Source organism: Meles meles, chromosome 8, assembly GCF_922984935.1.
Source record: "Meles meles chromosome 8, mMelMel3.1 paternal haplotype, whole genome shotgun sequence".
Classification (NCBI taxonomy): domain Eukaryota; kingdom Metazoa; phylum Chordata; class Mammalia; order Carnivora; family Mustelidae; genus Meles; species Meles meles.
Window position 1 is genome coordinate 9,276,008 of NC_060073.1, and position 72,089 is coordinate 9,348,096.

The 72,089-nt window shown below is 40.8% G+C and overlaps 1 protein-coding gene and 1 pseudogene across 1 annotated transcript; both read right to left on the minus strand.

The window, feature by feature from the left end:
• Positions 1-13,333: 13,333 nt before the first annotated feature.
• Positions 13,334-45,513, minus strand: LOC123948549 (annotated as a pseudogene).
• Positions 45,514-51,335: 5,822 nt separating this feature from the next.
• On the minus strand, positions 51,336-55,577 carry LOC123948239 (secretoglobin family 1D member 2-like). The gene is made up of 3 exons (XM_046014880.1): positions 55,523-55,577; positions 52,506-52,696; positions 51,336-51,362 (listed from the first exon to the last, which is right to left on the minus strand). The coding sequence occupies exons 1-3, from the start codon at positions 55,575-55,577 to the stop codon at positions 51,336-51,338; spliced, it is 273 nt and encodes a 90-aa protein (XP_045870836.1).
• Between the last annotated feature and the right edge of the window lie 16,512 nt (positions 55,578-72,089).

Genomic DNA, 72,089 nt, shown 5'->3' on the forward strand with positions numbered 1-72,089 from the left:
TCTAACTGGTGTCAGGTGGTATTTCAATGTTGTTTTAATTTGAATCTCCCTAATGGCTAGTGATGATGAGCATTTATTCATGTGTCTGATAGCCATTGGTATGTCTTCATTGGAGAAGTGTCTGTTCATATCTTCTGCCCATTTTTTGATATGATTATCTGTTTTGTGTGTGTTGAGTTTGAGAAGTTCTTTATAGATCCTGGATATCAACCTTTTGTACTGTCATTTGCAAATATCTTCTCCCATTCCGTGGGTTGCCTTTTTGTTTTGATGACTGTTTCCTTTGCTGTGCAGAAGCTTTTGATCTTGATGAAGTCCCAAAAGTTCATTTTCGCTTTTGTTTCCTTGGCCTTTGGAGACATATCTTGAAAGAAGTTGCTGTGGCTGCTATCGAAGAGGTTACTGCCTATGTTCTCCTCTAGGATTCTGATGGATTCCTGTCTCACATTGAGGTCTTTTAGCCTTTATTGTTTTAGGGAAGTGTTAGGTTCACAGAAAAATCAAGCAGAGCAGAGTCCTGGTGTGTCCCTCACCTCCACATGTGCACAGCCTCTCACACCATCAACATATCACAGCTTATGGGACATTTCTCAAAACTGGTGAACCTCTGCTGACACATCCTAACCACTCATTGTCAGTAATTTACATTAGATTTCACTCAGGACGTACATTAGATGGGTTTTGACAGACAGATAATGTCAAATATCCAGCATCATAGTCTCATACACAGTAGTGTCACTGGCATGCAAATTCTCTGCACTCTGCATATACATCCTTCTTTCCTCCCCAACCCATGGGAATCACTGATATTACTGTCTCCATAACTTTGCCTTCCCGGGATGTCATAGAGTTGTAATCATACACACGCAACTCTTCAGGTTGGCTTCTCTTGTTTAGTAATATTTATGTAAAGTTCTTTCATACCTTTTCATGGCTTACAGCTCTTCTTTAAGAGATCAATTCCATAGAATGTTAGAACTATATTCCATTGTCTGAAGGTACCACAGTTTCTTTATCCATTGATCTACTGAAGGAAATCTAGATTGCTTTCAAATTTGGGGAATTATGAGTGAAAGTGCCATGAACATCATGTGCATATTTTCCATAGACATGCTTTCAGCTCCTTTGCATAAAGACTAAGAATCACAATAGCTGGATTGTATGGTAAGACTGTTTTTACTCCTATTAAAAAAAAAAACTACTGGGCACCTGGGTGTCTCAGTGGGTTCAGTCGCTGCTTTCAGCTCAGGTCATGATCCCAGGGTCCTGGGATTGAGCCCCGCATCTGGCTCTCTGCTCAGTGGGGAGCCTGCTTCCCCCCCCCCCCCTGCCTGCCTCTCTGCCTACTTGTGATCTCTCTCTGTCAAATAAATAAAATCTTAAAAAAAAACTACCAAACTATTGTCCAAAGTAGCTCTACCATTTTGCATTCCCAGAAGCAGTAAATGAGAGTTCCTGAGCTCCACATCCCCACCACCATTTGGTGCTGTAGTAAATTATCTTTTTAAAACAGTAAAAAAAAGAAGAGAATTGGAAAGAAAGGAAGAAAGTAGCTTGAGGATCATCACCCAGGAGAATTCAACTGAGTCAGAAACTGAGATGCAAGCACAGAACTTCACTCTCATTTACCTCTGTTCTGTCTGACATGTCATCACCACCTCCAGCCTTCCCTGACTGAAAACACCACTTTGTCACTTTTCAATTCACATGCCAAGACATATTGGCATCCAAATGAACAAGACTGAGCAAGTTAGTTGACTCAAATGTAACAACTTGTAGATTTGGAGCAATCATTGAAGTTGATAAATTATGTTTCCACATTCTCTGTCCATAGCTGGCAAGCAAAAATTACTGCTCTCTTTTAGTTGCCATACTATTATTGGTCACAGGAGGTTTTACAACACAAGGGATCTATAAGGAGGATTACAGTGGTATGTTTCCAGATATCATCAGCCCACTGTTAATATGATGACATTTTTATTGAACATGATATTTTACTTCCCCCACTACTGGCAACCACCATTTACTCTATATTTCTATGAAACTGACTACTCTTGGAACCTCATATTTGTGGAATTATCAGTATTTTCTCCTTTTAGTGGCTTCTGTCCCTTAGTGTACTGTCCTCAAGGTTCACCCATGTTGTAGCATGTGATAGGTTTCCCTTGCTTTGTACCTCTGAATGCGAATAATCCTACATTATATGTATGTACCACAATTTCTTCTTCTTCTTTTTTTTTTACCACAATTTCTTTATCTATTCATCTGCCCATAAACACTGGGTTCTTTCCACTCTTGGCTATTGTGGATAATGCTTCTATAAACATGTGTACATGAAAATGTGTTTGAGACCCTCCTTTCAATTCTTTTGCACAGGGACTAAGAGATGAACTCAATTGATCATATGAACTTTCCTTTTAATTTTTGAAGGGATCTCCAGGCACTTTTCCTCAGAGGCTGCACAATTTTCCATTCCCACCTAAATGCACAAAGGTTCCTATTGCTCCACATCACTGCCAACCTTGTTTTCTCTCTCTTTCTTTTTTCTTTTTACAGTAGCTGTCATAATGGGTGTGAACAGTCCGTGTGACTTTGACATGAGATCTGAAATCCAGCATGAAAACACTAATGCCAATAAATCTAGATGTGTCTTGCCCCACCACCATTGTGCCCCCACATCCCACAGAGTACAATGGAAGCTTTCCTTGATTTGGCCTGTCCTGTCTCTCCAGTCACATCGCCTTCCCTCTGCTACCATGCCCTGTTGTATGCATTATATGTTTCAGGTTAACCTGTATACCTGATGTTCCCAAGGAAAATGGTTTATGCCTTCTCATCTCCCCTCCTGCTGCTCTCTAGAGGTCCCTCCTTTGCCATGTCTTCAAGTCACAATTCTATATACCCTTGAATGCCTCTCCCATGTGCTCTTCTGGAAAACCAGACTAACTTTCCAATGCTTTTAGTTAGAATTTTCCACACTTCCCCACTGTTTACATAGAGCATGCTGCTCATACTGGGGATGAGGCAAAGAAAGAGCCCTTCTGGTGACCCTATTGCTTGCTTGGACCCTGATGACTCTGATGGGTGACCCTACCAGTTGTCAAGTAAAACTAAGGAGGAGCTTCTTTTTCTCCATGTAAAGCCTGATTTATTTTCAAATATATTTTGATATTTATTAAAATAATAGCTTAGAGTAGGAAATGAGTATTGAGTAGATAGTCTTCCTCTTGACATTGTCTTCTCTTGCGATGCCAAAAACCACTCATTTCTCTCACTGGGATCACCATGCTACTAAGCTTTCTCCCTCACCTGCCCGAAGGGAAACTTGGCATAGCAGGCATTGTTTCATATTGAAGATACTCCCTAAACAAGTTTAGTGGTTTGTTGATTCATACTCATTCATTTATTCTAAGAATATTTGCTTTTCCTCTCTTGTGTGCCAGGCACTATGTTAAGTAGAGATGAACAAAACCAGAGGCTGCCTCTGCAGTTCAGGAACTACCATCCAGGAGGAGCTTGCATCAACTGTTTGGCTATACATTTGTAAAACTACAACCTCAGTGGTTGACTTATTTCACTTAGCATAATCTCCTCCAGTCCTGTCCATGTTGTTACAAAAGTTGGTTGGGTGTGGTGTATAAACAGTGAATCTTGGAATAATGAAAAAATAAAATTAAATTTTAAAAAATAAAATAACTACAACCTCAGTGTTTGCTACAAAGGAGAGGTGCATGTTGCCAGCAATGCCTATAAATAGGAACTGTAACCATGACATTGGGGTCTCTGACACTGATGGATTGCATGTGCCCTGAGAGAGGAATGGAGAGCTTAAAGCAGGCCCCTGACCATAAGTATAAATTGTCCCAGGTTCCCCAGTATCCTTAGTTCATCTCCTCGTTGCTCACCTTGCACTAAAGCTGGAAAGCAAATAAAATAATCCATGAGGCTATTCCTGAATGTCCTGCTGGGGACTCTGGCTCTTTACTGCGATAAGGGTGAGTATCATTTCTCATCAGTCAGGCATCAGCTCTGGTGAGTACCCTGTTGAGAACTAGGTGAACTTAACTGGCTTTCCTGCTTTTCCTCTCCTTGTGACCTTGCACTCACCTCAACCCCATCTCCAAAGCCCATGCTCTTTTTCTGTGTCCAACACCCTGGAAGTTTTAAAAATTATTCTAGGCTGGGGCACCTGGGTGGCTCAGTAGGTTAAGCCTCTGCCTTTGGCTCAGGTCATGATCTCAGCATCCTGAGATCGAGCCCCGCATTGAGCTCTCTGCTCGGCAGGGAGCCTGCTTCCCCCTCTCTCTCTGCCTGCCTCTATGCCTACTTGTGATTTCTCTCTGTCTGTCAAATAACTAAATCTTTAAAAAAAATTATTGCAGGCAAATTTTAAGAGTTTTCCACTGAAATCTCTCTCCTTATCTGTGATCTGTGTTTCAGAAAAAAGAGGTCCTGAGATTTAGGTCTGAATTATAGCTCTGCCACTTGCCAGTGCTTTGACCTTCAACAAAATGCTTAATCTCTCAAGTCTCTTCTCATCCTTGAGTTTGACATATACCACAAGAATAGCTATAGCAGTGAACTGAGATTTACTGTGTCAAGGGTCTAGCTTTGGCTGCCAAGCTGATAACTGGTATTTCCCAGACATTCTCCTCCCCAGAGGTTTTCAGGTGCCAGTTGAGTCCAGCTTTTTCACTCATGAATTCAGACTCATAAAAAGTTACAGCTAGAAGGGTTTGGAGAGAGTTCTCACTTCCAGAAGAGCCAGGGTTCTCTTAGTCTCTGATAATAAATCTTCCAGAGGGCTCTGGAAATAAGCAGCACTCACTCACTAAATCTACTAGTGAATAGATCTCATTGTATCTGCCAGTCTTTCTCATTTTCTAGGAGTGTTGTCAGTATTTTGTAATAGAAAGAGTACACTTGGAGGGGTGAGAGTTCTGTTTATCTAGAATAATTATGGCCATCCATTTTATAGGGTTTTTTTTTTGCATGACTTCTTACCCTTGATACTGACCCAAGTCTTCAGTCTTTCTATTTCATCTGACTTTCTCAACATCTTCCTTTCTCTCTGTTGCCTCTGATTTAAACCTCTCAAATTCTCTGCATAGTTAGACATTTGATCCAGATCATATCACATCCTGATAGGGTACCTCCTTGACTACAGCATGGTTACAAAATTTAGAGGGATAGAGAATGCACACTAGGGAAAGTGGTTACTTCAGGTCTCCACACAGCCCAGTGGGATCAGGAAAGAGCCCCAGTCCCTGCCTCTCACCTTCTCTAAGATATTCTTCACATCACTGTTGGAATAAAAGAGCCAGTCATAACTTTGTGGGTAAGCTTAGAATGTGTTCAAAGAGATTACCTGGGGAGTTGTGTTTCTATGAGTGTGTGTATCTTTTTAACATATCTGTATCCAATGACACAATCTTTGTCTTTAGGCTGAAGCTAGCATATTCCAACATATGAATAGTGTGACTTTGGGACTCCTGGGTGGCTGGGTCAGTTAAGTGTCTACCTTTGGTTCTGGTCATGATCCCAGGGCCCTGGTCCTGGGATGGAGCCCAGCATCTGGCTCTATGCTCAGCAGTGAGCCTGTCTTTCTCTTGCCCTCTCCCTGCCACTCCTCATGCTCTCTCTCTCTCTCTCTCTCTCCCTCTCTCTCTCTCAATTAAATAAGCAAACAAAATCTTTTAAAAACAAATAAATAGTGTGACCTCCTTGTCTCCAGATTGACCATCCCATTCACTGCCCTCTGGAATGATCTGACTCTACCATTCACTTAATAATTGATTACTACAATCTTCTCTTCCCTAATATCCAAGAAAAAATAAGTCATTGTCATTCCATTCAGGCACACTTAACTGCTTGAAATAAAAAGAAAGTAAATTTCAGCACCAGGAGAGACTTGAAAGGAGGGAATGTGCTTTAAAAAGGACTGAACTAACAATCAGTAAGCCTGTATTTGAGATCTGCCTCTGCTGCTTGCTCTGCAATATGAGGGAGTCACAGCTTCCAAGGTCGGGCATTGTCATTGGCACTATTGTGGGATGAAATCATATATCATCTGGGGTTCCTGTCTAGTTCTGACTTCAGGGATCTAGTTCTCGTTTTGGCAGCACATACACTGACTTCAGGGATATAGAGGGAGAAATGATATTCCTTAGACCAATTGTATTTCTTTTTCTTCACCAGCTAATGCAATCACCTGCCCAGCTTTTGCCCTTGAATTAAGGAGCTTTCCCCTTCTAAATGCAGCTAGCTACAAGTCTATAATTCAGATACTATGTGGCCCACCTCAAGAAATCATGCAGGCCAAGATGGAAGTGAGGAGCTGCACAGGTCAGATACCCTAAAACAACAACAACAACAACAACAAAATGCTAATTGCAAGCACATTGGTAATTCCTTTCTTCTTTGTGCATAGAAGCTTCTGCTCAGCTGAGCAGCCAGGAGGGTATTAAGGATGGTGCTCTTTCAGGGACCCAGATGGTGGAGGTAGCTGCCTCCCTGCTCATCCCTGATAGGGTGAAAAAGGATTGCAGGGTGGATGACATCACACCTGGGGAGGTACACTAAGGCAGCACCAAGGATCCGACCTCCTTCTCAAGTCACCACCCTAGGCACCAGATTCTCCATACTGTCCTGAGGAGGGGGACACTGGGGGCCTCACCATTGCTGAAGTGTGACTGAGTCCTTGCCTGGGAGCCCCATCAAGTGGGCACAACCACAGCAGAATCCCACAGGGGTGCTGGGATTGTTGAATAAGGAGACAGCAAGAAGGAAGGGAACCTAGTATACTGTGAGCATGGAGGACAGCTGGCTAGACAGTCCAGCAGGCCACTTCCTGCCAACAACTCTCTTCCTTATTGCACCTCCTGCCAACAACTCTCTTCCTTATTGCACCAATGGCCAGAGACCTTCCTTCCTCTGTCTCCTGCATCCACAGATGAAGAGGAAACACTTAAATTAAATCTTTTTCTAGAAGTAAGATATATATAACAATGTCTCTCAGCCCATTGTTGGGTGTAGGTCATAAGATTCAGTCACAAAGGTACATGGGGGCTAGGTTTTCAGTGCTTGGAAGACATGTGCCATCTTGTTGAATTTCCACATGGTGAACCTGGGACTCTTCTGAAAAAAGTATTCCCAAATATCCCCACTTCAGTGAAATATTAGTCTTCTGCCCTGGGATAGCAGAGAAAAAATCCTGGGCTGCTCCTCTTTCCATTAGAAATCTGACTCTTACATCCATTTTGGGTTTATGTTTGTGTGGTATAAAAGAATGGTCCAGCTTTATTCTTTACGCATGACTACCCAATTTTCCGAGCACCATTTATTGAAGAGGCTGAAATAACAGACAGGAATCCATCAAAATCCTAGAGGAGAACATAGGAAAATGAAATTTCAAGATAATGCACAACTATAACTATGTAAAAGTGTTACCCTCTCTGCACATCCTTGCCAACATTTGTTGTTTTCTGCCTTGTTAATTTTTGCCATTCTAACTGGCATAAAGTGGTATCTCAATGTCGTTTTGATTTGAATTTCCCTGATGGTCAGTGAGTTGAACATTTTTTCATGTGCCTATTATCCATTTGTATGTCTTCTTTGAAGAAGTGTCTGTTCATGTTTTCTGCCCATTTATTGACTGGATTACTTGTTTTTTAGGTGTTGAGTTTAAGACATCCTTTTTAGATCTTGTATAGCCCTTTATCTGATATGTCATTTGCAAATATCTTCTCCCATCCCATGGGTTACCTCTTTGCTTTGTTGACAGTTTCCTTTGCTGTGCAGAAGCTTTTTTTCTTGATGAAGTCCCAAAAGTTCATTTTTTCTTTTGTTTCTCTTGTCCTTGGAAAAATGTTGTGAAAGAATTTGCTGTGTCCGATGTCGAAGAGGTTACTGCCTATGTTCTCCTCTAGGACTCTAATGGATCCCTGCCCCATATTGATGTCTTTTATGAAGAATCAACAACAAATTAAGCCAACCCCACACACAAGAAGGGAAATCATCAAGATTAGAGCAGAGATCAATGAGATAGAAACTAGATATACAGGAGAACACATCAACAAAACTAGAAGGTGGCTTTTTGAAAGAATCAATAAGATCGATAAACCATTGGCCAAACTAATAAAAAAAAAGAGAGAAGACCCAAAATAATAAAATTATGAGTGGAAAGGGAGAGATCACAACATCAGGGAAATAGAAACAATCATCAAAAATTTTTAACAACAGTTATTTGCCAATAAGTTAAGCAACCTAGACGAAATGGTTGCATTCCTGGAAACCTATAGACTTCCAAAACTGAATCAGGAAGAAATTGACAACCTGAATAGACCAATATCTAGTAATGAGATTGAAGCAGTGATCAAAATCCTACCAAAAAACAAGAGCCCAGGACCTGATGGATTCCCTGGGGAATTCTACTAAACTTTCAAAGAAGAAATCATACCTATTCTCCTGAGGCTGTTTCAAAAAATTGAAGAAAAGGAAAACTTCCAGACTCTTTTTATGAAACCAGCATTACCCTGACTCCCAAACCAGGCAAAGATCCCACCAAAAAGGAGAATTTCAGACCAATATCCCTGATGAATATGGATGCTAAGATTCTCAGCAAGATCCTAGCTAATAGGATCCAACAGTACATTAAAAATATTATCCACCATGACCAGGTGGGATTTATCCCTGGGTTTCAAGGGGGGTTCAACATTCGGAAACCAATCAGTGTGACAGAACAAATCAATAAGAGAAGAGAGCAGAACCACATGGTCCTTTCAGTTGATGCAGAAAAAGCATTTGACAAGATACAGCATCCATTCCTGATTTAAACGCTTCAAAGTATAGGGATAGAGGGAACATTCCTCAACTTCATCAAATCTATCTATGAAAAACCCACAGCAAATATCATCCAAAGGGGAAAAGCTGACAGCCTTCCCTTTGAGATCAGGAACACGACAAGGATGTCTCACCACTCTTGTTTAACATAGTGTTAGAAGTCCTAGCAACAGCAATCAGACAACAAACAGAAGTCAAAGGTATTCAAATTGGCAATGAAGAAGTCAAACTCTCTCTCTTCACAGATGACATGATACTTTCTATAGAAAACCCAAAAGACTCCACCCCCAAACTACTAGAACTCATACAGCAATTTAGTAATGTGTCAGGATACAAAATCAATGTACAGAAATCAGTGGCTTTCTTATACACTAACAATGAAAATACAGAAAGGGAAATTACTCCATTTACTATAGCACCAAGAACCATAAGATACCTGGGAATAAACCTAACAAAGAGGTGAAGGATCTGTACTCAAGGAACTACAGAACACTCATGAAAGTAACTGAAGTAACATGAAAGTAACATGAAAGTAACTGAAGAAGACACAAAAAGATGGAAGACCATTCCATGCTCATGAATTGGAAGACTAAACATTGTTAATAGACCGCCTAGAGCAATCTATACTTTCAATGCCATTCCGATCAAACTTCCACCAGCATTTTTCTAAGAGCTGGAGCAAACAATCCTAAAATTTGTATAGAATCAGAAGAGACCCTGAAATGCTAAGGAAATGTTGAAAAAGGAAAAACAAAACTGGGGGAATCACATTACCTGATTTCAAGCTTTGCTACAAAGCTGTGATCACCGAGACAGCATGGTACTGGTACTGGCATAAATTCCTAAACACTGAGTACTGGAGCTAAAGGTTGAAAGAGTGGTGGATGGGGATAGATATTAGTTATCCCCAAGCTTCATAGGGTCTCTGGGCTCCTGTTCACAGCAGAGGACACTGGTTACTCCTCTCCTTTTGGGTGAGGTTAAAATCTCAGGGATTCCCTAGGGCTTAAGTCTTTAAGTGCCGAACATTCGCATGGGACATGGAAGTATGTAAGATATCACTTCTAGGTCATAAGGTCGACAAATAGTGTTACAAGGGATATATCATGTGGTCATACTGGTTGTCATGTCCCATTTCCCTTGCAAAGAATATTCTTGTTCCAGTTTGTAAAGACAGAGGCATACATGTCACCCCTCAGATCTTTCACAGCATTCACCCTGTGTACAAATCACCAGACTCCAAAAAAAAAACAGAAAACAAAAAACAAAACAAAACAAAACAAATCTGCAAGTAATATTTTGTGGCACACACATTTTTTCCATAAGAAGAGGTTTCTGATCCCTTGCTTTGGGTAACATCAAAGGACCTAATTTAGCTAGAGATGATAAGTCCTTAAAAGTAATTTGGAGTGACAGATCACAATGTCATTTTTAGCTAGTGCTTAGGGGAATTCAAAGAACTGAGTGACATCGCTGCCATAGACTCACTCTTTTCCCCTCTGCACATTCCTTTGACGAGTATATTCAGGGTTTACATGTGGAACATGAATAATTCTGCCTCATTTTCACAATAAATGATATTAATGGATATATAAAACAAAAAAGGGCCTCATTAGGTTCTTTAAGAGATGACATATTGCATGGAGTACTGGATGTGGTGCATAAACTATGAATCTTGGAACACTGAAAAAACAAACTAAAATTTAAAAAAAAGAGAGATGTATTATCGATAACATTTTATATCATGGGTTTAAGAAGTATCAAAGTCAAGTATCATATGGTTTCACTTATTTGTGGAGCATAACAAATGACATGGAGGACATTGGGACATGGAGAGGAGAAGGAAGTTGAGGGAAATTGGAAGGGGAGGCGAACTATAAGAGACTATGGACTCTGAAAAACAACCTGAGGGTTTTGAAGGGGCAAGGGTGGGAGGTTGGGGGAACCAGGTGGTGGGTAATAGGGAGGGCACATATTGCATGGAGCACTGGGTGTGGTGCAAAAACAATGAATACTGTTACGCTGAAAAAATAAATAAATAAATTTAATAAAAGAAAAAAAGTTGAAATATATCTGTCTTTATCCAAAGCTGCAAGCATCTTCGATGACATCCAAATCCCCACTCTGCCTTATCTTACACACTTTATAATACACATTTTATTTCTTCCCTTGTCCTTGTGCACTATTGAGTCTCTGAGATTTTTGCCCTGAGGCTCCTCAGGGAAATGTGTGAACTGACCAAACCATCCACTACCCCCACCCATCATCTGTCGGCAAAGCTCATACCCCTAACACACACTCAGACTCTTGCTATAAGCTGTGACCTCTAAAAGGATCCCATGACATGGAAAAGGCCAATAATCAGAGATTATTTCCTTCACCTTGTTTGCCAACTCTTGCCATAACACAATGGTACTAAATCTCTTTCCTATGTCATACATAGGGAATAGAATGAAGAAAAAATTTAGGAACGCTTGGTTTGCTCCAGAATTTTCCATAGCAGTTTCTCATGTACACTGACCTACTTGTGCATTTCATAATGCTGGGAATCCAGTCCAGGTGGCATTTCAGACACAAGCTGGTGTTTGAGGACCCTTCATCCAACTGAACATTGACTTCATGTACCATCACCATCACTGGGGTCCTCTCATGACCCAGCTGTAATCATGTACTCTCCTTGTGTGACCCTTCCTTCCTGGAAAGACAGAAGTTTGTTTATCCCATTTTTCATCAGCAACACAATTGTTAACTTTGTATTTGAAACTAATTAAGAATTTAAAGGAACTATGCAATGGTATACACCCTAGAAGAACACATGTTCCAGTTTACCCAGATCCACCTATTATGGGTGAGTTACTCCATTTGCTCCCAAACAAACCCTTTTTTGGGAATTCTGTTCAAAAAAAGAATAAGAAACTGTCTCAATTTATGAGACAAATTTTCCCACAGATTTACAATATCTTAAACATCAAATTACAACCTCATATCATACCCCAATCCCAGAGCTCTGGCAGGGTCATTCTCAAACCAAGGCACATTATACGCTAAATAAATCACAAGTAACAAGTCTACTGTGGCCTAAAGCCATCTCATTGATACAATTAGCATACAGGCTACATTAAAAGGAGCTGGAAAGCTCTGCACCTAAGAAATTTTCATGGGCCCAGGAGATTTCCATGTAGGACTCCAGCAATTTTCTTCTGCCATGAGAAGAAAACACTTGGATGTCAAGGACTCTTTTCCCCCAAGCTTCTTTTAAGTCAAGGCTGCCAGACCAATGTGGAACTTTGTCACAATTCATGTGCTCTATCTGAGTAGCAGATGTTACATAGAGCAATTCCAGAGGGGCTGCCTTGTAGCACTCAAGGTCAGGTGCTAACAATTCTTGAACTTCTTCACACAAGCAGGTGTGCTGGCCCATCCCTGAGGTACATTCTTCTCATTATAAGTCAGCCCATATTACTGAGAACATATGAATGAGAACCTTGAGGACAGCAAGTCACAATCTCATCACAGGTTCCTCCCAAACAGGGCGAGTTTGAGTCCTCTGCAAACACTTAAGGATATGGCACTCAGATGTCACTTAGGAGGGCAAAAATAAGCAGATTTTCTCCATCTTTAGCTTAGGGGCAGGAAAGTAGTTACCCAGTGGCATCAACAACAGGTTGAGTAAAGTTGTTTCTAAATTTTGGAAGCACTGTGTGAAGAAGGAGGCCAAATAACCTCAGGACTTGTGAGTTGTGCCAGGAAACTGGTGAACTAAAGCTCTGTAGGATTCTCAAGACTATTTACTTAGCCAACCTTTGTATTTTTCTTACCACAAAGATTGTTCTTCTTGAATAGTCTTTTGTAGTGAAATGGATAGTAGAAGTAATCTCTGCCCTGTGGGTACTGATCCTACTTAATCTCCATTAACTCTAATATTTATGTACCCATAGCTTTAGCATATTCCTCAAATCTCTCCTTGTAGATTTGCCACTCTGGGATTAGACATAAGACATAAGGGGACTTTTCCTTCTTTTATTTTTACTTTGAAATAGTTTTATTAGCTCATAAGACCTTTGCATATTAAAAAATACCCAAAACACTATGCAGAATTAAATCACAATTACATTTTTTACCAACTCAAACCAACTCAAACTATCCCAAATATACGTCTTTTAAAGAAAAACAAAATCCTACAGAACTGAATTCTGAAATGATATCATGACTAAAACTATGATAAAGTAAGATAATTCCTTATAACATTAATTCATTGCACAAAGCTGCCAGATATTTTCATAAGCATAACTATTGCACAGAGTGCAAATGGACACAATTTCAATTTTACACATTTAGTTGAAGTCTGTGTGCCTCCATCTAAGGAACTCTGACACTTCTGGCAAAAAATGTTGGTGTCATTTAACTTTCACCAGGCAACCGGCTCACAATCCAGTTACTCTTGTTCTCCTTAAAAACAGACACATCCTTCTGCTGTCAAAGCCTACAAGAGTCATTGTCGCCTTTGCTTAAAGAAGTCAACCCCTCTCTATTCCTCCAGCAGATATTCTTGATCCACAGACTCACTGTACATAGGGTTGTTCTTGTGCCGTAGCCCAAATCCTACATCAGCTTAGTGGGTACCATCCTCAGGTGCAGCAGAACAAGGGCCAGAGACCCCTGGTGGTTTTGCATGCATGCTTTGATATTGCAGGCACTGTACACCTCAATGGACTTAAGGACTCTGGTAAAATAGACTACACACTTGGCCAGAAGCACCTCACATTCGGACATGCCTATAAAATGACAGTCTTGGTGGGCAGCAACTGCTTATGTTGATGCAGAAGGGTGTGCCAGACCTATGTTCTCACTGGCAAATCTCACCAGCCTCCTTGCCAAGTACAACCAGTCTTCTCCTCCTTCAAGCATGCACACAAGCCAGTAGAGGGAGGCACTCTGATTTGAGCCTTGCATCGACTTATGAAGTGCAGAGATGCAGTTGTAATGCTCTTCTGCTCAGTCATATAAAATATGAGATTGTTAGAAGCCTTCCTTTATGTCATTTTCAGTGATCAGAACTCTACTGGGAGAAGAGTTTTGCCCACTCTTCTTACAGAACATCTTCCTAGAGTTTAACCTGGCCAGCACTGCCAGCTGTAGTCATTCAATCCAGCTAGGGCATCCCTGTTGCTAAGATAAACCGGAGAGTCTATTGATTTATCTTGTATGAACACAACTGGCTTTGAACTGCTGTTACTTTTCTGGCTCAGAGGGTCAGTGGGATGGCTGGAGTCTAGGATGTGGATTCCCAGGTTCAACCGTCACCAATGACTCTATGGGAAGCTTCTCAAGAACGACAGAGCAACAGCAGTTACGGGAGAACAGCATTGACCTGGAAGGAAGGGTTTTCCATGGTTGCCCCAATTGGAGTGATCGTCCCACATTCCACGTGAGGAAGGAAAGTGCGCTGCTGAGATTTATTGAACCGATGAATCTCATCAATAAAAAGGATGGTTTTCCTTTTGAAAAAGCTCTTTTTATTTTGAGCTTCTTTTATTATGTCTCACACATCATTTGTCTTGGCATTTGTTGCAGACAATGTCACAAATCTTATGCTATGTTTCTTGCTGTTTTTGGCTATGATGTGAGCCAGACTGGTCTTGGAGTAGCCCCATGGTCCTCAAGGGAATTTTCTTATTCCAGCATTTCATAGTATACAGGTATTAATCAATAAAGCTTAGGGGGGGAATTGGTTGATGTATTAATTATACAAATAATTCATGTTTGTTATATTGTAGGCAAAAAACTTAGCAGATATTAATTTTTCTATAGGTCAGACTATTGGTCTCCATCAAGATGAGAAATAAAACCCAAGCACTATAGATTAAACCATTGTGTGCCAGATAGGCTCTGTTTCCCTAGTTGCAGAGTTGCTTTGTCCTACTCATGTCTCTACTGGTAGAACTGAAGGCCTATGAGTTACATATCCCAGACTCTCTTGCCACTGCTGCTTTGTGTGGTACTCCAATGGAAGGCACTGATGGGAGTTTAAAGATGGAAAGAAGGCAGAGGTCATGTTTTCTCAGCGTTTTTTTCTTCACTTTTTTTTAAATTTCTTTTCAGCGTAACAGTATTCATTGTTTTTGCACCACACCCAGTGCTCCATGCAATACGTTCCCTCCCTATTACCCACCACCTGGTTCCCCCAACCTCCCACTCCGCCCTTTCAAAACCATCCGGTTGTTTTTCAGAGTCCATAGTCTCTCATGGTTCACCTCCCCTTCCAATTTCCATCAACTGCCTTCTCCTCTCCATCTCTCCATGTCCTCCATGTTCTTTGTTATGCTCCACAAATAAGTGAAACCATATGATACTTGACTCTCTCTGCTTGATTTATTTCACTCAGCATAATCTCTTCCAGTCCCATCCATGTTGCTACAAAAGTTGGGTATTCATTCTTTCTGATGGAGGCATAATACTCCATTGTATATATGGACCACATCTTCTTTATCCATTCATCTGTTGAAGGGCATCATGGCTCTTTCTACAGTCTGGCAATTGTGGGCATTGCTGTTATGAACACTGGGGTACATATGGCCCTTCTTTTCACTACATCTGTATCTTTGGTGTAAATGCCCAGTAGTGCAATTTCAGGGCCATAGCGAAGCTCTATTTTTAACTTCTTGAGGAATCGCCACACTGTTCTCCAAAGTGGCTGCACCAACTTGCATTCCCAGCAACAGTGTAAGAGGGTTCCCCTTTCTCCACATCTTCTCCAACACATGTTGTTTCCTGTCTTGCTAATTTTGGCCATTCTAACTGGTGTCAAGTGGTATCTCAATGTGGTTTTAATTTGAATCTCCCTGATGGCTAGTGATGATGAGTATTTATTCATGTGTCTGATAGCCATTTGTATGTCTTCATTGGAGAAGTGTCTGTTCATATCTTCTGCCCATTTTTTGATATGATTATCTGTTTTGTGTGTGTTGAGTTTGAGGAGTTCCTTATAGATCCTGGATATTAGCCCTTTGTCTGTACTGTCATTTTCTCACCTTTGATATCACCTCTTGCACTGGTTGCAGATCTGGTGTCTCCAGGACCAAGAGAATCCCAGCAAGAACAATGTTTTTTTTTTAATTTCTTATTTTTTATAAACATATCATGTATTTTTATCCCCAGGAGTACAGGTCTGTGAATCGCCAGGTTTACACACTTCACAGCGCTCACCATAGCATATACCCTCCCCAATGTCCATAAACCCCCTCCCCCCTCCCAACCCTACCTCCCCCCAGCAACCCCCAGTTTGTTTTGTGCGTTTAAGAGTTACTTATGGTTTGTCTCCCTCCCAATCCCATCTTGTTTCATTTATTCTTCTCCTATCCCCCTAACCCCCCATGTTGCATCTCCATACCCTCATATCAGGGAGATCATATGATAGTTATCTTTCTCCGATTGACTTATTTCACTAAGCATGATACCCTCTAGTTCCATCCACGTTGTTGCAAATGGCAAGATTTCATTTCTTTTGATGGCTGCATAGTATTCCATTGTGTATATATACCACTTCTTCTTTATCCATTCATCTCTAAAGATACAAACGTAGTGATCCGAAGGGGCACCTGCACCCGAATGTTTATAGCAGCAATGTCTACAATAGGCAAACTATGGAAAGAACAAAGTTTTACCAATTATGGGAGCATGGAAAATGACCCCCTAACCAGGGGACATTCAGGAGGGCTTCTTGGGGGGTATGACATGAGGATAAAGAAAGTACTCATGCTAGAGTAACAGTCAACCTTCAACAACTTTACACAGGGTCAAAACAGAGGAAGACTTGGTCTCACAGCATGCTAGGAACTGTATAGCATGAACAACATGGACTTCTGGGGCAGGGGGTAAAACTGTGACCAGGTGAAACCTAGGAGGGCTGAAGATCTTTTTAAGGGCTCTGGACCACTTCCTTCCACTCCAATGCCCGGGTTCCTTCAACCCATGAACAATAACCCTCTCTGGAAGTGACCTCAGATTATCTCTGGAGATTTTTTTTTTCCTGTCTGAATTCAACTGAATTTAATAAATTTATTTTTTTCAGCATAACAGTATTCATTGTTTTTGCACAACACCCAGTGCTCCATGCGAAACATGCCCTCCCTATTACCCACCACCTGTTCCCCCAACCTCCCACCCCTGACCCTTCAAAACCCTCAGGTTGTTTTTCAGAGTCCATAGTCTCTTATGGTTCGCCTCCCCTTCCAATTTTTTTTTTTTATAAACATATAATGTATTTTTATCCCCACGGGTACAGGTCTGTGAATCGCCAGGTTTACACACTTCACAGCACTCACGATAGCACATACCCTCCCCAATGTCCATAACCCCCTCCCCCTCTCCCAACCCCATCTCCCCCCAGCAACCCCCAGTTTGTTTTGTGATATTAAGAGTCATTTATGGTTTGTCTCCCTCCCAATCCCATCTTGTTTCATTTATTCTTCTCCTATCCCCCTAACCCCCCATGTTGCTTCTCCATGTCCTCATATCAGGGAGATCATATGATAGTTGTCTTTCTCCGATTGACTTATTTCACTAAGCATGATACACTCTAGTTCCATCCATGTCGTTGCAAATGGCAAGATTTCATTTCTTTTGATGGCTGCATAGTATTCCATTGTGTATATATACCACCTCTTCTTTATCCATTCATCTGTTGATGGACATCTAGATTCTTTCCATAGTTTGGCTATTGTAGACATTGCTGCTATAAACATTCGGGTGCACGTGCCCCTTCGGATCACTACGTTTGTATCTTTAGGGTAAATACTCAGTAGTGCAATTGCTGGGTCATAGGGTAGTTCTATTTTCAACATTTTGAGGACCGCCATGCTGTTTTCCAGGGTGGTTGCACCAGCTTGCATTCCCACCAACAGTGGAGCAGGGTTCCCCTTTCTCCACATCCTCCCCAGCATCTGTCATTTCCTGACTTGTTAATGTTAGCCATTCTGACTGGTGTGAGGTGGTATCTCATTGTGGTTTTGATTTGTATTTCCCTGATGCCGAGTGATGTGGAGCACTTTTTCATGTGTCTGTTGGCTATCTGGATGTCTTCTTTGCAGAAATGTCTGTTCATGTCCTCTGCCCATTTCTTGATTGGATTGTTTGTTCTTTGGGTGTTGAGTTTGCTAAGTTCCTTATAGATTTTGGATACTAGCCCTTTATCTGATATGTCGTTTGCAAATATCTTCTCCCATTCTGTCAGTTGTCTTTTGGTTTTGTTAACTGTTTCCTTTGCTGTGCAAAAACTTTTGATCTTGATGAAATCCCAATAGTTCATTTTTGCCCTTGCTTCCCTTGCCTTTGCCGTTGTTCCTAGGAAGATGTTGCTGCGGCTGAGGTCGAAGAGGTTGCTGCCTGTGTTCTCCTCAAGGATTTTGATGGATTCCTTTCTCACATTGAGGTCCTTCATCACTTTTGAGTCTATTTTCGTGTGTGGTGTAAGGAAGTGGTCCAATTTCATTTTTCTGCATGTGGCTGTCCAATTTTCCCAGCACCATTTATTGAAGAGGCTGTCTTTTTTCCATTGGACATTCTTTCCTGCTTTGTCGAAGATTAGTTGACCATAGAGTTGAGGGTCGATTTCTGGGCTCTCTATTCTGTTCCACTGATCTATGTGTCTGTTTTTGTGCCAGTACCATGCTGTCTTGATGATGACAGCTGTGTAATAGAGCTTGAAGTCTGGAATTGTGATGCCACCCACTTTGGCTTTCTTTTTCAATATTCCTTTGGCTATTCGAGGTCTTTTCTGGTTCCATATAAATTTGAGGATTATTTGTTCCATTTCTTTGAAAAAAATGGATGGTATTTTGATAGGGATTGCATTAAATGTGTAGATTGCTTTAGGTAGCATAGACATTTTCACAATATTTATTCTTCCAATCCAGGAGCATGGAACATTTTTCCATTTCTTTGTGTCTTCCTCAATTTCTTTCATGAGTACTTTATAATTTTCTGTGTATAGATTCTCAGCCTCTTTGGTTAGGTTTATTCCTAGGTATCTTATAGTTTTGGGTGCAATTGTAAATGGGATTGACTCCTTAATTTCTCTTTCTTCTGTCTTGTTGTTGGTGTACAGAAATGCAACTGATTTCTGTGCATTGATTTTATATCCTGACACTTTACTGAATTCCTGTACAAGTTCTAGCAGTTTTGGAGTGGAGTCTTTTGGGTTTTCCACAGATAGTATATCTCTGTGAAGAGTGATAGTTTGACTTCTTCTTTGCCAATTTGGATGCCTTTAATTTCTTTTTGTTGTCTGATTGCTAAGGCTAGGACTTCTAGTACTATGTTGAATAGCAGTGGTGATAATGGACATCCCTGCCGTGTTCCTGACCTTAGCGGTAAAGCTTTCAGTTTTTCTCCATTGAGAATGATATTTGCGGTGGGTTTTTCATAGATGGCTTTGATAATATTGAGGTGAAAGAGGAGAGATCACAACTAACACCAAAGAAATACAGACAATTATAACAACATACTATGAGCAACTCTACGCCAACAAATTTGACAATCTGGAAGAAATGGATGCATTCCTAGAGACATATAAACTACCACAACTGAACCAGGAAGAAATAGAAAACCTGAACAGGCCCATAACCAGTAAGGAGATTGAAACAGTCATCAAAAATCTCCAAACAAACAAAAGCCCAGGGCCAGACGCCTTCCCAGGGGAATTCTACCAAACATTTAAAGAAGAACTAATTCCTATACTCCTGAAACTGTTCCAAAAAATAGAAATGGAAGGAAAACTTCCAAACTCATTTTATGAGGCCAGCATCACCTTGATCCCAAAACCAGACAAGGATCCCACCAAAAAAGAGAACTACAGACCAATATCCTTGATGAACACAGACGCAAAAATTCTCGCCAAAATACTAGCCAATAGGATTCAACAGTACATTAAAAGGATTATTCACCATGATCAAGTGGGATTTACTCCAGGGCTGCAGGGTTGGTTCAACATCCGCAAATCAATCAATGTGATAGAACACATTAATAAAAGAAAGAACAAGAACCATATGATACTCTCAATAGATGCTGAAAAAGCATTTGACAAAGTACAGCATCCCTTCCTGATCAAAACTCTTCAAAGTGTAGGGATAGAGGGCACATATCTCTGGAGATTTTTTACTTCATTCCTCTTTTGTTTCATTCCCTGGGTAAGAGATGCAAGGATCAGAGTCCCAGTGTTTATTGAACATCTAGGAACAATGAATAGTTAGAGAGAGAAATGGACCATCCCCAGTTAGAGAATGCAACTGCCCAATTTCTACCAGGAGAACTGATTCTGCCAATTGATTCTATTAACTTATCATGATTGAGCACATAATGTATGCTGACTTGGGTCAAGAAAAAAAGTGATGGAAATATTAAGCATCCTCCTGTCAAGATGTGCATCGTGATATGATTTAAATAGACCAATGCAGAGAAACTTGTGAATATTAGATATATTATAATAGCATAAATGAGATTTAAACTAATACTAATCAATACTAAGTCATCTCTTTGGAAGGGAGGGATGATAGGGCCTTTTATAAAACCTTTTCTCTCTAGGCTGGGCAAACACACTTGGAATGAGAGAGAATTTCAGTGAATGCTGTGCTGAGTTTGAAATGTGGTGATGATTCAGGTGGTTTCTTTGGTCCACTCAACTTCTCCAAGCAGAGCCTTGGAGCATCTCCCATAATCCCTGAAGGTTTAGAGTAAACACTCTGATAGCAATCATAACTCTCCTCATTTAACCTCCGGTGCTTCATTTCTTTTTTTTTTTTTTGTTAATTAATGTTTATTATAAAAGTAACTGATCCTCAATTAATCCTTCTTTAGTTTTCTCAAACTGAGCACAATCATGTAACCAAGCCCACAGACCAAATAACTGATCATGATCCACAACCCAGATGTTCATCTTGTATCATCTTCTAGATCTGTTGTTCCTTCCTCACCACATCTGGCCAAATATAAACTCTAACCTCACTTATGACAACGTAACTTTTGACCTATATTTTAGCTAACTAGAATTTCAATAAAAACTTAAAGCAAAAAATGGGAAAAAATAACAGTTTTGCCTGCTGTTGTACAATTAACATAATACACCTTTTTAATATGGTTTCATGTAACATTGTTTGTTGGATTTCATGCATGTTGTTCTGTGTAGTTGTAGATTGTTTATTTATTTATTTTTGTTTATTTGTTTATTTACAGCATAACAGTGTTCATTGTTTTGGCATCACACCCAGTGCTCCATGCAGTATGTGCCCTCCCTATTACCCACCACCTGGTTCCTCAACCTCCCACCCCCCCGCCCCTTCAAAACCCTCTGGTTGTTTTTCAGAGTCCATAGTCTCTCATGGTTCATCTCCCCTTCCAGTTTCCCTCAACTCCCTCTCCTCTCCATCTCCCCATGTCCTCCATGTTCTTTGTTATGCTCCACAAATAAGTGAGACCATATGATACTTGACTCTCTCTGCTGCTTCATAAAATCTATCTATGAAAGACCCACAGCAAATATCATCCTCAATGGGAAAAAGCTTGCAGCCTTCCCGTTGAGATCAAGAACACGACAAGGATGCCCACTCTCACCACTCTTGTTCAACATAGTATTAGAAGTTCTAGCAATGGCAATCAGACAACAAAGAGAAATAAAAGGTATCCAAATTGGCAAGGAAGAAGTCAAACTCTCTCTCTTCACAGATGACATGATTCTTTATATGGAAAACCCAAAAGACTCCACCCCCAAACTACTAGAACTCATACAGCAATTCAGTAACGTGGCAGGACACAAAGTCAATGTACAGAAATCAGTGGCTTTCTTATACACTAACAATGAAAATACAGAAAGGGAAATTAGAGAATCGATTCCATTGCCTATAGCACCAAGAACCATAAGATACCTGGGAATAAACCTAACCAAAGAGGTAAAGGACCTGTACTCAAGGAACTACAGAACACTCATGAAAGAAATTGAAGAAGACACAAAAAGATGGAAGACCGTTCCATATTCATGGACTGGAAGAATAAACATTGTTAAAATGTCTATACTGCCTAGAGCAATCTATACTTTTAATGCCATTCCGATCAAAATTCCACCGGTATTTTTCAAAGAGCTGGAGCAAATAATCCTAAAATTTGTATGGAATCAGAAGAGACCCTGAATTGCTAAGGAAATGTTGAAAAACAAAAACAAAACTGGCGGCATCACGTTACCCGATTTCAAGCTTTACTACAAAGCTGTGATCACCAAGACAGCGTGGTACTGGCATAAAAACAGACACATAGACTAGTGGAATAGAGTGGAGTGCCCAGATATGGACCCTCAACTCTATGGTGAAATAATCTTCGACAAAACAGGAAAAAATATTCAATGGAAAAAAGACAGTCTCTTCAATAAATGGTGCTGGGAAAACTGGACAGCGATATGTAGAAGAATGAAACTCGACCATTCTCTTACACCATACACAAAGATAAACTCGAAATGGATAAAAGACCTCAATGTGAGACAGGAATCCATCAGAATCCTAGAGGAGAACATAGGCAGTAACCTCTTCGATATCACCCACAGCAACTTCTTTCAAGATATGTCTCCAAAGGCCAAGGAAACAAAAGCAAAAATGAGCTTTTAGGATTTCATCAAGATCAAAAGCTTCTGCACAGCAAAGGAAACAGTCAACAAGACAAAGAGGCAACCCACGGAATGGGAGAAGATATTTGCAAATGACAGTACAGACAAAAGGCTGATATCCAGGATCTATAAAGAACTTCTCAAACTCAACACACACAAAACAGATAATCATATCGAAAAATGGGCAGAAGATATGAACAGACACTTCTCCAACGAAGACATACAAATGGCTATCAGACACATGAAAAAATGTTCATCATCACTAGCCATCAGGGAGATTCAAATTAAAACAACATTGAGATACCACCTGACACCAGTTAGAATGGCCAAAATTAGCAAGACAGGAAACAACGTGTGTTGGAGAGGATGTGGAGAAAGGGAAACCCTCTTACACTGTTGGTGGAAATGCAGTTGGTGTAGCCACTTTGGAGGACAGTGTGGAGATTCCTGAAGAAATTAAGAATAGAGCTTCCCTATGACCCTGCAATTGCACTGCTGGGTATTTACCCCAAAGATACAGATGTAGTGAAAAGAAGGGCCACCTGTACCCCAATGTTTATTGCAGCAATGGCTACGGTCGCCAAACTGTGAAAAGAACCAAGATGCCCTTCAACAGATGAATGGATAAGGAAGATGTGGTACATATACACAATGGAGTATTATGCCTCCATCAGAAAGGATGAATACCCAACTTTTGTAGCAACATGGATAGGACTGGAAGAAATTATGCTGAGCGGTGCTTCATTTCTTGAATGCTCTGATACCAAAATTGTGTCTGCCTGCTCCCCTGCCTATCACATGCTCTAGTAAACACCAGGATTCAACAAAGAGAGGGAGTTGGAGAGAAAGAGCGACTGTACTAATATTTGCAGGCAGGTCAATCCTGGTTTTCTAAACAAGGTGTCAGGTGATCCATTGAGACTTGAAGGATCAGCATGAGCTGTCCAGGTGATCAAGGTGGATGCGGTTATCCACAGCAAGGATGTGAAGTTTAGCTCATTGCTACTGGGAGGGAGACATCTTGTGGTCCTCTCTAGGAATCACACCCATTCCATAAAAGGTGAGCATCCATATCTGCCTTACTCATCTGTGCCTATAACCCTAAAATTGAGGAAAATGGTTGCTTGTTTGTGTTCCTGTGAGTATGCTCATTTATGTGCGAGCAGATAAACAGGATTCATAAGCAAGAGTTTCATCCCTTCTACACTCCCACTTCTAACCCATGTTGGCTTCTTTTAAATTTAAATTCAATTAGGTTACACACAGTATATCTTTAGTTTCATAAGTAGTGTTCAACGATTCATTAGTTGTGTATAACACCCAATGCTCATCACATCACATGCCCGTGTTGGCTTTTAAATGAAATTCCATAATTCCTCCCTTTATCATAATCCATGAAGAATCTCTATCCCCAGTGGGATGCAAATTCTTCTTAGAATGATATTGCTTACAGCCTCAGGTGTAGTGGGATTGCTAGGTCCCCACATAGAGAGGGCTCACTGCCCCATTGAAGGGAATCATTTACATTCTGCCAGCCTCAATGTTTCTGGTTGCTTCTCCCACTCCCACATTTCACAGTCATCTCTAGTACTGAAGAGAGTAAAGACAGGATGCAATGCAGGTCAGATTATGTTGGAGATCTCATTTCTTTGCTGATGGTTCTTTTATCTCTTTTTTTGTACTGTCATCTGGAATGGCCTTTTCTTCAATTCCGTTTTGACTTCCTTATCATCTCTGATCTGGACTTGCGTGCAAACCTGTTTCTCTCATTGGTTGTCCCTTGCCTGGGTCCTCCCACTGACTGATTCTTACATCAGGGTCGTTTACTCACAAACCTCTTGTGGAACGTGCCTTTTGTAGAGCCCAAGGGCAGGCTTCCCTGAAATGTGCCACTTTGGTATATTGATTATTTCCAATAAAAGTAACTTGAGAGACAATCAGTGCATAAGAACACTCAGACCGTCCTCTGTTGCCTCAAAAGCAGGAAATAACTCTCCCCATGTAAGGTAAGATATCTGTACCGGGAGGTAGACATTCTTATCACCAAAGATGGAAAATGTGGACCAGAAAACTGTAGCAAGAATCCTTGTTACTGGGGGGAGCAAGATGGCGGGGAAGTAGGAGGAGGCACCATTTCAACCTGTACCCTAAAGTGAGCTGATTACCTACCAAAGAACTCCGACCACCCATGAAATCAGCCTGAGATCAGAATTATACACGTCTGGATCTCTACTGGAGCAGAAGACGCCAGTGGCAGGTAAAGCAGACTGGGAGCATCGGACTGATATCGGAAGATAAACAAAAGGGGGAGGGAGCCACCAGAGGTGACCGATTGGAAAGTAACACCCCAACATGAGAGTGCTCTGCGTCTGGGGACCAGCATTAACTTGGAGTCTGGTTGAAAGCACTCAAAAAACAAACAGCAAAGGATCGCGGTGGGGGGGGTAATAGTGGGAACCTGGGCGGTTAGGGTCAGGGACCTAAGTCCCCGGACCCAGGACAGCCTCCCCTGGCGCGGAGCCAGAGAGAGTGCGGCGGAGAAATCAGGTCTCGGTCCCTGAGCCGCGAGTGCACCTGAATGCCAGCGCGCCCGAGAACGAGTGGGGTCTGGCTCCGGTGAGGGGCTGGGAGCCTGGCCTGACGGCAATCCTGAAACGCGCGCGTCCCACACCCTCCCTTGGGAAAGGTGCTCATAGGCGCTAGCCTGGAGCTCGGGCAGCAGGAAAAACCAGACATTCCCAGCCCGGGACAGCGGGAAAATCTCAGTGCGTGATCTCTGCTCGGAACCTCTGGCGGTCTGGAGCTGCCTAGACAGCCACAGCTGCCCTGGTTTTGGGCACAACGAGGAGCTCCTGCATCCCCAGGGACAGTGACCCAGAACCAACTCTGCCAGCAGCTTTTGCAAAAACAGTCTGAGGCTTCTCTCTGAGAGGGAGGTTGGGGTGCTGTTTGCTCTCCTCTAAACCTCCAAAAACCATCAAAAGCTGTCAAGGCGAGAGAAAGCAGATGAAAGAACATAAAAACCCCCAGAGAACAAAAGACTGAAAAAAAAAAAAAACAGTTTCCTGAAAAAAAAAGAGCTCACCCCCTTGAGGGGAGTGGGAGGACCTAACTCAGGGAGCATCATTGTCTGAAAACCCACGTGGCAGGCCCCTCCCCAGAAAACCAACCGGGAAGGAAGGAAAAAAAAAAAAAAAGACTACAAGAGAACAACCACCACTACTTCATAAATACAACTTTTATTTTTAACTCTTTACCAATATTCTGGTTCTTTTTTTTATACATACAGATAATTTTTTAACCTATTTACCATCACACTGAAATGTCCAGTACATCAAATTCTTTAATAACCTTCTAACCTGAACTTTTTGATACATACACCCGTGTTTTTCTTTTGTTTTTCTATTTTTTTAATTTTAACTTAGTTTAGTCTAGTTTATTCTTTTTTTAATTTTTATTTTCTACTATACATATAGAGTTAAACTTCAAGGTAACCCCCTTTCCCCAATCAATGCTACCCCTATAGGCAAACCAGTTTCTAATCCCCCTGTAACTTAGGAAAGTTGAGTCCCTTAACAAAAACATCAGGATACCTTCAGGAAGAATCAAAATAACCTTCCTCACCCACACTGAGAATCTATAACCATTCTCCCAATTTTTCCTTCTGTCAGTGTTTCTGTGAATTTGTGTCTGTCCTGACAATATATAAATCTTATACTTGGGGTTCTTTCTGAGGAGGTTTTTCCCTTTTTTTTTGCTTATATATACATATTTTTTTCTCTTGTCATATACTTTTATCACTCTTTTTGTCTGTCTGTTTTTGTTTGTATACTCCACAAATCTTACCTTGTGGCCCATTTGGGCTGAGCCTTCTCTTGTATCTTCCCTTTTTTTCCTATCTCTCTCTCTCTCTTTTTTTTTTCTTCCTTTTTTTCTTTCCCCCTTTTTTTTTCTTTCTTCTTCTCTATTTCTTTTTCTTTTCTTTTTTCTCTCATTTGGGTGGGGAATCCTGATTGCACAGAAGCGTTCCAGGGTGCACATTGACTGCACCACAATCGATAAGTCCAGCTGCATCTGTTTAGTCATCTCTTACCAAAATGACTAGGAGGAGGAATACCCAACAGAAGAAAAATACAGAGGATGGGCCTTCTGCAACAGAACTAATGGCTATCGACATAGACAATATGTCAGAAAAGGAATTCAGACTAACAATTATCCAGGCAATAGCTAGGTTGGAGAAAGCCATGGATGACCAAACAGAATTGATTAGGGCAGAACTGAAAGCCACCAGGGATGATGTTCACAATGTTAGGGCAGAACTGAAAGCCACCAGGGATGATGTTCAAAATGCTCTCAGTGAGTTCCAATCCAATCTAAATTCTCTAAAAGCTAGGGTAACTGAGACAGAAGATAGAATTAGTGATCTGGAGGACAAACAGATAGAGAGAAAGGATCAGGAGGAAGCCTGGAACAAACAGCTCAGAAGCCACGAAAACAGAATCAGGGAAATAAACGATGCCATGAAACGTTCCAACGTCAGAATTATTGGAATCCCTGAAGGGGAAGAAAAAGAAAGAAGTCTAGAAGATATAGTGGAAGAAGTTGTCTATGAAAATTTTCCCAATCTCACGAATGGAAACAATGTTCATGTACTAGAGGCAGAAAGATCTCCTCCCAAGATTTTAGATTCTCGAAAGTCCTCACAGCACCTTATAGTTAAAATGGGGAATTATGTTTCAAGAGAGACCCTCTTAAAAGCAGCTAGGACAAAGAAGCTTCTTACATACAGAGGAAAGCCCATTAGAATAACGTCAGACCTTTCCACAGAGACCTGGAAAGCCAGGAAGGGCTGGCAAAATATATTCAGAGTACTAAATGAGAAGAACATGCAACCAAGAATACTCTATCCAGCAAGACTGACATTTAAAATGGATGGAGAGATAAAGAGTTTCCAGGACCAGCAAGGCTTAAAAGACTATGCAACCACCAAGCCGACACTGCAGGAAATATTAAGGGGGGTCCTATAAAAGAGAAAAAATCCTAAGAATATCATTGAACAGAAATATAGAAACAATCTATAGACAGAAAGACTTCAAAGGCAACACGATGTCAATAAAAACCTATCTCTCAATAATCACTCTCAATGTGAATGGCCTAAATGCGCCCATAAAACGACACAGGGTTGCAGATTGGATAAAACGACAGGACCCATCCATATGTTGTCTACAAGAGACCCATTTTGAACCTAAGGATACACCCAGACTGAAAGTGAAGGGATGGAGAAGCATCTTTCATGCCAATGGGCCTCAAAAGAAGGCCGGAGTAGCAATTCTCATATCAGATAAATTAGATTTTAAACTAAGGACTGTAGTCAGAGATACAGAAGGACACTACATAATTCTTAAAGGGACTATCCGCCAAGACGATCTAACAATTGTGAATATCTATGCCCCCAATATGGGAGCACCCAATTACGTAAGAAAACTATTAATCAAGATAAAGAGCCATATTGATATGAATACAATAATAGTAGGAGATCTTAATATGCCTCTCTCAGAAATAGACAGATCATCGAAGCAGAAAATTAATAAAGAAATAAGAGCATTGAATGAAACATTGGACCAGATGGACCTCATAGACATATACAGAACATTCCACCCTAAAACAACAGAATACTCATTCTTCTCAAGTGCACATGGAACCTTCTCCAGAATAGACCACATACTGAGTCACAAAGCAGGACTCAACCGATACCAAAAGACTGACATTATTCCCTGCATATTCTCCGATCACAATGCTTTGAAACTGGAGCTCAATCACAAGGAAAAGTTCAGAAGGAACTCAAACACCTGGAAGCTAACGACCACCTTGCTTAAGAATGCTTGGATCAACCAGGAGATCAAAGATGAACTTAAACAATTCATGGAAACCAATGAGAATGAAGACACCTCGGTCCAAAACCTATGGGATACAGCAAAGGCGGTTCTAAGGGGGAAATCCATAGCCATCCAAGCCTCCCTCAAAAACATTGAAAAATCCAGAATACACCAGCTGTCTCTACACCTTAAAGAACTGGAGAATCAACAACAAATCAAACCAACTCCACATGCAAGAAGGGAAATAATCAAGATTAGAGCAGAGATCAATGAGGTAGAAACGAGAGATACAGTAGAACGTATCAATGAAACTAGAAGCTGGTTTTTTGAAAGAATCAATAAGATCAATAAACCATTGGCCACACTAATCCAAAAGAGAAGAGAGAAAGCCGAAATGATTAATATTATGAATGTAAAGGGAGAGATCACAACTAACACCAAGGAAATAGAAACAATCATCAGAAATTATTACCAACAGTTATATGCCAATAAGCTAAGCAACCTAGATGAAATGGATGCATTCCTGGAAAGCTACAAACTCCCAAAATTGAACCAGGAAGAAATTGACAACCTGAATAGACCGATATCTAGTAATGAGATTGAAGCAGTGATCAAAAACCTGCCAAAAAACAAGAGCCCAGGACCTGACGGATTCCCTGGGGAATTCTACCAAACTTTCAAAGAAGAAATAACACCAATTCTCCTGAAGCTGTTCCAAAAAATTGAAGCGGAAGGAAAACTTCCAGACTCTTTTTATGAAGCCAGCATTACCCTGATCCCCAAACCAGGCAAAGACCCTACCAAAAAGGAGAATTTCAGACCAATATCACTGATGAATATGGATGCAAAGATTCTCAACAAGATCCTAGCAAACAGGATCCAGCAGCACATTAAAAAGATTATCCACCATGACCAGGTGGGATTCATCCCTGGGTTGCAAGGTTGGTTCAATATTCGCAAATCAATCAGTGTGATAGAACACATCAATAAGAGAAGAGAGAAGAACCACATGGTCCTCTCAATTGATGCAGAAAAAGCATTTGACAAAATCCAGCATCCGTTCCTGATGAAAACGCTTCAAAGTATAGGGATAGAGGGAACATTCCTGAACTTCATAAAATCTATCTATGTAAAACCCACAGCAAATATCATCCTCAATGGGAAAAAGCTTGCAGCCTTCCCGTTGAGATCAGGAACACGACAAGGATGCCCACTCTCACCACTCTTGTTCAACATAGTATTAGAAGTTCTAGCAACGGCAATCAGACAACAAAGAGAAATAAAAGGTATCCAAATTGGCAAGGAAGAAGTCAAACTCTCTCTCTTCGCAGATGACATGATTCTTTATATGGAAAACCCCAAAGACTCCACCCCCAAACTACTAGAACTCATACAGCAATTCAGTAACGTGGCAGGATACAAAGTCAATGTACAGAAATCAGTGGCTTTCTTATACACTAACAATGAAAATACAGAAAGGGAAATTAGAGAATCGATTCCATTTACTATAGCACCAAGAACCATAAGATACCTGGGCATAAACCTAACCAAAGAAGTAAAGGACCTGTACTCGAGGAACTACAGAACACTCATGAAAGAAATTGAAGAAGACACAAAAAGATTGAAGACTGTTCCATGCTCTTGGATTGGAAGAATAAACATTGTTAAAATGTCTATACTGCCTGGAGCAATCTATACTTTTAATGCCATTCCGATCAAAATTCCACTGGTATTTTTCAAAGAGCTGGAGCAAATAATCCTAAAATTTGTATGGAGTCAGAAGAGACCCCGAATTGCTAAGGAAATGTTGAAAAACAAAAACAAAACTGGCGGCATCACGTTACCCGATTTCAAGCTTTACTACAAAGCTGTGATCACCAAGACAGCGTGGTACTGGCATAAAAACAGACACATAGACTAGTGGAATAGAGTGGAGAGCCCAGATATGGACCCTCAACTCTATGGTGAAATAATCTTCGACAAAACAGGAAAAAATATTCAATGGAAAAAAGACAGTCTCTTCAATAAATGGTGCTGGGAAAACTGGACAGCGATATGTAGAAGAATGAAACTCGACCATTCTCTTACACCGTTCACAAAGATAAACTCGAAATGGATAAAAGACCTCAACGTGAGACAGGAATCTATCAGAATCCTAGAGGAGAACATAGGCAGTAACCTCTTCGATATCAGCCACAGCAACTTCTTTCAAGATAAGTCTCCAAAGGCCAAGGAAACAAAAGCAAAAATGAACTTTTGGGACTTCATCAAGATCAAAAGCTTCTGCACAGCAAAGGAAACAGTCAACAAAACAAAGAGGCAACCCACGGAATGGGAGAAGATATTTGCAAATGAAAGTACAGACAAAAGGTTGATATCCAGGATCTACAAAGAACTTCTCAAACTCAACACACACAAAACAGATAATCATATCAAAAAATGGGCAGAAGATATGAATAGACACTTCTCCAACGAAGACATACAAATGGCTATCAGACACATGAAAAAATGTTCATCATCACTAGCCATCAGGGAGATTCAAATTAAAACAACATTGAGATACCACCTAACACCAGTTAGAATGGCCAAAATTAGCAAGACAGGAAACAACGTGTGCTGGAGAGGATGTGGAGAAAGGGGAACCCTCTTACACTGTTGGTGGGAATGCAAGTTAGTGCAGCCACTTTGGAGAACAGTGTGGAGATTCCTCAAGAAATTAAAAATAGAGCTTCCCTATGACCCTGCAATTGCACTGCTGGGTATTTACCCCAAAGATACAGATGTAGTGAAAAGAAGGGCCATCTGTACCCCAATGTTTATTGCAGCAATGGCTACGGTCGCCAAACTGTGGAAAGAACCAAGATGCCCTTCAACGGATGAATGGATAAGGAAGATGTGGTCCATATACACAATGGAGTATTATGCCTCCATCAGAAAGGACGAATACCCAACTTTTTTTTTTTTTTTTTTTTATTTATTTATTTGACAGAGAGAGGTCACAAGTAGGCAGAGAGGCAGGCAGAGAGAGGGAGAAACAGGCTCCCCACTGAGCAGAGAACCCGAATACCCCCAACTTTTGTAGCAACATGGACAGGACTGGAAGAAATTATGCTGAGCAAAATAAGTCAAGCAGAGAGAGTCAAGTATCATATGGTCTCACTTATTTGTGGAGCATAACAAAGAACATGGAGGACATGGGGAGATGGAGAGGAGAGGGAGTTGAGGGAAACTGGAAGGGGAGATGAACCATGAGAGACTGTGGACTCTGAAAAACAACCAGAGGGTTATGAAGGGGCGGTGGGAGGGGGTGGGGTGTGGTGGGAGGTTGAGGAACCAGGTGGTGGGTAATAGGGAGGGCACGTACTGCATGGAGCACTGGGTGTGATGCCAGAACAATGAACACTGTTATGCTGTAAATAAGCAAATAAAAATAAATAAATTAATTTAAAAAAATTAAAAAAAAAAGAATCCTTGTTACTTTTTTTTTCTTTTCAGCGTAACAATATTCATTGTTTTTGCACCACACACAGTGCTCCATGCAATACGTGCCCTCCCTATTACCCACCACCTGGTTCCCCCAACATCCTATCCCCTGCCCCTTCAAAACCCTCAGATTGTTTTTCAGTGTCCATAGTCTGTCATGGTTCACCTCCCCTTCCAATTTCCCTCAACTCCCTTCTCATCTCCATCTCCCCATGTCCTCCATGTTCTTTGTGATGCTCCACAAATAAGTGAAACCATATGATAATTGGCTCTCTCTGCTTGACTTATTTCACTCAGCATAATCTCTTCCAGTCCCGTCCATGTTGCTACAAAAGTTGAGTATTCATCCTTTCTGATGGAGGCATAATACTCTATAGTGTATATGGACCACATCTTCCTTATCCTTTCATCCATTACAGATTAGAGAGTCCAGATATGGACCCTCAACTCTATGGTCAAATAATCTTCGACAAAGCAGGAAAAAAAAACACAGTGGAAAAAAAGACAGTCCTTAAATAAATGGTGCTGGGAAAATTGGACAGCTCTATGTAGAAGAATGAAACTCGACCATTCTCTTACACCGTACACAAAGATAAACTCAAAATGGATAAAAGACCTCAATGTGAGACAGGAATCCATCAGAATCCTAGAAGAGAACATAGGCAGTAACCTCTTTGATAGCAGCCACAGCAACTTCTTTCAAGATATGTCTCCAAAGGCCAAGGAAACAAAAGCGAAAATGAACTTTTGGGACTTCATCAAGATCAAAAGCTTCTGCATAGCAAAGGAAACAGTCAACAAAACAAAAAGGCAACCCACGGAATGGGAGAAGATATTTGCAAATGACAGTACAGACAAAAGGTTGATATCCAGGATCTATAAAGAATTCCTCAAACTCAACACACACAAAACAGATAATCATATCAAAAAATGGGCAGAAGATATGAACAGACACTTCTCCAAGGAAGACATACAAATGGCTATCAGACACATGAATAAATGCTCATCATCACTAGCCATCAGGGAGATTCAAATTAAAACCACATTGAGATACCACCTCACACCAGTTAGAATGGCCAAAATTAGCAAGACAGGAAACAATGTGTGTTGGAGAGGATGTGGAGAAAGGGGAACCCTCTTACACTGTGGGTGGGAATGCAAGCTGTTGCAGCCACTTTGGAGAACAGTGTGGAGAATCCTCAAGAAATTAAAAATAGAGCTTCCCTATGACCCTGCAATTGCACTACTGGGTATTTACCCCAAAGATACAGATGTAGTGAAAAAAAGGGCCATCTCTACCCCAATGTTTATAGCAGCAATGGCCACGGTCGCCAAACTGTGGAAAGAACCAAGATGCCCTTCAACGGACAAATGGATAAGGAAGATGTGGTCCATATACACAATGGAGTATTATGCCTCCATCAGAAAGGATGAATACCCAACTTTTGTAGCAACATGGACGGGACTGGAAGAAATTATGCTGAGTGAAATAAGTCAAGCAGAGAGAGTCAAGTATCATATGGTCTCACTTATTTGTGGATAAGTGAGCATAACAAAGAACATGGAGGACATGGGGAGATGGAGAGGAGAGGGAGTTGAGGGAAACTGGAAGGGGAGATGAACCATGAGAGACTATGGACTCTGAAAAACAACCAGAGGGTTTTGAAGGGGCGTGGGGGGGGTGGGAGGTTGAGGAACCAGGTGGTGGGTAATAGGGAGGGCACATACTGCATGGAGCACTGGGTGTGATGCCAAAACAATGACCACTGTTATGCTGTAAATAAACAAATAAAAAGAAAAAAAAAACAAAGGCAAAAAAAAAATCCACATCATCAGTATTCTTGAAAAATCAAAATAAAAGCTGAATATGCTCAAAAAAACAAAAACAAAAAAATAATATACTATATGTTAATTCAATTGAATTTAAATTAAAAAAAAAAAGAAGACTGAGACACATATGTGAACACCAGCTGTCTTCTGTTGAGTCAGACACTGAGACTTGGAAAAATCTAAAATCTCTTTCAGCGAGAAAGAGACATCCGAGTAGAGACCAAAGAGGTGAGAGAAACAGAAGAGAGGAAAACCAGAATTAAGAATTTCTGCACACTGCATATTCCAACGTGTTAAAAATGCAAGTAAAAGTAATTCTTTACTAAGCATGATACCCTCTAGTAAAGAATTACTTTTACTTGCATTTTTAACACGTTGGAATACACAGTGTGCAGAAATTCTTAATTCTGGTTTTCCTCTCTTCTGTTTCTCTCACCTCTTTGGTCTCTACTCGGATGTCTCTTTCTCACTGAAAGAGATTTTAGATCATTCTTAGTGAAATAAGTCAATCGGAGAAAGACAACTATCATATGATCTCCCTGATATGAGGACATGGAGAAGCAACATGGGGGGTTAGGGGGATAGGAGAAGAATAAATGAAACAAGATGGGATTGGGAGGGAGACAAACCATAAATGACTCTTAATCTCACAAAACAAACTGGGGGTTGATTGGGGGAGGTGGGGTTGGGAGAGAGGGAGGGGGTTATGGACATTGGGGAGGGTATGTGCTATCGTGAGTGCTGTGAAGTGTGTAAACCTGGCGATTCACAGACCTGTACCCCTGGGGATAAAAATACATTATATGTTTATAAAAAAAAATTGGAGGGGGAGGTGAACCATAAGAGACTATGGACTCTGAAAAACAACCTGAGGGTTTTGAAGGGTCAGGGGTGGGAGGTTGGGGGAACAGGTTGTGGGTAATAGGGAGGGCACGTTTTGCATGGAGCACTGGGTGTTGTGCAAAAACAATGAATACTGTTAAGCTGAAAAAATAAATAAATTAAAATTAAAAAAGTAATTCTTTAAAAACCATTCTTCAGGGGATCTGGGTGGCTCAGTTGAAGTGTCTGTGTTTGGCTCAGGTCATGATTCTGGAGTCCCAGTATCAACCCCCCATCAGGTTCCCTATTCAGTGAAGAACATGCTTCTCCCTCAGCCCCTCATCCCTCTCATGCTCACTAGCTTTCCTTTAAATAAAAAAAAAAAATTAAAAAAAGTATTCATGGCTTCTATGAACATTGGGGTACATATGGCCCTTCTTTTCACTACATCTGTATCTTTGGGGTAAAGCCCAGTAATAGGGCCATAGAGTAGCTCTATTTTTAATTTTTTGAGGAATCTCCACACTGTTTTCCTAAGTGGCTGCACCAACTTGCATTCCCACCATATGTCAAGCAGAGAAAGTCAATTATCATATGGTTTCACTTACTTGTAGAACGTATGGAATAACATGGAGGACATTAGGAGACAGAAAGGAAAAGTGAATTGGGGGAAATCAGAGGGGGAGATGAACCATGAGAGACTGTGGACTCTGAGAAACAAACTGAGGGTTTTGGAAGGGAGGGGTGTGGGGGAATGGGTGAGCCTTGTGGTGGGTATTAGGGAGGACACGTATTGCATGGAGCACTGGGCATGGTGCATAAACAATGAATCTTGGAACACTGAAAAAATAAAATTAAATTTAAAAAAATTATTCAGGGATGTCTGGTGGCTCAGTCAGTTAAGTGCTGCCTTTGGCTCAGGTCATGATCCTGGAATCCCAGCACCAAGCCTCTCACTGGGATCACTACTCAGCAGAGCATATGCTTCTCCCTCTGCCTCTCACCCTGCTCATGCTCTCTCTCTCTCTTAAATAAACAAAATATTTTTTTAATTTTTAAAAATTTTTTATAAACATATAATGTATTATTAGCCCCAGGGGTACAGGTCTGTGTGTAAACTTCACAGCACTCACCATAGCACATACCCTCCCCAATGTCCATGACTCCACCACCCTCTCCCTATCCCCCTCCCCCTGGCCCCCTCAGTTTGTTTTGTGACATTAAGAGTCTCTTATGGTTTGTCTCCCTCCCAATCCCATCTTGTTTCATTTATTCTTCTCCTATCCCCCTAACCCCCCATGTTGCTTCTCCATGTCCTCATATCAGGGAGATCATATGATAGTTGTCTTTCTCCGATTGACTTATTTCACTAAGCATGATACACTCTAGTTCCATCCACGTCGTCACAAATGGCATGATTTCATTTCTTTTGATGGCTGCATAGTATTCCATTGTGTATATATACCACCTCTTCTTTATCCATTCATCTGTTGATGGACATCTAGATTCTTTCCATAGTTTGGCTATTGTAGACATTGCTGCTATAAACATTCGGGTACACGTGCCCCTTCGGATCACTACGTTTGTATCTTTAGGGTAAATACCCAGTAGTGCAATTGCTGGGTCATAGGGTAGTTCTATTTTCAACATTTTGAGGAACCTCCATGCTGTTTTCCAGAGTGGTTGGACCAGCTTGCATTCCCACCAACAGTGGAGGAGGGTTCCCCTTTCTCCACATCCTCTCCAGCATCTGTAATTTCCTGACATGTTAATTTTAGCCATTCTGACTGGTGTGAGGTGATATCTCATTGTGGTTTTGATTTCTATTTCCCTGATGCCGAGTGACGTGGAGCACTTTTTCATGTGTCTGTTGGCCATCTGGATGTCTTCTTTGCAGAAATGTCTGTTCATGTCCTCTGCCCATTTCTTGATTGGATTGTTTGTTCTTTGGGTGTTGAGTTTGCTAAGTTCCTTATAGATTTTGGATACTAGCCCTTTATCTGATATGTCGTTTGCAAATATCTTCTCCCATTCTGTCAGTTGTCTTTTGGTTTTGTTAACTGTTTCCTTTGCTGTGCAAAAGCTTTTGATCTTGATGAAATCCCAATAGTTCATTTTTGCCCTTGCTTCCCTTGCCTTTGCCGTTGTTCCTAGGAAGATGTTGCTGCGGCTGAGGTCGAAGAGGTTGCTGCCTGCATTCTCCTCAAGGATTTTGATGGATTCCTTTCTCACATTGAGGTCCTTCATCCATTTGGAGTCTATTTTTGTGTGTGGTGTAAGGAAGTGGTCCAATTTCATTTTTCTGCATGTGGCTGTCCAATTTTCCCAGCACCATTTATTGAAGAGGCTGTCTTTTTTCCATTGGACATTCTTTCCTGCTTTGTCGAAGATTAGTTGACCATAGAGTTGAGGGTCGATTTCTGGGCTCTCTATTCTGTTCCACTGATCTATGTGTCTGTTTTTGTGCCAGTACCATGCTGTCTTGATGATGACAGCTTTGTAATAGAGCTTGAAGTCCGGAATTGTGATGCCACCAACTTTGGCTTTCTTTTTCAATATTCCTTTGGCTATTCGAGGTCTTTTCTGGTTCCATATAAATTTTAGGATTATTTGTTCCATTTCTTTGAAAAAAATGGATGGTATTTTGATAGGGATTGCATTAAATGTGTAGATTGCTTTAGGTAGCATAGACATTTTCACAATATTTATTCTTCCAATCCAGGAGCATGGAACATTTTTCCATTTCTTTGTGTCTTCCTCAATTTCTTTCATGAGTACTTTATAATTTTCTGTGTATAGATTCTTAGCCTCTTTGGTTAGGTTTATTCCTAGGTATCTTATAGTTTTGGGTACAATTGTAAATGGGATTGACTCCTTAATTTCTCTTCCTTCTGTCTTGTTGTTGGTGTACAGAAATGCAACTGATTTCTGTGCACTGATTTTATATCCTGACACTTTACTGAATTCCTGTACAAGTTCTAGCAGTTTTGGAGTGGAGTCTTTTGGGTTTTCCACAGATAGTATCATATCATCTGCGAAGAGTGATAGTTTGACTTCTTCTTTACCAATTTGGATGCCTTTAATTTCTTTTTGTTGTCTGATTGCTGAGGCTAGGACTTCTAGTACTATGTTGAATAGCAGTGGTGATAATGGACATCCCTGCCGTGTTCCTGACCTTAGCGGTAAAGCTTTCAGTTTTTCTCCATTGAGAATGATATTTGCGGTCGGTTTTTCATAGATGGCTTTGATAATATTGAGGTATGTGCCCTCTATCCCCACACTTTGAAGAGTTTTGATCAGGAAGGGATGCTGTACTTTGTCAAATGCTTTTTCAGCATCTATTGAGTGTATCATATGGTTCTTGTTCTTTCTTTTATTAATGTGTAGTATCACATTGATTGATTTGCGGATGTTGAACCAACCTTGCAGCCCTGGAATAAATCCCACTTGATCGTGGTGAATAATCCTTTTAATGTACTGTTGAATCCTATTGGCTAGTATTTTGGCGAGAATTTTTGCGTCTGTGTTCATCAAGGATATTGGTCTGTAGTTCTCTTTTTTGGTGGGATCCTTGTCTGGTTTTGGGATCAAGGTGATGCTGGCCTCATAAAATGAGTTTGGAAGTTTTCCTTCCATTTCTATTTTTTGGAACAGTTTCAGGAGAATAGGAATGAGTTCTTCTTTAAATGTTTGGTAGAATTCCCCTGGGAAGCCGTCTGGCCGGGGGCTTTTGTTTGTTTGGAGATTTTTGATGACTGTTTCAATCTCCTTACTGGTTATGGGCCTGTTCAGGTTTTATATTTCTTCCTGGTTCAGTTGTGGTACTTTATATGTCTCTAGGAATGCATCCATTTCTTCCAGATTGTCAAATTTGTTGGCATAGAGTTGCTCATAGTATGTTCTTATAATTGTCTGTATTTCTTTGGTGTTAGTTGTGATCTCTCCTCTTTCATTCATGATTTTATTTATTTGGGTCCTTTCTCTTTTCTTTTTGATGAGTCTGGCCAGGGGTTTATCAATCTTATTGATTCTTTCAAAGAACCAGCTCCTAGTTTCATTGATTTTTTCTATTGTTTTTTTGGTTTCTATTTCATTGATTTCTGCTCTGATCTTTATGATTTCTCTTCTCCTGCTGGGTTTAGGCTTTTTTGTTCTTTCTCCAGCTCTGTTAGGCATAGGGTTAGGTTGTGTATTTGAGACCTTTCTTGTTTCTTTTTTTTTTTATTTGACAGACAGAGATCACAATTAGGCAGAGAGACAGGCGGAGAGAGAGAGAGAGAGAGAGAGAGAGAGAGGAGTAAGCAGGCTCCCTGCTAAGCAGAGAGCCCGATGTGGGGCTTGATCCCAGGTGGGATCATACCTGAGCCGAAGGCAGAGGCTTTAACCCACTGAGCCACCCAGGCGCCCAAGAGACCTTTCTTGTTTCTTGAGAAAGGCTTGTATCACTATATATTTTCCTCTCAGGACTCAAAATGCGTCCCACTGATTTTGAACTATTGTGTTTTCATTACCATTTGTTTCCACGAATTTTTTCAATTCTTCTTTAATTTCCTAGTTGACCCATTCATTCTTTAGAAGGATGCTGTTTAGTCTCCATGTATTTGGGTTCTTTCCAAATTTCCTCTTGTGATTGAGTTCTAGCTTCAGAGCATTGTGGTCTGTAAATATGCAGGGAATGATCCCAATCTTTCGATACTAGTTGAGGCTTGATTTATGACCCAGGATGTGATCAATTCTGGAGAATGTTCCATGTGCACTAGAGAAGAATGTGTATTCTGTTGCTTTGGGATGGAATGTTGTGAATATATCTGTGATGTCCATCTGGTCCAGTGTGTCATTTAAGGTCTTTAATTCCTTGTTGATCTTTTGCTTGGATGATCTGTCCATTTCAGTGAGGAGAGTGTTAAAGTCCCCTACTATTATTGTATTATTATTGATGTGTTTCTTTGATTTTGTTATTAATTGCTTTATATAGTTGGCTGTTCCCACTTTAGGGGCATAAATATTTAAAATTTTTAAATCTTCTTGTTGGCCAGACCCTTTGAGTAGGATAGAGTGTCCTTCCTCATCTCTTATTATAGTCTTTGGCTTAAAATCTAATTGATCTAAGGATTGCCACCCCAGCTTTTTTCTGATGTCCATTAGCATGGTAAATTGTTTTCCACCCCCCACCACTTTAAATCTGGAGGTGTGTTTGGGTCTAAAATGAGTTTCTTGTAGGCAGCATATTGATGGGTTTTGGTTTTTTTTACCCATTCTGATACTCGGTGTCTTTTGATTGGGGCACTTAGCCCATTTACATTCAGGATAACTGTTGAGAGATATGAATTTAGTGCCACTGTATTGCCTGTAAGGTGACTGTTACTGTATATTGTTTCTGTTCCTTTCTGGTTTACTACTTTTAGGATCTCTCTTTGCTTAGAGGACCCCTTTCAATATTTCCTGTAGAGCTGGTTTGGTGTTTGCAAATTCTTTCAGTTTTTGTTTTTTATCTCTCCTTCTATTTTCAATGATATCCTAGCTGGATATAGTATTCTTAGCTGTATGTTTTTCTCATTTAGTGCTCTGAATATATCATGCCAGTTCTTTCTGGCCTGCCAGGTCTCTGTGGATAAGTCTGCGGCAAATCTAATATTTTTACCATTGTATGTTACAGACTTCTTGTCCCAGGCTGTTTTCAGGATTTTCTCTTTGTCGCTAAGACTTGTAAATTTTGCTATTAGGTGACGGGGTGTGGACCTATTCTTGTTGACTTTGAGGGGGTTCTCTGCACTCCTGGATTTTGATGCTTGTTCCCTTTGCCATATTAGGGAAATTCTCTCCAATAATTCTCTCCAATATACCTCCCCTCTCTCTTTCTTCTTCTTATTCTTCTGGAATCCCAATTATTCTAATGTTGTTTCATCTTATGGTGTCACTTATCTCTCGAATTCTCCCCTCGTGGTCCAGTAGTTGTCTCTCTTGCTCAGCTTCTTTATTCTCTGTCATTTGGTCTTCTATATCACTAATTCTTTCTTCTGCCTCATTTATCCTAGCAGTAAGAGCCTCCATTTTTTATTGCACCTCATTAATAGCTTTTTTGATTTCAACTTGGTTAGATTCCAGGCAGGGTTTCACTAATATCTTCCAAGCCGTTTTTGAGCCTGGATAGAAGCTTGAGAAATGTCATTCTGAACTCTAGATCTGACATATTACCCATGTCCATATTGATTATGTCCCTAGCCTTCCGTACTGCCTATTGTTCTTTTTTTTTTTTTTTGTGGTGAGTTTTTCTACCTTGTCATTTTGTCCAGATAAGAACATATGAAAGAGCAAATAAAATACTAAAAGTGTGGCAAAGACCCTAGGAAAATGTGCTTTAACCAAATCAGAAGAGACTCCAAATCGTGTTGGAGGAGAATATGGGTAAAAAGAAGTTCAGAAAAAAAAATTTTTTTAAAGAAAACAAATAAGGAAAAAATATAAAAAAGAAAAAATATATATATTAGACTGGTGAGTAGAACAGGGTCACTCACTTAATTTTGGAGTATTTTGGTCTCTTAGAAGAAATTACTTCCCAAAATTTTAAAGAATGGAAATCATATATAAGGGTAAACACAATGAAGGGATGGAATATGACTATAAAGCTGAAAAAAATTTTAATTTCTAAAAAGGGAGTTGATAAGGTAAGTTGGTTGGGAGAATAAAGAAAAAGAAAGTGGAGAGAATTTGCTGAGACTGGAGACTAGAACAAACCCAGTGCTAGATTTAGGGTGTATTTTGATCTATTAGAAAAAGTTGTACCCCAAATTTTTTAGAAGAAAATCCCTATGTTTATACAAAAAATAAAGTTAGATACAATGAAGGATAAAATAAGACTACAATAATGAAGTTTCAAAAAATATTTTTTATGAAGAGTATTGTTAAGATAAACTAGTTAAAAAACATTAAAAGAGGAAAGGGTAAAAGTTTAAAAAAATTTAGCAGCAGAAAAAAAATTTTAAAAATTAATTAACTTTGCAATACTAAAGAATCATGGGAAGAAAGCTATGAATTCCATGCTTTGCTTTATCCTCTTCAGGAATTCCACTGTTCTCCTTGGGAAGTGAACTTGGTCTTGGCTGGATTTCTTGTTGATCTTCTCGGGGAGGGGCCTGTTTCAGTGATTCTCAAGTGTCTTTGCTCCAGGTAGAATTGCACCGCCATTAGGGGCCGGCCTAAGTAATCCGCTCGGGTTTGCCTTCAGGAGCTTTTGTTCCCTGAATGCTTTCTGTAGAGTTCCAAAGGATGGGAATGCTAATGGCGGCCTCCTGATCTCCAGCCCAGAGGAGCCGAGAGCTCGGGGCCCCACTCCTCAGTGTGCTTTACTTTTCATATCTCAATGGATCAGAAAATAATGACTTATTATTAGTATATCTCAATGCAATGCAATTGTCCAGGACAGGGAAAATGCAACTTGATGTGCTGGAATTCAAGTGTAGTACAAAGGGAGTGTTCCCATGGGGTATGGGTAATGAGTTTGTGTACTGTTTGTGGAGATTTTAAAAAGACAATGAAATAGAATAAAGACCAACTTCTTTGAATGATCAGCATGAGCTAGTTTTTCTAGATAATATCATGGGTAACATGCCCCTCCTTGCTGGACATTTTAAATAATTGTGACACTGATTTGGAGCAGGGTGCTCCCAGTGACCTGTCCATGACATATCCTGACCACATCTACTCATTCACAAGTCCAGGCTTCTCCCACCGAGTGGCTTCTTGGCTTCTGGATGGGATTTAGGGCTCTCTTGGATCACTGCACTCAATGGCAGCCATTCTGGGAAAGTCAAAACAATGGGGACATTAAAAAGAGTCATTATTGTCAGGGGTTGGGGAGAGGAAGGAACCAATAGGCAGAGCTCAGATGATTGTAAGGGCAGTAAAACTCTTCAGTAATATAAAGCTATAAAGGGGATGTTTATCACATACATTTCACAAAAAGCATAGACTATAAATCACCAAGAGTGAGACCGGAGGTAAAGTTTGGACTTTGGGTGATAAGGATGTGTTCACAGAGGTTCACCAGCTGTAACCAATACACTGCCAGGTGGGGGATGTTGATAGTGGTGTATGCTGTGCATGTGTATGATTTTAGGAGATATGTAGGAACTCTCTGCACTTTAAGCTCAATTATGCTGTGAGCCTAAAACTAATCTAAAATAAAAACCTCTATTTTTTAAAAATTTCTTTTCAGTGAAACAGTATTCATTGTTTTTGCACCACACACAGTGCTCCATGCAATACATGCCCTCCCTATTACCCACCACCTGGTTCCCCCAACCTCCCACCCACCTCCACCCCTTCAAAACCCTCATGTTGTTTTTCAGTGTCCATAGTCTCTCATGGTTCACCTCTTCCAATTTCCCTCAACTCCCTTCTCCTCTCCATCTCCCCATGTCCTCCATGTTATTTGTTATGCTCCACAAGAAAGTGAAACCATATGATAATTGGGTCTCTCTGCTTGACTTATTTACACTATGGAGTATTATGCCTCCATCAGAAAAAAACACCTCTATTAAAGACAAAAAAGAAGGAAAACTCATTGTTGAGAATATTCTCTTGGACACCATAGAAATCAAATAATCCAATTAAAAATGGGCAGAAGACCGCCAGATGGCCAGCAGACACATGAGAAGATGTTCAGCATCACTCATCACGAGGCACATGAATGAAGAAACTGTGTTCAGCACAATCCATTTTTGCCTCAGAAATAGTTTTTAACTTTGTACTTGGAAATAGCTTCAAAGTTACAGAAGATGGATGCAACTAGGGTATAAGGTGCTGAGCAAAGTAAGTCAGTCAGAGAAAGACAAATACCATAAGATTTCACTCATGTGGAATTTAAGAAACAAAACAGATGTATATAGGAGAAGAAAAGGAAAGATAAGATAAAAACAGAGAAGGAGGCAAACCATAAGAAATCCTGAACTATAGAGAACAAGCTGAAGGTTGCTGGAGGGGTAGTGGATGGAGGATGGGCTAAATGGGTGATGGGCACTAAGGAGGACACTTGTGATGAACACCGGGTGTTACATGGAAGTGATGAATCACTGAATTCTATTCCTGAAACTAACACTACACTATATGTTAAATATCTTGAATTTAAATAAAATCTCAGAAGAAAAACAAAAACAAACCTACAAAGTTACAGAAATGTTGCAGTAATATGTGTAGTAGAACACTCATATACTTTTACTCATAGGCACTTTGCTGATGTGCCACTCTGTTTACTTCAGTATACAATTGCCTTTATTTTCTCCCAGTTCTAGGGTTAGTATTGTCTTTTCAACTGATCAGTCATTTGGCATCCTTCGTCTTCCCTTTATACCTTTCTACTCCCCTAGACATTCAATAACCTCTAGTACCAATTCTTGCATATATTTTGCATGTATTTGCATAGAGCAAATATTTGCTCTGCTCAGTATGTAGTCAACTTCATCAAATGGGCCAAGGTTCATCTCAACAGATGCAAATTCCTGCATATTTGCGCGAACATTGCCAGTTCCTGCAGCTCAATCTCTTCCTTTTCCTCTCCTCCAAAAGTGAGAGGGTGGACTAAGGTCCCCATTTTTGAGAGGTGGAGAGAGATGGTGTGGCCTCCCTCTCCAGTGAGAACGCACCCAGAGCACTGAGAACTGAGTATGGTCCATGAGTTCTTTTTTTTTTTTTTAAGATTTTATTCATTTATTTGACAGAGAGAGTGATCACAAGTAGGTAGAGAGGCAGGCAGAGAGAGGGGGAAGCAGGCTCCCTGCCGAGCAGAGAGCTGGGTGCGGGACTCGATCCCAGGATGCTGGGATCATAACCTGAGCCAAAGGCAGAGGCTTTAACCCACTGAGCCACCCAGGCACCCTGGTCCATGAGTTCTTAATAAATAAGTGTGTGTGTCTGTGTGTGTCTGTGTGTGCATGTTCACACAAGCAAGCCCACGCACACTGGGGAGGATCTTTTAAGATGTGGGTCCTGGCAAGTGTCCTTTTGCCTGGGCCTAGTAGTGTCACAGATCCTGAGGTGTTTGGGAGAAGGTGGAGGGGAGGGACCCATTATAACAGTTGTGTCCTAGGTACTTTGGGCCAGTTTCCATAAAAAACATATTAAATACCATATCTTAAAACAACATCAGTATAAAGATGAATATACCCCACTTTGGTGCGTTGGTATATATTCATTATTACTACAGTCACTTTTGGGAAATATTTTTAAAGAAATTATTACATTTTTGTGGAATCCTAAAACTATCATGTGACTAATTCTCTGTACGTGCTTTGCCTGGTGGAAGTCAGCCATGGTGGCAGCTGAGAAACAGTCCTGAGGAAGGGTCAAGACTCTTCTGGGTGATAGGATAGGCATGAAGGAAGAGTGATACCATGAATTGTAAGCAGAAGGGGTGGTGATATCTTATCCCTGGTGATAGGACTGTGGGGACAGGTAGAAGTAAGGACAGCTATGGTTCAGTATAAAACCCAAAGGCTTTGGGAGGGAGACAAACCATAAATGACTCTTAATCTCACAAAACAAACTGGGGGTTGCTGGGGGGAGGTGGGGATGGGAGAGGGGGAGGGGGTTCTGGACATTGGGGAGGGTATGTGCTATCGCGAGTGCTGTGAAGTGTGTAAACCTGGCGATTCACAGACCTGTACCGCTGGGGATAAAAATACATTATATGTTTATAAAAAAAAAATTGGAAGGGGAGGCGAACCATAAGAGACTATGGACTCTGAAAAACAACCTGAGGGTTTTGAAGGGTCAGGGGTGGGAGGTTGGGGGAACAGGTTGTGGGTAATAGGGAGGGCATGTTTTGCATGGAGCACTGGGTGTTGTGCAAAAACAATGAATACTGTTACACTGAAAAAATAAATAAATAAATAAAAAACCCAAAAATCCCCCAAGGGCTTTGCACTCTTCCCGCAGAACACGCACCTTTCCCTCAACCTTCCTGGCCTTGTAGGTCCTCCTGGTGGGGAAACTGGACCACACTGCCACTTGCAGGATCATGTCTAGGGGCATCCACAGAATTTCAGGGGGGCACCACCAACCTCAGTAGTTAGGTAAATCACATTTTAATGAAATATTTCAAGAATCAAAATGGAGGCCACATATTAAAATTTTAAATCAAGACCGCATTCACCCGTGGTTTGTATGAGTCATGTCTGTCCCGGCTCTAGCCCTGCCTGGCACTCTAGGACAGGGGCAGGAACTGAGCGAGGCCTAGCCATGGCTAGCTGTGCTCGCAGCACAGATGAAGACTGCAGTGTCTCAGGAACCTGCACGTGGCCCAAGCACCAGAACCTAAGTGTCGAGAGCTTCCCACATGGTCCTGATGGAAATGGGGGTCGGGAGAGTGGAAAAGCACATTGTCAGAGAGGACCATGTTGAGCTACACATGGGGATGAACTAAGTGCTTTTCACATTCCTCAGTCCTTCATCTATGTGCTCTCTAATGAAGAAGTGTGTGTGTGTGTGTGTGTGCGTGTGCAGGCAAAACCACCTGTGATAGAAAAGGATCTCTAAAGTGTCCATTTTGATCAGAGAACATAAGATGAACTTCCATGTGCAGACACTTAATGAAAATGTACTCAAGGTTTCAACAATTGTCTTGCAGTTAACAGATCAAAAGACAAAAAGGAGAAGAAAGTTGTGGTTCATTGTACTCTCTGTAGTCCTCGGTGCCCCAAGTCATACACAAGGTTAAAAGTTATCACACCACTTACTTTGATATATTATGTTCTGGAAAACAAAACAGGGACAACAGTCAGATCTTCAGCTTTCTGCTTTCTGTTAGAAAGTAAGACTTGAAAAACAAACATTTCTTCTTCTTGGCTTTCTGGGTTTGTCCACACACATCTGGCATCCAAGGTAGTTGGTGTTTGAATTAAGATCAGAATGATCTCGTCTCTCATTCTAAGGATCAGGAGGCTTTATCAATGCCAGAGAGGTGCTGGTGTGCTGGCCCAGATCTCTTTCCATCAGGGATCCCAGTAAAACTCTTTTCTCCAAAATACCGTATCCTGTAAATATGCTGTGTGTATTATCAGTTTTCAACAAAGAACTGTTCAGTCTAAGCTCAAATATAGAGAAATGTGAAGGTTTGAACTCCAGTGTGGCCTTACATGTTAGAAATACCAAAAACAGTCTGAAACAAAAACCGTTACCTTTGAGACCCAGAGAAGAAAGGAGATGTGCACTCCAAGTGATCAGTCTAATTGAGATTTTTAAAGAAAAAATTCCATTACCCTTGGTTGCAGGGTTTTTCAGGCTTTAAACTGTTTACTGTGGTAAATGCATGTAACATAAAATTGACCATTTTCATCACCTTAAGTATATAGTCAGCAGTATTAAGTATACTGATGTTGTGGTGCCACCAATGTCCAGAACATTTTCATCTTGCTATGGTGAGACTCTGTTCCCACTGAGCAATCCGCATTTCCCATACCACCAAACCCTAGAAAGTACTATTCTACCTCCTGTCTCTAGGAGATTGGCTACTCTAGAAAGTGGATGTAAATGACCTCATGCAACAGTTGTCTTCTTTTACTGGCTTATTTCCTTTATCATAATGTGCTCAAGGTTCATCTATGTTGTGTCCTTGTCAGCATCTTCTCAGTGAAGGAGACTTTAACCTTTTGCTTTGGCAATATTTCTCCATTTTCTACCCCGGAAAGTTTTCAATGGCATATTAAGATAGAGAATAAAATATAGATAACCAACAGTACTCACTGTTTTTAAGTATTTTAATTTTATTTCTTTATTTATGTATTTTTCTATTATTATTTTTTAAATTTTTAATTTTATTTCTTTTTTATGGTATTATCATTTTTATTTTAAACAATTATCTTTTTTGTTTTGTTTGTTTATTTACAGCAAAACAGTGTTCATTGTTTTGGCATCACACCCAATGCTCCATGCAGTACGTGCCCTCCCTATTACCCACCACCTGGTTCCTCAACCTCCCACCCCCCCTGCCCCTTCAAAACCCTCTGGTTGTTTTTCAGAGTCCATAGTCTCTCATGGTTCATCTCCCCTTCCAGTTTCCCTCAACTCCCTCTCCTCTCCATCTCCCCATGTCCTCCATGTTATTTGTTATTCTCCACAAATAAGGGAGACCATATGATACTTGACTCTCTCTGCTTGACTTATTTCGCTCAGCATAATTTCTTCCAGTCCCATCCATGTTGCTACAAAAGTTGGGTATTCATCCTTTCTGATGGAGGCATAATACTCCATTGTGTATATGGACCACATCTTCCTTATCCATTCATCCGTTGAAGGGCATCTTGATTCTCTCCACTGTTTGGCGACCGTAGCCATTGCTGCTATAAACATTGGGGTACAGATGGCCCTTCTTTTCACTACATCTGTATCTTTGGGGTAAATACCCAGCAGTATTTTTTTTTTAACATATAATGTATTTTTATCCCCTCGAGTACAGGTCTGTGAATCACAGGTTTACACACTTCACAGCACTCTCCATAGCACATACCCTCCCCAATGTCCATAACCCCACTCCCCCTCACCCAAACCCCCCTCCCCCCAGCAACCCTCAGTTTGTTTTGTGAGATTAAGAGTTACTTATTGTTTGTCTCCCTCCCAATCCCATCTTGTTTCATTTATTCTTCTCCTATCCCCGAAACCCCCATGTTGCATCTCCACGTCCTCATATCAGGGAGATCATATGATAGTTGTCTTTCTCTGATTGACTTATTCACTAAGCATGATACCCTCTATTTCCATCCACATCGTCACAAATGGCAAGATTTCATTCCTTCTGATGGCTGCATAGTATTCCATTGTGTATATATACCACATCTTCTTGATCCATTCATCTGTTGGTGGACATCTAGGTTCTTTCCAAAGTTTGGCTATTGTAGACATTGCTGCTATAAACATTCGGGTGCAGGTGCCCCTTCGGATCACTATGTTTGTATCTTTAGGGTAAATACCCAGTAGTGCAATTGCTGGGTCATAGGGTAGTTCTATTTTCAACATTTTGAGGAACCTCCATGCTGTTTTCCAGAGTGGTTGCATCAGCTTGCATTCCCACCAACAGTGGAGGAGGGTTCCCCTTTCTCCGCATCCTCGCCAGCATCTGTCATTTCCTGACTTGTTAATTTTAGCCATTCTGACTGGTGTGAGGTGGTATCTCATTGTGGTTTTGATTTGTATTTCCCTGATGCCGAGTGATGTGGAGCACTTTTTCATGTGTCTGTTGGCCATCTGGATGTCTTCATTGCAGAAATGTCTGTTCATTTCCTCTGCCCATTTCTTGATTGGATTACTTGTTCTTTGGGTGTTGAGTAAGCTAAGTTCCTTATAGATTATGGACACTAGCCCTTTATCTGATATGTCGTTTGCAAATATCTTCTCCCATTCTGTCAGTTGTCTTTTGGTTTTGTTAACTGTTTCCTTTGCTGTGCAAAAGCTTTTGATCTTGATGAAATCCCAATAGTTCATTTTTGCCCTTGTTTCCTTTGCCTTTGCCAATGTTCCTAGGAAGATGTTGCTGTGGCTGAGGTCGAAGAGGTTGCTGCCTGTGTTCTCAAGGATTTTGATGGATTCCTTTCTCACATTGAGATCCTTCATCCTTTTTGAGTCTATTTTCATGTGTGGTGTAAGGAAGTGGTCCAATTTCATTTTTCTGCACGTGGCTGTCTTGAAGAGGCTGTCTTTTTTCCATTGGACATTCTTTCCTGCTTTGTCGAAGATTAGTTGACCATAGAGTTGAGGGTCTATTTCTGGGCTTTCTATTCTTTTTTTTTTAAATGATTATTTATTTATTTATTTGACAGACAGAGATCACAAGCAGGCATAGAGGCAGGCAGAGAGAGAGGAAGGGAAGCAGGTCCCTGCTGAACAGAGAGCCTGATGCGGGGCTCGATCCCAGGACCCTGAGATCATGACCTGAGCCGAAGGCAGAGGCTTTAACTCACTGAGCCTCCCTGGTGCCCCTGGGCTCTCTATTCTGTTCCATTGATTTATGTGTCTGTTTTTGTGCCAGTAACATGCTGTCTTGATGATGACAGCTTTGTAATAGAGCTTGAAGTCTGGAATTGTGATGCCACCAACTCTGGCTTTCTTTTTCAATATTCCTTTGGCTATTCGAGGTCTTTTCTGGTTCCATATAAATTTGAGGATTACTTGTTCTATTTCTTTGAAAAAAATGGATGGTATTTTGATAGTTATTGCATTAAATGTGTAGATTGCTTTAGGTAGCATGGACATTTTCACAATATTTATTCTTCCAATCCAGGAACATGGAACATTTTTCCATTTCTTTGTGTCTTCCTCAATTTCTTTCATGAGTATTTTATAGTTTTCTGCATATAGATTCTTAGCCTCTTTGGTCAGGTTTATTCCTAGGTATCTTATATGTTTGGGTGCAATTGTAAATGGGATTGACTCCTTAATTTCTCTTTCTTCTCTCTTGTTGTTGGAGTACAGAAATGCAAGTGATTTCTGTGCATTGATTTTATATCCTGACACTTTACTGAATTCCTATACAAGTTCTAGCAGTTTTGGAGTGGGGTCTTTTGGGTTTTCCACATACAGTATCATATCATCTGTGAAGAGTGATAGTTTGACTTCTTCATTGCTGATTTGGATGCCTTTAATTTCTTTTTGGTGTCTGATTGCTGAGGCTAGGACTTCTAGTACTATGTTGAATAGCAGTGGTGATAATGGACATCTCTGCCATGCTCCTGACCTTAACGGAAAAGCTTTCAGTTTTTCTCCATTGAGAATGATATTTGCGGTGAGTTTTTCATAGATGGCTTTGATGATACTGAGGTATGTGCACTCTATGCCTAAACTTTGAAGAGTTTTGATCAGGAAAGGATGCTGTACTTTGTCAAATGTAGTGTCATTTGATGCAACATGTTATAGATTTGGGCCTCTGTCATCCAAATATTGAGAAAATAATTGGTGTTAATCACCACGTGTGTGGTAGTGTTTTGCAATGGCTGGGGGAAACTAATCTAAATTGTCTGCATCAGGTGCTTCATGGATTGGGGCATTAGTGAGAAAGAGCAGCTTCATGGAAGGTAGAACAGGTGCAGGCAGGCAATGCATACAGTTTTCTACATTTCTTCTGAAGTAACTGTGGAGTCTTGAATGGAGTGTTGCAGATGACAGCTGGATGGGGTTTTCTGGAACTCAAGGGAGAATGTGATGGAAAAAGCATTAACCTGAGCTGTTGAGTGATCTAGATGCTGATGAGCAATGTGCATGTGCAGAGTCAAAAGGTTAACTGAAAGTCAAGTCTGGAAATTCACTGAAATTTGAGAAGTAGATGGAAAATAAATTATACCAGAGAATTCATAGGATCGAATCCAGAGTGATGGTGTGAGAATGGAGCAGTTTGGTTGTGGTTGTGCTAAGGACACAATATTAGCGATGCTGGTGATTGAGAACCACATGGCTAGCCAGACAATTAGTCTATGGGTATATTGCATATGAAAGCATTGCAGGAACATTTTAATTCTGCATTACCCTAAAACTTATTTTTGCCTGTGGCCATGTGAATAGGAAGTCTATAATCTGATGTAGGATGATTCCTGAGCAAATATTTCCTTTTGTGGTCCCTGCTCCGCAGGCTGCCATGGGTAACTGGATACTTGGTCTCTGAAATTTGCTACTGACAACACCCAAAAGCCACTTCATGACAATGACCACCCCAACTCAAGACCAGAGACTGTGGGATAATAACAAGACATGTAGAGTAGTGCAGAGAAAGTGATTTATTGGATCAAGATGTTGAAACCTTTACATTTTCCAGAAGAATAGGTCATCATTACAGGACAGTTACTAGTACATAAGTTTCCTTATTTACAGTTCTTCATGGTTTTCGCCTGAAAGAGAGAGAGAGAAAATCAGCCATGCTCCTCCTCAGGATGAAACCTTAACACAGACTGTCATTCCGAAGTTGTCTGAGAAATTTCAACCAACAAAAAGCAAGTAGAATGGGCAGAAGGCAGGAAGACAGAGAGGATGATAAACTAAATACATCCAACACAATTTAAACAACGATGTAAGTAAGGGAGAATTCATTTCCATAGTCTGGCAAATAAAGCCCGAGTTGACCCAAGAGTAAGACTCAGGTTTCTAATGGATGGAGGAGTGGCCCAGAATTTTTTCTCTGTTGTCATAGGGCAGAAGACTTTAATTTTTCACTGCAGTGAGTGTACAGGGTGAGAGACTGGAAGAGGGGTACAAGGGGACTTCAGGAATACTGCTTTCCGGGAAGTCCTAGGTTCAGTGTGTGGAAAATCAACCCGATGGCACATGTCTTCTCTCCACTGAAAACCCAGCCTCCGTGGGCCTTTGTGATTAAAACTCATGACCTAAATCCAGCAGTGGATGGCCTAAGAGACACTTCCAAGTATCTTATTTCACAAGAAAGGGGTAATCTAAGTGTTTTGCCTCTACCCTTGGCTTCAGGAGACAGAAGAAAGAGGGTCTCTGGACACGAATGTGATAAGGGAGAGAGTTGTAGGCAAGGAGTGATGATGTGGGCTGAGGTATGAGGAATAGGTCTTGGCTCTGCAGAAACTAGCAGAGTGCCCATCCAGCTGCCCACCATGCTGACAGAGGGCCGGATTCTCTCCTTTCTAGCTATCTCTCCATTCAACACTCCCAACACCCCCATGGGATTCTGCTGTGACTGTGTCCACTTGGAGGGGGGATCTTGCTCACAGAAAAGCTCCCAGGCAATGACATGGCCAGGCTCAGGTCCTTTAACATTACTGTGTGTGTCCCCAGGTGTCCTCTTCCTCAGTACTCTATGGGGAACCTGTGCCCAGGAGGTGAGCTGAGAAGGAGGAACATGCCTAGATCCTCTGTGCAGACTTTGTATATCTCCCCAGGTGTAATGTCATCTACACTGTGACCAGGTAGGTACTTCTACCACCTGTGCCCCTGACAGAGCTACAGCCTTCTGCCCTACAGGCTGCACAGCTAGTGAAGACTTTATGCCCAAAGAAAACTGAAATTACCAATGTGCTTGAAATTAGCATCTTGTTCTTAAGGGATATCTGATCTGTGCAGGCCTTCACTGTCATCTTGGCCTCAATGATTTCTCGAGGTGGGTCATATTGCAACTGAAGTATAGTCCTGTAGATAGACGTGTCTAGAAAGAGGAATCTTTCCACTTCAGTAACCACAGCTGGACAGGTGATCCCATTGGCTGGTGAAGAAAGAGAACTACAATCAATGTAAGGGAAATCACGTTTTCTCCCAGGCTTCCTGAAATCAGATCTAGACAGGAACCCCAGAGGACTTATGGTCTCATCCCACAATAATGTCAATGACAATGCCTGACCTTGGCAGCTGTGACTTCCTCATGTTGGAGAGCAAGCAGCAGAGCCAGTACTAGAATATATGCTTACTCACCCCTAGTTCAGATTTTTAAAAAAGATTTTATTTATTTGGGGCACCTGGGTGGCTCAGTGGGTTAAAGCCTCTGACTTCAGCTCAGGTCATTATCCCAGGGTCCTGGGATCGAGCCCCGTATCCAGCTCTCTGCTCATCAGGAAGCTTGCTTCCACGTGTCCCTCTCTCTGTCTGCCTCTCTGCCTACTTGTGATCTCTGCCTCTCACATAAATAAATAATTTTTTAAAAAAGATTGTATTTATTTAACAGAGAGAGAGCATAAGTAGGGGGAGCAGGAGGCAGAGGAAGAAGCAGGCTCCCCGCTGAGCAGGGAGCCCAATGTGGGACTTGATTCCAGGACCCTGGGATCATGACCTGAGTGGAAAGTAGATGCTTAAGGACTGAGCCACCCAGGCATCCCCTTAGTTCAGTTTTTATCTTTTTAAAGCACATCCTTTCCTTTCTATGACTCTCTTGGTGTTGAAATCCTCTTTCTTTTTATTTACAACAGTTGTGTGCTTGAATGGAATGACACTTTTTTTTTTTTGTTTTGTCTTGGGGAGAAGAGATTTACTCATCAATATTTAAGTGAATGGTAGAGTTAGACCATTCCAGAGAGCTTGAAAGGGTGGGTCAATCTGGAAAACAGCAGGTTACCCTAATTGTTTATTTATTCACCATACAGTATGTCATTAGTTTTTGATGTAGTGTTCCAAGAGTCACTGTTTACATATAACACCCAGTGCTCCATGCAATATGTTGCCCTCCTTAATACCCATCACTGGGCCAACCCATGCCCCCACACCCCTCCTCTCTAAAACCCTCTGTTTGTTTCTTGAAGCTCACAGACTCTCATCGTTCATCTCCCCCTCTGATTCTCCACTTCATTTTCCCCTTCCTTCTCCTAATGTCCTCCATGCTATTCTTTATGCTCTACAAATAAGTGAAACAATATAATAATTTACTTTCTCTGCTTGACTTATTTCACTCAGCGTAATAATTTTTTAAATATTTTATTTATTTGACAGAGAAAAATCACAACTAGGCAGAGAGGCAGGCAGAGAGAGGGGGAAAGCAGGCTCCCTCCAGAGCAGAGCCCAATCCCAAGACCCCAAGATCATGACCTGAGCCGAAGGCAGAGGCTTTAACCCACTGAGCCACTCAGGCACCCCAACATAATAATTTTCCAAAAGATAAATAATTTTAAAAAGGTAAATAAAAAATGAAAAGATTTCTTTTTTAAAAAGAGAGAAGGAGAGAGAAAGAACAAGCATGGGGAGTGGCAAGCAGAGGGAAAGGGAAAAACAGCCTCCCTTAACCACCTGAGCCACTCAGGGCCCTCAAGGTCACAGTATATGTAGGAAGATGCTAGTTTGAAACTAAAGAATACGATTGTGTCACTGGATGCAGATATGGTTAAAAAGCTATACACACTCCTACAAACACAAATCCCTCAAACACAAAAACATAAAAACACAACTCATCCCAAACACAACTAATCAGTTTGAACACATGTGAAAGATTATCCACAAAGTTATGACTGGTTCTTTTCTTCCAACAGTGATGTGCAGAATATCTTAGAGAGGGTGAGAAGCAGGACTGGGGCTCTTTCCTGACGCCACTGTAACTGTGTGGAAATCTGAAGTGGCTTCTTCTCTTAGTGTGCATTCTCTGTCCCTCCAAGTCTTTGTAACCACCATAGTCCAGCAAGTACCCTACCAGGCTCTGATTAGACCCCTGACCAGATGTCAAACTATGCATAGGATTTGAGAGGTTTAAGTCAGAGGCAACAGAGGGAAAGAGGAGGACTTGAGAGAGTGAGATGAAATAGAAAGACTGAAGAAGGCTTGGGTCAGTATCAAGGGTAAGAAGCCATGCAAAAATACTGTGGAATGGTTGGCCATAATTAATCTAGATAAATAGAAATCTCACCCCTCTGAGTGTACTTGTTCTATTACAAAATACTGGTAACACTCCTGGAAAATGAGAAAACTGTAGATATAGTGAGATCTACTCACTAGTAGATTTAGTGAGTGAGTGCTGCTTATTCCCAGAGCCCCCTTGAAGATTATTATCAGAGACTAAGAGAACACTGGCTCTTCTGGAAGTGAGAACTCGTTCCAAACCCTTCCAACTGTATCATTTTATGAGTCTGAATCCATGAGTGAAAAAGTTGTGCACTCCACTCCCACCTGAAAAACTCTGGGGAGGAGAGTGTCTGGGAACTACCAGTTATCAGTTTGGCAGCCCAAGCTAGACCCTTGACACAGTTAATCTCAGTCCATTGCTATAGCTACTCTTGTGGTATCTGTCAAACCCAATGATAAAAAAGGACTTGGAGAGATCAACATTTTGTGAAGATAGGTTCTGGTAAGTTGCAGAACCATGATTCAAACCTAACTCCATGTCCTCTTGCTTCTGAAACACAGATCACAGATAAGGAGAGAGGTTTCAGTGAAAAACTTAAAATTTGCCTGCAATAATTTTTAAAACTTCCAGGGTGTTGGGAACTGAGAAAAAGTGCATGGGTTTTGGAGGTGGGGTTGGAAAGTAAAAAACAGGAAAGCCACTTTGGTTCACCTAGTTCAAAGAAGGGTACTCACCAGGGCTGGTGCCTGTCTGATGAGAAATGATACTCACCCTTGGAGCAGCAAAGAGCCAGAGTGACTAGCAGGACACTCAGGAACAGCCTCATGGTTTGTTTTGCTTTGAGTTTTCAGCTTTAGTGAAAAGAAACTGGAAGCCGAAACAGGATCCCGGACAGCACAGGAGAATTTATACATAGAAAGCCTCCCGGTGTTGCCCAAATAAACATGTGGTCAGGCCACAGTCCTGGCTTCCAGCCCCCCATTCCTCTCTCAGCTCTCATGCCATCTATTGAAGTCACAGACCCCAATGCCATGATCAGAGTTCCTGTTCAGAGGCATTGCTGGCAGCATGCACCTCTCCTTTGTAGCAAACACTGAGATTGTAATTTTACAAATATATGGCCAATTAATTGATGCACACCCACCCTGGATGGTAGCTCCTGAACTGCAGCAGTAGCCTCTGGTTTTGCTCATCTTTACTTAACATATGCTTGGCACACAGGAGAGGAAAAGCAAATATCCTTGGAATAAATGAATGAGTATGAATCAACAAACTACTGAAGTTGGCTGGGATGTATCTTCAGTATGAAATGATGCCTGCCATGCCAAGTTTCCCTTTGGGCAGGTGAGGGAGAAAGGTTAGTACCTTGGTGACCCCAGTGGGAGTAATGAGTGGTTTTTGGTAACCCAGGGGAAGACAATGCCAAGAGGAAGTCTACCTTGATAGTAATTTCTTATTCTAAGCTAACATTTAAAAAAAAAATAAAAGGAAATTTGAAATCAAATCAGGCTCTACGTGGAGAAGAAGAAGCTCCTTCTTCATTTTACTTGTCACCTGGAAGGGTCACACATTGGAGTCCCAGGGTCCAGGCAATAGAGCTCACCACAGGGGCTCTTCCTCTACCTCTCCCCAACCAGAAGCAGTGTGCTCTATGGAAGCACAGAGAAAGTGTGGAAAATTTTTATTAAAGGCATTGGAATATCTGGTTATCCAGAGGAGCATATGGGAAGGCCATTCAAGAGTATGTAGAATTCTTCCTGGAAGAAATGGCTGGAGGAGTGATGGTGACGGAACAGCATGAAGGGAGATGAGAAGGCATAAACCATATTCCTGGGGGAATATCAGCTACTTAGATTACCCCAAAACATATACTACACACAACAATGCATGATGGCAGTGGAAAGGCTTTGTGACTGGAGAGACAGGATGCGTCAAATAAATGAGAGTTTCCATTGTACTCTGTGGGGGCAGAATGGTGGTGGGGTGAGACACATCTAGGTTTATTGGAATTAGTGCTTTCGTGCTGAGCTTCAGATCTCATGTCAAAATCACATGGGCTTTTCACACCCATTATGATGACTACTGTAAAAAAAGAATGAAAGAATGAATAAGTGTTGGCAGGGATGTGGAGGAATAAGATCCCTTGTACATTTTCGTGGGAAGATAAAATGGTGTAGCCTCTGAGAATAAGTGCCCGGAGGGCCTTCCAAAAATGAAAAGGAAAGTTAACATGATCAGTGGAAATGACCTTTCAGTACCTGTACAAAAGAATTGAAAGCAGAGTCCCAAACATATTTGCGTACTCATGTTTACAGCAGCATTATTCACAATAACCAAGAGGTGGAAAGAACCCAGTGTTTATGGGGGTACATACATAAACTATAAGATTAATCACATTCATATGTATAAAACAAGGAAAGCCCGTCACATGCTACAACATGGGTGAACCTTGAAGACAGTACACTAAGGGACAGAAAGCAGTAAAAGGAGAAAAACTGATGATACAACAAATATGAAGTTCCAAGAGTAGTCAATTTCATAGAAATAGAGAATAAATGGTGGTTGCCAGGGGCTAGGGGAAGTAAAATATCATGTTCAATAAAAATGGAGTCATCTACAGTAACAGTGGGCTGATGATATCTGGAAACATATCACTGTATTCCTCCCTACAGGTTCTTTGGGTTGCAACTCTCCAGTAGCCAATAATAGTAGTGGTAATAAATGGAAAAAAGACAGTCTCTTCAATAAATGGTGCTGGGAAAACTGGACAGCTATATGTAGAAGAATGAAACTCGACCATTCTCTTACACCATACACAAAGATAAACTCGAAATGGATAAAAGACCTCAATGTGAGACAGGAATCCATCAGAATCCTAGAGGAGAACATAGGCAGTAACCTCTTCGATAGCAGCCACAGCAACTTCTTTCAAGATATGTCTCCAAAGGCCAAGGATACAAAAGCAAAAATGAACTTTTGGGACTTCATCAAGATCAAAAGCTTCTGCACAGCAAAGGAAACAGTCAACAAAACAAAAAGGCAACCCACGGAATGGGAGAAGATATTTTCAAATGACAGTACAGACAAAAGGCTGATATCCGGGATCTATAAAGAACTCCTCAAACTCAACACACACAAAACAGATAATCATATCAAAAAATGGGCAGAAGGTATGAACAGACACTTCTCCAATAAAGACATACAAATGGCTATCAGACACATGAAAAAATGTTCATCATCACTAGCCATCGGGGAGATTCAAATGAAAACCACATTGAGAAATCACCTCACACCAGTTATAATGGCCAAAATTAGCAAGACAGGAAACAATGTGTGTTCGAGAGGTTGTGGAGAAAGGGGAATCCTCTTACACTGTTGGTGGGAATGCAAGTTGGTACAGCCACTTTGGAGAACAGTGTGGAGATTCCTGAAGAAATTAAGAATAGAACTTCCCTATGACCCTGCAATTGCACTGCTGGATATTTACCCCAAAGATACAGATGTAGAGAAAGAAAAGCCATCTGTATCCCAATGTTTCTAGCAGCAATGGCCACGGGCACCAAACTGTGGAAAGAACCAAGATGCCCTTCAATGGACGAATGGATAAGGAAGATGTGGTCCATATACACGATGGAGTATTATGCCTCCATCAGAAAGGATGAATACCCAACTTTTGTAGCAACATGGACGGGACTGGAAAAGATTATGCTGAGCGAAATAAGTCAAGCAGAGAGAGTCAAGTGTCATATGGTCTCCCTTATTTGTGGAGAATAACAAAGAACATGGAGGACATGGGGAGATGGAGAGGAGAGGGAGTTGAGGGAAACTGGAAGGGGAGATGAACCATGAGAGACTATGGACTCTGAAAAACAACCAGAGGGATTTGAAGAGTTGGGGCAGGGTGGGAGGTTGAGGAACAAGTTGGTGGGTAATAGGGATGGCACGTATTGCATGGAGCACTGGGTGTGGTGCAAAAACAATGAACACTGTTATTCTTTAAATAAACAAGTTAAAAATAAATAAATAAAAAAACACATATGCAAACAAACAAACAAACAAAAATAATAGCGGTAATAAAATGCATAGCACTTAGTCTTGCTTGCTAGCTATGGTCAGATGATGCGGAAACCTAATTTATCATCTTCAATCATTGCTACAATTGTACAAGTCATTCAGTTTCCTATTTAAAGATTTTTGTTTATTTATTTGACAGAATCACAAGTAGGCAGAGAGGCAGGCAGAGAGAGAGACAGGAGGAAGCAGGCTCCCTGCTGAGCCGAGAGCCTGATGGGGGGCTCAATCCTAGGACCCTGGGACCATGACTAAAGCTGAAGGCAGAGGCTTGAACCCACTGAGTCACCCAGGTGCCCCTAGATTTCCTATTTAACAGTTGAGTTAACTAACCTGCAGAAGTAAGAAACTTGCTTGATCTTGTTCAGTTTGGAAGCTGATATGTCTAGCTCAGGCATGATGGTATGTGAATTAAAAGTAACAGGGGCACCTGGGTGGCTCAGTGGGTTAACGCCTCTGCCTTCAGCTCAGGTCATGATTCCAGGGTCCTGGGATCGAGCCCCACATTGGGCTCTCTGCTCAGCGGGGAGCCTGTTTCCCTTCCTCTCTCTCTGCCTGCCTCTCTGCCTACTTGTGATCTCCATCTGTTAAATAAACAAACAAACAAACAAATTAATAAATAAATAGTAACAAAATGATGCTCTCAGGGAAGGCTGGAGGTGGGTCTTCACAGATAGATAATGAAAGGTATCTGGCATCATAGTCTCATACACAGTAGTGTCGACGGCCTGCAAACCCTCTGCACTCTGGATATACACCCTTCTTTCCTCCCAATCCATGAAAACCGATGATTTTTTTATTGCCTCCATAATTTTGTATTCCCAGGATGTCATAGAGTTGTAATAATACACTACACAGCTCTTTAGGTTGACTTCTCTTATTTAGTAATATTTATGTAAGGTTATACCATGCCTTCTCATGGCTTACAGCTCTTCTTTAAGAGATCAGTTCTGTAGAATGTTATAATTATACTCCATTGTCTGAGGGTACCTGTTTTTTTTTTAATTTTTTCCCATTTTCTTTTTTTTTCTTTAATTATTTATTTTTTCAGTGTAACAGTATTCATTGTTTTTGCACAACACCCAGTGCTCCATGCAATACGTGCCATCCCTATTACCCACCACCTGGTTCCCCCAACCTCCCACTCCCGCCCCTTCAAAACCCTCAGGCTGTTTTTCAGAGTCCATAGTCTCTTATGGTTCGCCTCCCATTCCAATTTCCCTCAACTCCCTTCTCCTCTCCATCTCCCAATGTCCTCCATGTCATTTGTTATGCTCCACAAATAAGTGAAACCATATGATACTTGACTCTCTCTGCTTGACTTATTTCACTCAGCATAATCTCTTCCAGTCCCGTCCATGTTGCTACAAAAGTTGGGTATTCATCCTTTCTGATGGAGGCATAATACTCCATCGTGTATATGGACCACATCTTCCTTATCCATTCGTCCATTGAAGGGCACCTTGGTTCTTTCCACAGTTTGGTGCCCGTGGCCAAAGAAAAGGGCCTCATTCAGCTCTTTAAGAGATTTATTTTTTTTTAAAAAATATTTATTTGACAGACAGATCACAAGTAGGCAGAGAGGCAGGCAGAGAGGCAGGAGGAAGCAGGTTACACGCTGAGCAGAGAGCCCGATGTGGGGCTCGATCCTAGGACCCTGAGATCATGACCTGAGCTGAAGGTAGAGGCTTTAACCCACTGAGCCACCCAGGCACCCCTTTAAGAGATTTCTTTATCAATAACATTTTACAACTTAGATTTAAGAAGTATCAACAATTGAAATATAGATGTCTTTATCCAAAGCTGCAAGCATCTTTGCTGGCACCCAAATCACCACTGTGCCTTATCTTACACACTCCACAAAGCCATTTTATTATTCCTTCCCTTGTCATAGTGCACTGTTGAGCCTCTGAAATCTTTGCCTGAGTACCTCAGGGTAATGTGTGAGCTGACCAAGACCAAGCCATCTACCACTCCCACACATCATCTTCCAGTAACCCTCATATCCCAAGACATGCTCTACCATCTTGCTATAAGCTATGAGCTGCTAAAGAATTTCATAATGTGGAAAAGGCCACTGACATCAGAGATTGCTTCCTTGACCTTTTCCCAACTGTTGCCATAAAACAATGGTCCTAAGGTGTCTCAATTTCTTTTCTCTACCATACACAAGGAAAAGAAGTATAAAAGTATCAGAAATGCTCAGTTGCTCCAGATTTTTCCAAAACAGTTTCTCATTGTGTGCACTGCTCTACTCATGCATTTCATAATGCTGGGAATCCAATCCAGGGGTCATTTCAGACACAAGCCAGAGTTTGAGGACCCTTCAACCAACTGCACATTGACTTCATATACAATCACCCATCACTGGGGTCCTTCCACGGTACTCTCCCGGGAGTACCTGACCCTTCCTTCTTGAGAAGGCAGAAGGTTTTTAATCCCTTTTTGTCTCAGCAATCCAAGTGTTAACTTTGCATTAGGCTAAGTAATGTCAGTCAGTTAGAGAAATATAATTATTGTATGTTTTCACTCATATGTACAATATAGGATGTAATGCAGAGGGTCATAGAGGAGGGGAGGGAAAACTGAGTGGGAAGAAATCAGAGATGGAGACAAACTACAAGAAATTCCTGACTCCTGGAAATAAACAAGGGGTTGTGGAAAGGGCGATGAGTGCCAGGATGTGGTAACTGGGTGATGGGCATTAAGAAGTGCATGTGATCTGATAAGTACAGGGTATTATACCCATTAATAATCATTGAACATGATATCAAAAACTAATGACATACTATATGTTGGCTAATGGAATTTAAATAAAAAGTAAAATGACATTGGATATTTTGAGGAAGAGAAAGAAAAGGAAAATAACTAGACACTTGCAGGAATTATTCGATGTTATGTACCCTAGAAGAGCATATGTCACATTCACCCAGCTCCACCTATTAACTGGTTACCCCATTTGCTCTTGGATACAGACTGTTTTTAGGAATTCTGTTCAATAGAAACACTAAGACAAAGAATCTCAACATATGAGCCAAAATTTTCCCACAGATTTGTAAGCGTTTAAACATCAAATTATAACCACATCTTGTAGTGCAGCCCTGGAGCTTTGAAAAGGATGTACGAAAATGTGACAAATTACAGACTAAATAAATCACACGTAATAAACCTACAGTGGCATAAATCTCTCTCAATGACATAAAAAACATACAGGCTGCATTTTTAAAAGATTTTATTAATTTATTTGACAGAGAGAGACACAGAGAGAGAGGGAACACAAGCAGGGGCAGAAGGAAAGGGAAAAGCAGGCTTCCCACTGAGCAGGGAACCCAATGTGGACCTCAATCCCAGGACTCTGGGATCATGACCTGAGGAGAAGGCAGCTGCTTAAAGACTGAGCCACCCAGGTGCCCAACAGGCTGCATTTAAATCAGATGTGAAGAATTGTACATATGAAATTGTCACAGGTCCAGGAGATTTCCAGGTAGAACTCCAGCAATTCTCTTCTGCCATGAGAGGACAGTTGAATGTCAATGACTCTCTTTTCATTCCAAGCTCCTTTTAAGTTGGAGTGAAGTCTACCAGAGCAAGGTGAGATTCTGTCACAATGGATGTGTTCTGTCTGAGTAATAGATGTTACAGAGGGCAATTCCAGAGGAGCTGCCTTGTATCATTGAAGCCAGGTGTTAACAACTCCTTGACCATCCGCACAGTTAGGCATGTGTGCCGGTTCATCCATGATGTACATGCTCCTCATTATAAGTCATCCTAACATATGAATGAGAACCTTGAGGACAGCAAGTCACAACCTCATCAGAGGTATCTCCCAAACAGGGGGAGTTTGAGTCCTGCAAAAACTTAAGGAAATAACACTCAGATGCTACTTAGATTTTCTCCATCTTTAGCCTAGGGAGGAAAGTAGATACCTGTGGCATCAACAACAGGTTGAGTAAATGTTCTAAATTTTGGAAGAGCTGCATAAATTAGAGGCCAAATAACCTCAGGACTTGTGAGTTGTGCCAAGAAACTAATGAACTAAAACTCCTTCTGGGATCGCAAGACTATTTACTTTGCTGGCACTTATACATTGCTTACCACAAAGAGCTCTCTTCCTGAATAGTCTTTTGTAGTGAAATGGACAATAAAAGTAATTTGTGCCTTGTGCATATTGATCCTCTTTAATCTCCATTCTGTTCTAATATTTATGTTCACATAACTTTAGGAACTTCCCAATCTTTCATTGTCGATCTGCCACTCTGGCAGATAAACACAAACCATAAGATGCCAAGTGGCCTTTTTTATCCCAGCATTACCTAGTACATATGTATTGACCAATAAAGCTTATGGGTGGGTTAGTTGATGTATTTATTATGCAAATAAGTCATGTTTATTATGTTGTGGGCAACAAACTTACCAGCTTTTAACTTTTGTAAAAGTCAGACAAGTGGTCTCCATGAAGCTGAAATATAACACACAGGATCTGTAGATTACACCGCTGTGTGCCAGATAGGCTCTATGTTCTCTTAGTTCTAGAGTTGTTTTGTCCTACTCATGTCTTTGTCACTAGAAACGAGGGCCCATGAGTTACATGTACCAGACTCTCTTACCAGTGCTGCCTTGTGTGGTTCTCCAACGGAAGGCACTGATGGGAGTTTAAAGGAGGACAGAAGGCAAAAGTCATGCTTTCTCAGCTTTTGACATCACCTCTTGCAGTGGTTGTAGAAGTAGTGTCTCAGTGCTTTATGAGTTATGGGAGCATGGAAAATGACCCCCTAACCAGGGGAAATTCAGGAAGGCTTCTTGGGGGAAATGACATGACAATAATAAAGTACCTATGTTAGAGTAAAAGTCAACCTTCAACGGCTTTACACAGAGTCAAAACAGAGGAAGGCTGGTCTCATGGCATTCTGGGAACTGAACAACATGAACAACATGGATTTCTGGGACAGAGGGTGAAACGACAACCAGGTGAAACCCAGATTGGCTGATGCTATTTGCAGGTGTTTGGAGCAGTTTCTTCCACTCCAATGCCTGAGTTCTTCAATTCATGAATAGGAATCCATTCTGGAAGTGACCTCAAAGTTTCTTTGGGGATTTCTTTTAATTTCTTCCCCTTTTGTCTCATTCCATGGGTAGGAAATGCACACATCAGAGTCCCAGTTTTTATTGAATGTCTAGGAGCAACGAGTAGTCAGTGAGAGATATGAACCGTCTCCAGTTAGAAAATGCAACTCCATAATTTCTACCAACAAAATTGATGCCATATATTGATTCCATTAATTTATCACGATTGAGCACATAATCTTTGCTGACTTGGGTAAAAAAAAAAAGGTATGAAAATAGCTCCACTCAAGATGTGTGGGGTGGGATAATTGAAAGAGACAGACAGGAGCTTATGAAAACTAGATCCATGTTAGTAACATAAATGAGATTTAAAGCAGCAATAAGTCATTTTTTTGTAATGGAGGGGCATAGGGACTTTCTTTTATTATGTTATGTTGGTTACCATACAGTACATCATTAGTTTGTTTTTTTTATATTATTTTGCAAATTTTTTTCCATTTTATTTATTTTTTCAGCGTAACAGTATTCATTGCTTTTGCACAACACCCAGTGCTCCATGCAAAACGTGCCCTCCCCATTACCCACCACCTGTTCCCCCAAACTCCCACCCCTGACCCTTCAAAACCCTCAGGTTGTTTTTCAGAGTCCATAGTTTCTTATGGTTCGCCTCCCCTTCCAAATTTTTTTTTTTAATAAACATATAATGTATTTTTATCCCCAGGGGTACAGGTCTGTGAATCACCAGGTTTACACACTTCACAGCACTCATGATAGCACATACCCTCCCCAATGTCCATAACCCCCTCCCTCTCTCCCAACCCCACCTCCCCCAATCAACCCCCAGTTTGTTTTGTGAGATTAAGAGTCATTTATGGTTTGTCTCCCTCCCAATCCCATCTTGTTTCATTTATTCTTCTCCTATCCCCCTAACCCCCCATGTTGCTTCTCCATGTCCTCATATCAGGGAGATCATATGATAGTTGTCTTTCTCCGATTGACTTATTTCACTAAGCATGATACGCTCTAGTTCCATCCACGTCATCGCAAATGGCAAGGTTTCATTTCTTTTGATGGCTGCATAGTATTCCATTGTGTATATATACCACCTCTTCTTTATCCATTCATCTGTTGATGGACATCTAGATTCTTTCCATAGTTTGGCTATTGTAGACATTGCTGCTATAAACATTCGGGTACACGTGCCCCTTCGGATCACTATGTTTGTATCTTTAGGGTAAATACCCAGTAGTGCAATTGCTGGGTCATAGGGTAGTTCTATTTTCAACATTTTGAGGAACCTCCATGCTGTTTTCCAGAGTGGTTGCACCAGCTTGCATTCCCACCAACAGTGGAGGAGGGTTCCCCTTTCTCCACATCCTCGCCAGCATCTGTCATTTCCTGACTTGTTAATTTTAGCCATTCTGACTGGTGTGAGGTGATATCTCATTGTGGTTTTGATTTGTATTTCCCTGATGCCGAGTGACGTGGAGCACTTTTTCATGTGTCTGTTGGCCATCTGGATGTCTTCTTGCAGAAATGTCTGTTCATGTCCTCTGCCCATTTCTTGATTGGATTGTTTGTTCTTTGGGTGTTGAGTTTGCTAAGTTCCTTATAGATTTTGGATACTAGCCCTTTATCTGATATGTCGTTTGCAAATATCTTCTCCCATTCTGTCAGTTGTCTTTTGGTTTTGTTAACTGTTTCCTTTGCTGTGCAAAAGCTTTTGATCTTGATGAAATCCCAATAGTTCATTTTTGCCCTTGCTTCCCTTGCCTTTGCCGTTGTTCCTAGGAAGATGTTGCTGCGGCTGAGGTCGAAGAGGTTGCTGCCTGCATTCTCCTCAAGGATTTTGATGGATTCCTTTCTCACATTGAGGTCCTTCATCCATTTGGAGTCTATTTTCGTGTGTGGTGTAAGGAAGTGGTCCAATTTCATTTTTCTGCATGTGGCTGTCCAATTTTCCCAGCACCATTTATTGAAGAGGCTGTCTTTTTTCCATTGGACATTCTTTCCTGCTTTGTCCAAGATTAGTTGACCATAGAGTTGAGGGTCGATTTCTGGGCTCTCTATTCTGTTCCATTGATCTATGTGTCTGTTTTTGTGCCAGTACCATGCTGTCTTGATGATGACAGCTTTGTAATAGAGCTTGAAGTCCGGAATTGTGATGCCACCAACTTTGGCTTTCTTTTTCAATATTCCTTTGGCTATTCGAGGTCTTTTCTGGTTCCATATAAATTTGAGGATTATTTGTTCCATTTCTTTGAAAAAAATGGATGGTATTTTGATAGGGATTGCATTAAATGTGTAGATTGCTTTAGGTAGCATAGACATTTTCACAATATTTATTCTTCCAATCCAGGAGCATGGAACATTTTTCCATTTCTTTGTGTCTTCCTCAATTTCTTTCATGAGTACTTTATAATTTTCTGCGTATAGATTCTTAGCCTCTTTGGTTAGGTTTATTCCTAGGTATCTTATAGTTTTGGGTACAATTGTAAATGGGATTGACTCCTTAATTTCTCTTTCTTCTGTCTTGTTGTTGGTGTACAGAAATGCAACTGATTTCTGTGCATTGATTTTATATCCTGACACTTTACTGAATTCCTGTACAAGTTCTAGCAGTTTTGGGGTGGAGTCTTTTGGGTTTTCCACATATAGTATCATATCATCTGTAAAGAGTGATAGTTTGACTTCTTCTTTACCAATTTGGATGCCTTTAATTTCTTTTTGTTGTCTGATTGCTGAGGCTAGGACTTCTAGTACTATGTTGAATAGCAGTGGTGATAATGGACATCCCTGCCGTGTTCCTGACCTTAACGGAAAAGCTTTCAGTTTTTCTCCATTGAGAATGATATTTGCGGTGGGTTTTTCATAGATGGCTTTGATAATATTGAGGTATGTGCCCTCTATCCCTACACTTTGAAGAGTTTTGATCAGGAAGGGATGCTGTACTTTGTCAAATGCTTTTTCAGCATCTATTGAGAGTATCATATGGTTCTTGTTCTTTCTTTTATTAATGTGTTCTATCACATTGATTGATTTGCGGATGTTGAACCAACCCTGCAGCCCTGGAGTAAATCCCACTTGATCGTGGTGAATAATCCTTTTAATGTACTGTTGAATCCTATTGGCTAGTATTTTGGCGAGAATTTTTGCGTCTGTGTTCATCAAGGATATTGGTCTGTAGTTCTCTTTTTTGGTGGGATCCTTGTCTGGTTTTGGGATCAAGGTGATGCTGGCCTCATAAAATGAGTTTGGAAGTTTTCCTTCCATTTCTATTTTTTGGAACAGTTTCAGGAGAATAGGAATTAGTTCGTCTTTAAATGTTTGGTAGAATTCCCCTGGGAAGGTGTCTGGCCCTAGGCTTTTGTTTGTTTGGCGATTTTTGATGACTGTTTCAATCTCCTTATTGGTTATGGGCCTGTTCAGGTTTTCTATTTCTTCCTGGTTCTGTTGTGGTAGTTTATATGTCTCTAGGAATGCATCCATTTCTTCCAGATTGTCAAATTTGTTGGCGTAGAGTTGCTCATAGTATGTTCTTATAATTGTCTGTATTTCTTTGGTGTTAGTTGTGATCTCTCCTCTTTCATTCATGATTTTATTTATTTGGGTCCTTTCTCTTTTCTTTTTGATGAGTCTGGCCAGGGGTTTATCAATCTTATTGATTCTTTCAAAGAACCAGCTCCTAGTTTCATTGATTTTTTCTATTGTTGTTTTTTTTTTTTTGGTTTCTATTTCATTGATTTCTGCTCTGATCTTTATGATTTCTCTTCTCCTGCTGGGTTTAGGGTTTCTTTCTTGTTCTTTCTCCAGCTCCTTTATGTGTAGGGTTAGGTTGTGTACTTGAGACCTTTCTTGTTTCTTGAGAAAGGCTTGTACTGCTATATATTTTCCTCTCAGGACTGCCTTTGCTGTGTCCCACAGATTTTTTTTTCCCCTTTTTATTTATTTTTTCAGCGTAACAGTATTCATTCTTTTTGCACAACACCCAGTGCTCCATGCAAAACGTGCCCTCCCCATCACCCACCACCTGTTCCCCCAACCTCCCACCCCTGACCCTTCAAAACCCTCAGGTTGTTTTTCAGAGTCCATAGTCTCTTATGGTTCGCCTCCCCTCCCCAATGTCCATAGCCCGCTCCCCCTCTCCCAATCCCACCTCCCCCCAGCAACCCCCAGTTTGTTTTGTGAGATTAAGAGTCATTTATGGTTTGTCTCCCTCCCAATCCCATCTTGTTTCATTTATTCTTCTCCTATCCCCCTACCCCCCCATGTTGCTTCTCCATGTCCTCATATCAGGGAGATCATATGATAGTTGTCTTTCTCCGATTGACTTATTTCACTAAGCATGATACGCTCTAGTTCCATCCACGTCGTCGCAAATGGCAAGATTTCATTTCTTTTGATGGCTGCATAGTATTCCATTGTGTATATATACCACATCTTCTTGATCCATTCATCTGTTGATGGACATCTAGGTTCTTTCCATAGTCTGGCTATTGTAGACATTGCTGCTATAAACATTCGGGTACACGTGCCCCTTCGGATCACTATGTTTGTATCTTTAGGGTAAATACCCAGTAGTGCAATTGCTGGGTCATAGGGTAGTTCTATTTTCAACATTTTGAGGAACCTCCATGCTGTTTTCCAGAGTGGTTGCACCAGCTTGCATTCCCACCAACAGTGGAGGAGGGTTCCCCTTTCTCCACATCCTCGCCAGCATCTGTCATTTCCTGACTTGTTAATTTTAGCCATTCTGACTGGTGTGAGGTGATATCTCATTGTGGTTTTGATTTGTATTTCCCTGATGCCGAGTGACGTGGAGCACTTTTTCATGTGTCTGTTGGCCATCTGGATGTCTTCTTGCAGAAATGTCTGTTCATGTCCTCTGCCCATTTCTTGATTGGATTGTTTGTTCTTTGGGTGTTGAGTTTGCTAAGTTCCTTATAGATTTTGGATACTAGCCCTTTATCTGATATGTCGTTTGCAAATATCTTCTCCCATTCTGTCAGTTGTCTTTTGGTTTTGTTAACTGTTTCCTTTGCTGTGCAAAAGCTTTTGATCTTGATGAAATCCCAATAGTTCATTTTTGCCCTTGCTTCCCTTGCCTTTGCCGTTGTTCCTAGGAAGATGTTGCTGCGGCTGAGGTCAAAGAGGTTGCTGCCTGCATTCTCCTCAAGGATTTTGATGGATTCCTTTCTCACATTGAGGTCCTTCATCCATTTGGAGTCTATTTTCGTGTGTGGTGTAAGGAAGTGGTCCAATTTCATTTTTCTGCATGTGGCTGTCCAATTTTCCCAGCACCATTTATTGAAGAGGCTGTCTTTTTTCCATTGGACATTCTTTCCTGCTTTGTCCAAGATTAGTTGACCATAGAGTTGAGGGTCGATTTCTGGGCTCTCTATTCTGTTCCACTGGTCTATGTGTCTGTTTTTGTGCCAGTACCATGCTGTCTTGATGATGACAGCTTTGTAATAGAGCTTGAAGTCCGGAATTGTGATGCCACCAACTTTGGCTTTGTTCTTCAATATTCCTTTGGCTATTCGAGGTCTTTTCTGGTTCCATATAAATTTGAGGATTATTTGTTCCATTTCTTTGAAAAAAATGGATGGTATTTTGATAGGGATTGCATTAAATGTGTAGATTGCTTTAGGTAGCATAGACATTTTCACAATATTTATTCTTCCAATCCAGGAGCATGGAACATTTTTCCATTTTTTTGTGTCTTCCTCAATTTCTTTCATGAGTACTTTATAATTTTCTGTGTATAGATTCTTAGTCTCTTTGGTTAGGTTTATTCCTAGGTATCTTATAGTTTTGGGTACAATTGTGAATGGGATTGACTCCTTAATTTCTCTTTCTTCAGTCTTGTTGTTGGTGTACAGAAATGCAACTGATTTCTGTGCATTGATTTTATATCCTGACACTTTACTGAATTCCTGTACAAGTTCTAGCAGTTTTGGAGTGGAGTCTTTTGGGTTTTCCACATATAGTATCATATCATCTGCGAAGAGTGATAGTTAGGATTATTCCCTGCATATTTTCAGACCACAATGCTCTGAAGCTAGAACTCAATCACAAGACGAAAGCTGGAAAGAACCCAAATACATGGAGACTAAACAGCATCCTTCTAAAGAATGAATGGGTCAACCAGGAAATTAAAGAGGAATTGAAAAAATTCATGGAAACAAATGATAATGAAAACACAACAGTTCAAAATCTGTGGGACACAGCAAAGGCAGTCCTGAGAGGAAAATATATAGCGGTACAAGCCTTTCTCAAGAAACAAGAAAGGTCTCAAGTACACAACCTAACCCTACGCGTAAAGGAGCTGGAGAAAGAACAAGAAAGAAACCCTAAACCCAGCAGGAGAAGAGAAATCATAAAGATCAGAGCAGAAATCAACGAAATAGAAACCAAAAAAACAATAGAAAAAATCAATGAAACTAGGAGCTGGTTCTTTGAAAGAATCAATAAGATTGATAAACCCCTGGCCAGACTCATCCAAAAGAAAAGAGAAAGGACCCAAATCAATAAAATCATGAATGAAAGAGGAGAGATCACAACTAACACCAAAGAAATACAGACAATTATAAGAACATACTATGAGCAACTCTACGCCAACAAATTGGCCAATCTGGAAGAAATGGATGCATTCCTAGAGACATATAAACTACCACAACTGAACCAGGAAGAAATAGAAAACCTGAACAGGCCCATAACCAGTAAGGAGATTGAAACAGTCATCAAAAATCTCCAAACAAACAAAAGCCCAGGGCCAGACGGCTTCCCAGGGGAATTCTACCAAACATTTAAAGAAGAACTCATTCCTATTCTCCTGAAACTGTTCCAAAAAATAGAAATGGAAGGAAAACTTCCAAACTCATTCTATGAGGCCAGCATCACCTTGATCCCAAAACCAGACAAGGATCCCACCAAAAAAGAGAACTACAGACCAATATCCTTGATGAACACAGACGCAAAAATTCTCGCCAAAATACTAGCCAATAGGATTCAACAGTACATTAAAAGGATTATTCACCACGATCAAGTGGGATTTATTCCAGGGCTGCAGGGTTGGTTCAACATCCGCAAATCAATCAATGTGATAGAACACATTAATAAAAGAAAGAACAAGAACCATATGATACTCTCAATAGATGCTGAAAAAGCATTTGACAAAGTACAGCATCCCTTCCTGATCAAAACTCTTCAAAGTGTAGGGATAGAGGGCACATACCTCAATATTATCAAAGCCATCTATGAAAAACCCACCGCAAATATCATTCTCAATGGAGAAAAACTGAAAGCTTTTCCACTAAGGTCAGGAACACGGCAGGGATGTCCATTATCACCACTGCTATTCAACATAGTATTAGAAGTCCTAGCCTCAGCAATCAGACAACAAAAAGAAATTAAAGGCATCCAAATTGGTAAAGAAGATGTCCCACAGATTTTGAACTGTTGTGTTTTCATTATCATTTGTTTCCATGAATTTTTTCAATTCTTCTTTAATTTCCTGGTTAACCCATTCATTCTTTAGAAGGATGCTCTTTAGTCTCCATGTATTTGGGTTCTTTCCAGCTTTCCTCTTGTGATTGAGTTCTAGCTTCAGAGCATTGTGGTCTGAAAATATGCAGGGAATGATCCCAATCTTTTGATCCTGGTTGAGACATGATTTGTGACCCAGGATGTGATCTATTCTGGAGAGGGTTCCATGTGCACTAGAGAAGAATGTGTATTCTGTTGCTTTGGGATGAAATGTTCTGAATATATCTGTGATGTCCATCTGGTCCAGTGTGTCATTTAAGGCCTTTATTTCCTTGTTGATCTTTGGCTTGGATGATCTGTCCATTTCAGTGAGGGGAGTGTTAAAGTCCCCTACTATTATTGTATTATTATTGATGTGTTTCTTTGATTTTGTTATTAATTGGTTGATATAGTTGGCTGCTCCCACGTTAGGGACATAGATATTTAAAATTGTTAGATCTTCTTGTTGGACAGACCCTTTGAGTAGGATATAGTGTCCTTCCTCATCTCTTATTATAGTCTTTGGCTGAAAATCTAATTGATCTGATATAAAGATTGCCACCCCAGCTTTCTTCTGATGCCCATTAGCGTGGTCAATTGTTTTCCACCCCCTCACTTTAAATCTGGAGGTGTCTTCGCGTCTAAAATGAGTTTCTTGTAGGCAACATACTGATGG

Excerpts from the sequence above, each read along its gene's own strand:
- LOC123948239 (XM_046014880.1), bottom strand. The coding sequence starts at position 55,577 with ATGAGGCTGTTCCTGAGTGTCCTGCTAGTCACTCTGGCTCTTTGCTGC. Across the intron at positions 52,697-55,522 it reads GGCTCTTTGCTGCTCCAAGG|CCAATGGGATCACCTGTCCA; the intron begins GTGAGTATCATT and ends TTTCTTCACCAG. Across the intron at positions 51,363-52,505 it reads TGCTAATTTCAAGCACATTG|GCGAAAACCATGAAGAACTG; the intron begins GTAATTTCAGTT and ends TCTCTCTTTCAG.